This window comes from Chinchilla lanigera, unplaced genomic scaffold (genome assembly GCF_000276665.1).
Source record: "Chinchilla lanigera isolate Chin_1 unplaced genomic scaffold, ChiLan1.0 scaffold00075, whole genome shotgun sequence".
In the NCBI taxonomy this organism is placed as follows: Eukaryota; Metazoa; Chordata; class Mammalia; order Rodentia; family Chinchillidae; genus Chinchilla; species Chinchilla lanigera.
This window is the reverse complement of record NW_004955476.1, coordinates 11,725,093-11,792,881: the sequence shown is the minus strand read 5'-3', so window position 1 is coordinate 11,792,881 and position 67,789 is coordinate 11,725,093. Positions and strand designations below refer to the sequence as shown.

The following is a 67,789-nucleotide window of genomic DNA, read 5'->3' as shown; positions in this document are numbered from 1 at the left end:
ACAACAACAATAACAAAAAAAAATCTGACCTTAAAAAAGCATGCCTGGATATCTTTTTGTTCACAAACTTATTTTGTTTTTGTTTTCTGTTCTTTTGAAAACTTTCACATAAATTTAAAGTTCGTTCAATCATGGAGTGAAGTATGGTATAGAGCATTGATGCTGAGCCTTTTAGAGCTTTCAATGATACAAACATCCCTCTGCGGCACATCTACCATAAGTTCATCACCACTGGTATCAGAGGATTGTTCTGGGGACCTTTAGGTAATTCCCCTCCCTTATCCATACTGATTTTGGTTGCCCAGACAGCTCTGTCCTGAGTAGTATAGAAGACAGAGTACCGCTTGTATTTTGCTTTAAAGTGGTGGAATGCAGGAGATTTGATAATATGTGCCTTTGTAATAGATCACTTCTAGAATTTTGTTAACAGAGAAAAATTTACACACTCATTCCCAGCCTTAACCAGATCCCCTGACATATTCAGAGGAAGCCTTCTCTTTTTTTTTTTTTTTTTTTTTTTTTTCTGGTACCGGGAATTGAACTCACGACCTTGCGCTTGCCAGGCAGGTGCTGTGCCGCTAAGCTAAATCCCCAGTCCCTAGAAGCCTTCTCTTTGAAGTCTTTCCTGACATCTTACTCTTTGATGTCTTTCTCTGATTTTGAAGGAATCAGAGATTAGTATATGCATTATGACTGATAACTAGCCTGTAGTTACAGTTTAAGATATTTCTCTGAATATAGTACAATAAAGTTTACTACCTTACTACCCTACCTCCTGGACTTGTAAGATTTTCTTCTGGTTTGTAGCCACCAATTCAACATTTTCTTATTTATTTATTTATTTATTTATTCATTGGTCTTTTTGAGGTAGGGTTTTACTATGCAGTCAGGCTGGCCTTGAACTCACTTTGTAGCTCAGACTGGCCTCAGACTCAGAGTGATCCTCCTGCCTCAGCCTCCCAAGTGCTGGAATTACAGGCGTGCACCATCACGCCCGACCAATTTGACATTTACTACCCAAAGGAACTTGTAATCATCTGTAAGCCTGAAGATTTTACTGAATGTTTTGTCTTCTGGATTATGTGGAAAAATGACAAATGAGACAGTTCTTAATGTTTGTTCTCCAGGGTTCTACATCATAGCGGTATGTATTTATAATTGTTTGTCTCTGTGCTTTGTTTTTTAATCTTTAAGTGACTTTTCCATATATGCCAGTGTTTCTTTAGCCTCATGGTAATAGGATGCTCAGGTCAGCAGATTTGAGTTTACTTTCTCGTGGACAAAATAAGCCCTTAAAAATACTCCCTTATCATGAAAAGGCCTTTGTGCCAGATATGAATATCTAAATGGTCACAAGAACATTTCCATCTTTCTACCTCTTCAAAGCCAAGACAAGACTGGTCTCCCTCCAGCTCCTTTGTGGTCCTCTCTGCCTTAGGGATATCTGCCAAGGTTCAGCCCTATCTTTAGGGCAGAGGCTAATCTCAATGTCTCCCACTGTCTGTGTCCTTTAAAAGGACTCCTGAAACTCAGTGCAGGTTGTTTCTGTCTGAAGTCTTCTCTCACCTTCCCCATCTCCCACAGTAGATGCCCCCTCTAGCTGCTCTTCATTTCTTGAAACCCAGTTATCAACACTTTGGGAATAACCTTTAAAACCCCTCCGTTTGGCTCACCTGCTGATATGTCTTCTTTCTGTAGTTCTTAAAGACACAGTATTGTTAATTCATTTGTTCACAGACTGTCTTCCCTGCCCCAGAAGCTCCTTGAAGGCTCAATGTGCACCTCACACATCCTGTGTCTTGTGTACCTGGCCATGGGATCTGAGAAAGTGCTCAAGTGTGTAGTGAATAAAAAATTTGGTGAAAGGATATAACTAGCCCATAGCCTTCTGAAATTGAAGAAGTGAACATTTCAGACTGACTGTTGTATTTGGGGTACCTTGGAGAAATAATACAGGAATTGCTTTTCCGAATGTTCTCGCAGGTCAGTGTTCTAATTTCCCAGAGCTAGAAAAAAGCCTTGGCTTTCTTTATTAATCTGTCACTTATCATGTGTGTGTACATAAATAAGCCCTACTGTGAGCCTCCTCTGATTGAGCCAACATTTATGCAGTACTTACTATGTGGGAGCAAACTGCTAGTTTGATAATATTCACAGAGCTTCTTCAACTGAAACAGTGTTTGGAGTCTTATTTTGCAAAATCCTGTACTTACTCTCCATGTTTTGGTTCTACAGCTTTATGAAAACTTTATCAGTGAATTTGAACACAGGTAAAACCCTTTTGTCAGTTTTTCGCTTTCAAAATGCGTGCATTGGTATTCTTTGACATTCATAAACTTGTGGTTTCTATTTCAGGGTGAACCCTTTGTCACTGGTAGAAATAATTCTTCATGTGGTTAGACAGATGACTGGTAAGCTCACTTTGTTTTATAGTGGAGCAGTTTTAAATGGTAGAATGATCTTGAAATATAACTTAATTAAAATATAATTTGATAGAAAAAATCAGGTTCTGAATTATGTTTTTATTATACCTTATGGGTTAACCCTAAAGATTATCCTCCCTAAAGATGTATTGGCTGGTGGAAACCAGCTATTGGGATTCTTCTGACTTTGTTCTTTCTCTTCTAGATCCCAATGTGGCTCTTACTTTTCTGGAAAAGACTCGTGAGAAGGTGAGTATAAAGTCTGAATAACACCTTTTGGAATGTGTAGCTTACAGGTTTTGTCTACTCTTTTTGTTTGGTTTGGTTTGGTTTGGGTTTTTTTGAGACAGGGTTTCTCTGTGTAGTTTAGGGTGGCCTTGAACTCACTGTGTAATTCAGGCTGGCCTTGAGCTCATGGCAGTCCTCCTGCCTGAACCTCCCAAGTGCTGGGATTATGGGTGTACACCACCACATCTGGTTTTTTTTTTTTTTGGGTTTTTTTTTGTTTTTTTTTTTTTTGGTTTTTCTCCGGTACCAGGAACCGAACTCACGACCTTGCGCTTGCCAGGCAGGCGCTTTTGCCGCTGAGCTAAATCCCCAGCCCCTATTTTTTTGTTTTGTCTACACTTTTAGAAACCTTGTGTCTGCTATCATTATAGTCAAATCAGCACACAGATAGTGGCTTACTTTGCAAGTAGGCTGTCCACATTTCTCCCTTCCAAGTACTAACCAGGCCCAACCCTGCTTAGCTTCCAAGATCAGACGAGATTGGGCGTGTTCAGGGTGGTATGGCCGTAGACAGGCTGCCCACATTTCTGAAGTTCCATGTTTTTTGATGTCTTCAGGTGAAAAGCAGTGATGAGGCAGTAATCCTATGTAAAACAGCAATCGGAGCTCTAAAATTAAACATCGGGGATCTACAGGTTACAAAGGTGAGATCACCATAACACAGATTTATTTTTAGCTTAAAAAGCTGTCTGAAACTAGGAAAAAAGTAATATATTCTTTAACTGTTTGAGAATATTTTTAAGTTGCAGAAAAATTACAAAAGCAGCACAAAGAACTTTCATACCTCTAACCCACATTTCCCACTGTGTACATTGAACCACTTTGGCCTTACAATTCTCTGTGTGTGTTTTTTAAAACCATTTAATAGTAAATGGTTTTGTTGGCATGATACCTGTATGTAGCTAGTTTGGCTATCCAGTCAGGACTCCACAAAACTTCAACTGGTCCAAAGCATGTGGCTTCTCTGATCAAGGGAGCCCCTCTACTGGCAGATCATGTGCTGCTCCTCCAGTGACTCTTAGCCTCCTAAATTGTTGTTGAAGCTGCCTGTCTTATTTGGTAGATACAAGTGGCAGTGATATCAACACATGTGGCTTAGCAGACTAGTTTAGCAGACTGCTTTGTTTAGAAGACTGGTTTGGTTTTGGTGACCATAATATTAAAGAAAATAATTGAGTGTGAGTGTTAAAGATGTTCATGTTGTTGTCCTTAAAAAATACTTTTTGTTAATGTTTCCCAGTCTTAGCCCATATATGCTTAACTGCATTTTTTTTCTGAAATATTTGAGACACACTGAAAACTGTAATATACTATGGGAAATGCTAAATCAGGGACCCTTGTACCGAAGCTGCTCAGGAGCATAGTGTGCCTGCATGTGCACGCACACGCGCACACACGTGCACACACACACGCACAAACACTACCCTCCACTCAGACCCCTCCCCAGCACGACCTTTACAACCACACTCCCTTATGCGCTGTCATGTAACTCCAGTCAGTGTTGATATGTCTGAGCAATTTATTTTCACTCCAAATGTCGTGTTTCTTTGTATACTACATAATACATGGATGTGGTCAAAATATATGGTGAATGTTTAGATTTTTAAAAATTTACATTAAAAGACGGATTGTCACTGAGCCCCCTCATTCTAACATACTTATCTCATCATTCTTGCCACTCCCTGAAGTAGTTCAGGAAGTCCTCTTTCATAAGTGTCTTCATGAGGTGTGATCAAAACTGTGGTGAATGCTACCAGGTGAGATCATGCACATCTGTAATCCCAGCACTTGAGAGGCGGAGGCAGATCACCATGGATTTGAGGCCACCCTGTACTACATAGCAAGCTCAGGGCCAACTTGAGCTACATAATGAGACCCTGTCTCAAAAACAGAAGTGGTGAATGCTGCTGCCAGGTGCCATCCAACAGAAAGGCATGCTCATAAAAATGTGATGATGTGCTCATCTACCTTACTCACTGGACATGACACCGTGCAACTTCTGGCTCTTCGCCAAGGTCAAAATGACCGTGAAAGGTAAGTGGTTTGAGTCAGTTCAGGACATCAAGGCAGCCACAGTAGCACAGCTGAAAAGTTCACAAGGATTTCCAGAGCTGCTTCAGAAAGTGGCAAGAGCAGTAAGATTAAGTGTGTTGAAGCAACAAGGAGTATTTTAAGGGGGATTAATGGCAATGTGTCTTCTGTAATACATTTTAAAAATTTAAGCATTCACCATATTTTTTAGTTATACCTTGTAAGTATCTGGTCTCTTATGTAAGGATTTGAATTTTTTTCTGTTACAAAGTGCTTGTATTAGCATTGAATTTAGTTTATTTTTTCTATTATGAACAATGTTCAAGTTAGCGTTTTTGTGCCTATTCACTGCATGTGTGAACAGAATCTCACCAGAGTGCACATCTAAAGCCAGGCACGCACTCCTGAATGTTGTACCCTCAGTTCTTGGCACTTTCATATTCTGTCATGCTAATCTAGTGGCGGGGAGTGGCATCTTGTTGATGCCTTACATTTCTCAGTCCATTCACACTGTTACCTCTGTAACTGCGTGTTACTGTCTTTCACTGGTTTTTCTATTGTGTTCTGACTGATTTATGTTTTTGTTTCCTGGGTCACAATCCTGTGTGGGGTCACATGTGCTATAAATATCTTTTTGGGTCTGTATCTTATCTTTGTACTGTTTTCTGTGCTTTGGATGAACTGAAATTTTCCATTTTAATATATACATATCAGTCTTTCTATTTACCGGTTAAGCTTTTTACTTTTACATTATTTTAAAGTCTTTTAAGATGGTTTTACTCCTGTGCATAGGAAACAATCGAAGATGTTGAAGAGATGCTCCGCAACCTCCCTGGCGTGACATCAGTTCATAGTCGTTTCTATGATCTCTCCAGTAAATACTATCAAACAATTGGGAACCATGCTTCGTACTACAAAGATGCCCTGCGGTTTCTGGGGTGTGTTGACATCAAGGATCTACCAGGTACCCAAGGGTGTTAGGTTCATATTGTACAAAAGCATATTCCCTAGATGTGGCAGCTGTGCTGTGCTTGAGGGTGTAGGTCTCAGCACTATGCAGTTGGATTTATCCTTTTTTGAAGAAAAGGTGAAAAAACTTGTTTATGCTTTAGTTTCTACATCATTTTGTCTCCATTTTTTAATTCAGATGACAACAAGGTAATTCTTCCCACTGTCACTCTTCCTTCTCCAAGTCCTTACTGTTACCCTCATCAGAGGTCTTGTAGGAAGTACAGTGATGTCAATACTTCCTGACCCTTGCAGAGTGGAGAGCACTAAAATCCTATAGCTGAGATCCTTGTTCTCACAGTAAAGCTCCAACAGGTTCCATGGTAAACGGTGAGCACTCTAGACCCTGAATCCACCAATCCAAGTTCAAAGTAAAGCTCCAAACCTAGGATGCAAGTTTTTCAAGGATCTGAGGGAAAGAAAAGTGCCAAGTGTGTATTTAGAAAAATATTTCACCATATTTTATGTCTTCCTTAATACACTCTTGAAGGTAAGGAGACCAGCAACTCTTAAAAATGCTGATAAAGTTTTGATTGATGTATCTCGAGAAAAGCATATTGTTAAAGCAACTAATGCAATCAAGAAAGCAAAGAACTTAGCTGCCAGGGAACAAAAAACAAGTTAATTCTAATGTGTAGAGAGGCAGACTGAACTGACTCTGAGACCTGAGCAGCAAAGCTCCTTCTTGCAGCAGGTGAGGGGTTGAGTACTCCTCACCCTCAGAAGTAGTATATGTTGAGCAGTATTTAGAGTTGTGTATATTTAGGAAGAAAATCGCAAATGAATGCTCTTCCCACAAAACCCGTGTGTGCGGTTCCTCATATAATACAAGGCAAGTCAGTACATTAAAACAGCTGATGTTAATGCTCTATAATATAATCATTACTGAGAAGGCTTCTTTTGTTATGTAAGCTTTCTTTAAAACCAAACAGGGCTGGTTGTGGTGACAGATGTGACTGGATATGTCATTGCCTTAGTTTCAGAGCAGCAGGAGAGAGCCTTCACACTGGGCCTTGCGGGACTTCTCGGCGAGGGAGTTTTTAACTTTGGAGAACTAGTAAGTTGGCCATGAAGCAGATTTCTTGATGATGAGGGTAGCTAACTTTCTGCCCACTGACTGTCTCCATCCCCACAGCTCATGCACCCTGTGCTGGAGTCACTGCGGGGCACTGACCGGCAATGGCTGATTGACACCCTCTATGCCTTCAATAGTGGTGATGTGGACAGGTTCCAGACTCTGAAGACTTCCTGGGGCCACCAGGTAGGTCTCACCTCCCGAAGGCCCTTGTTCATCTCTATGTTTGTCCATTTATCTAATAAATGTTCACTGAGAACAGCGGGCACCTGGGAGACCCTGGCATATAGGGTATCATGGCAGGCCAGGCTTTGCTGTCACAGAGCAGGGAATCAGATGATCAGGGAGCAGCAGTGCTGCTCATTGCTAAAGGTAGGGTACAAGGTACATGTGAAGAACAGAACAGAATGTGCCCTTCATCTGCGCAAGCTTGAGGGTGGCACAGAACCCTTGCAAGGAATGAGTGAAGAAACTGGAAAGAGTAGAAGCAAAGGAGACTCTTAAACGTATTTGGTGAACCAGAGGCCTGTGATCAACAGGAGCAGATAGGTGAAAATGTGAGAGAAGGGGAAGGTAAGAGAGACAAACACAGTAGTGGAAGGAGAGAGAGAGAGAGAGAGTAGTCAATCCCTGGGAATGGCAGGGACAGTGCACATGGACCAGCCCAGGGAAGGAGTTTCAGGGTGCGAACGCGCCAGAAGTGCTGAACAATAAGACTGTTCTTTTTAGGGGCTGGGGATTTAGCTCAGCGGCAAAGCACCTGCCTGGCAAGCGCAAGGTCATGAGTTCGGTTCCTGGTACTGGAGAAAAACCAAAAAAAAAAAAAAAGACTGTTCTTTTTAAAATGAAGTTATTAAAAACAAATATTACTAAAACTTTAACTGTGGTAGCAATTATGATTATCTTCTGTTTTCATACTCTTCTGGTATTTTCAGTTTTCCCAAAGTTTAAAATACATTTGTAGAATTCAGACATGGTGAAGTACAGGTGAAGGGACTATGAAGAGCCCAAAAACACCAGATCCATCCAGACCTCCCATATTGGGCACTTGTCCCAGCTGCTGTGGAGGCTGAAGCAGAAGGATCACCTGAAACCAACCTGGGCAACAAACCAAGAACTTGTTTCAAAAAAACAAGAAGCCGTCTGGCCATAGCAATATAAAGGAATAGAGGAAATTCAAAGGTGAATGCTACCAGTGCTTGTCCAATACCCACAGCAGGAGTGTCCCTGTCTCCCTGTTAGGGCTGCCTATCAGGGTTATGAGTTTCTCCACATTTGAATTAAGTGATCAACTCTCCTGATTTAATTTGTGCTCATGGAAGAGCCCACCAATCTACCTGCAAGAAGAAATCATGTAGGTCTTCCAGTGTGTGTTCTACTTCTCACAAATAGGTGATTTGTTGTTGTTGTTGTTCTGAATTAATCACTTGCTCTTTGGATTCAGTATAAGCCCCTGATGTGTAAGGATCCTTAGAGCAGCTACACTTAATGGCCAGGGCCACTCAGGACCTCTTGGGACCCCATCCTGTCTTGATGGTGCCTTGGGTTAAGGGGCTGTAAATGCCTTTTGGTGTTCTTGGTGTTTGTGACATCAGTGCACATGCCTTGTTGGATTTAAATCCCAGGTTAGGCAGCTGACCAGCATAAACATAGGTGACATCTACTGTCTTTCTACACTTCACAGCCTGACTTAGCTGCCAATGAAACCCAGCTTCTGCGGAAGATTCAGTTATTGTGTCTGATGGAGGTAAGAAGTACCCAGGAGCTCTGCCTTTTCCAAGTGAACATTTCTTTCCATGCCCCACCCCCTACCCTCCTCCCTGCCACCACTGACTTTTCCAGATTTGCATTTTAGACAGCCTCTCAGGCAGCCCCCACACCCCCACTACCCCTTGAGCTGGAATGGCTGCCCGTTCCTGACCCCAACACAGCTGATCTGCTACTTGTCCCTCCTGGCCGTTGTGTCCTAATCTCCAGGGTATGAGCTTCCAAAGAAAGGGAGTTTGACTTTCTGTCTCCCTATGGTATACTCTCGACCTGAGGGACTTGGCAGCCTCAACTGCCTATTCATGGAATGAGTAATAACTGTTGTTGAAAATTCATGTAAAGTTATTTTCACCTTTGCTCAAAGCTTTGAAAGCTTGCTCTGAATAAAATAAGAGATACCAAGGAAATTCTAGTATGTAGAGTATTAAAGATGATCTCTATTTTCAGAGCAAGTATTTACAAAAATGTCTTTACCAATCAATTCTCTGACCATTTTTATTTGGAAAAATAGTTAATGAACATCTTCTTTTCAGATGACTTTCACACGACCTGCAAACCACAGACAGCTCACTTTTGAAGAAATTGCCAAAAGTGCCAAAATCACAGTGAACGAGGTATACTACTAGGATTTGAGGTGTTGGAGCTGAGGCCTATAAGTGCTCAGCCGCACACTGTCTAGGCAATAGGAGAAGCGTCTGGTCTGTGGAAGCCACTGGGTCAGCTATCTCACCTGAGCCTCTCTGCGCAGGTAGAGCTGCTGGTGATGAAGGCACTCTCAGTGGGGCTGGTGAGAGGTAGCATAGATGAGGTCGACAAGCGAGTCCACATGACCTGGGTGCAGCCTCGTGTGCTAGATCTACAGCAGGTGAGGTGGCCGGGCCCCTGGCTCACCTGTATGGGGTTGGGATTGTGTGTGGGTTATGGTTTCACATGAACTGAGGCCATTCAGGGAAAGCATCACCTGACCTGGGTTTGGAGAGCAGATTACTGCTGTAAGACCAAGGGCTTTTCTTTGAATGTAGCTTGATGTAGGCCTGTGGTCTGAGACCTTTGCTGAGAAGCTTACTGGGACAATAGTACTAGTTGTGCTGATGATGGCTTTTAATCTTAAAATTGGTGCTCTGATCAAATATGTTCCTGGTTTTGTGAATTGAGCTCAAATCCATTTGATGTTTGCTGGTAATTTTATCTTGTGGATTTCCTCTATTTATGTCTGTTCTTTAACTCAAGTTTTCCAACTCCCTGTGATAAGAACTGACCAGGTGATTCCATCACCCACAGCCCAGCTCTTAGGTTCATAGTGCTTGCCCCTTGGCCTGTGACCCACGTGTCTTAATGTCTCTCTGGTCCTTATTTGCCTGCAGATCAAGGGGATGAAGGACCGCCTGGAGTTCTGGTGCACAGACGTGAAGAGCATGGAGATGCTGGTGGAGCACCAGGCCCATGACATCCTCACCTAGTGCCTGGTGCCTTGTAGCCCTGCCCCACCCAAGAGGCCTTTCTGTGGCCCATGAAACTCTCATCAGCAGAGATCTGCATTGGCTTGGGGAGTTGGACCCTTGTGGCAGTAGGGGCTGTTTTTGCTTTGAAAGCAGAACTGTTGTTGATGGGGGCTGGATACGGGCAAAAGGTTCCTTTATGGAGTGTCTCATAGCCTGTGGTGGCCTTGGGTAATGAGGGAGGGTTAGAACATGACCAGGAAGGAATGTCCTCCACTCTGTAGAGGACACACCCTAAGGAGGGTCCTCATCCACATCTATGTGTGTGGACATCTTTTCTAATGTGGTATAAGGACGTTCCTATAATAAATGCCTTTGCTTTGTCCTGTCTACGGGCCTGTCCTTGGGCTTAGCTTCCAGGCCAAGCGTGTGTCTGAGCTGGAATCTAGGGATGCCCCCTTCCCTCCCCTCCCACCACACTCGGGGAAGTAGGACAGAACCCAGCACTTGGCCACCCCTTTTGCCCACTCAGGTGCCTTCTCAGATACAGGCATCTATACCCTTGCCACCTCACAGAATTCAGATAGGCACTTGGTGTGCCCCAGTGTCGGCGTGAGCCAACCAAGGGACAGTCTGGTGCTGAGTATATATGAGGTCCCTCAGGCCCTCAGCTGGGAGTGGGGACCTGGAAGAATCAACAAGAGCAGCATGTGGAAGGAAGTTTAATGTTATCTTTCAGAGCTGTGCCCTGTGAGTCTGTGGGGTCTTCATGCTACAGAGCTCTTCTTGTAGCTCTCCAGGTGGGACAAGACCCAGCCCGCAGGAACCAGGAAGGTGATGAACATGACAGAGATCCCCACTGCCTGTTCCTGATGGAGAGAAGCAAGCATTCATGAATCCACTGGTTCAGTCCTAACCAGATGCACATATCAAGCTGGAGAGAAATTGTGCCGCTAAGCTGAGCCTTCAGCCAAATAAACACATGCCTCCTGGTTTCCTGCAGCCATATGTTTAAGGGTGCCATGAGACATAACCCACATCCTCAGCAGGCCATAGTCCAAGGTACCAGTCTGTTCCACTCAGTTCCACTCAGTTTTTTGTTTTTTGTTTTTCTTAATTTTTGAGACAGGTTCTCTTTATGCAGTTTGAGCTAACCTTGAGCTCACTTTTTAGCGCAGGCTGGTGTCAAACTCGCAACGATCCTCCCATCTCAGCCTCAAGACTCCCAAGTCTTGAGATTACAGTCCTGGGATTACAGGCATGTACCACCACTCCTGTTGCAAACTCACAGCTCTTGAAAACTCCTAGTTAGAGCCCAGTCGCTCCAGCCTCAGAGGTTTAAGAGCAAATGTCTTAGAACAGCGATCTTAGTCTGGATTTTGATCTAAGCTGAATGGCCTTTGGCAAATAACCTTGTAGATAATAGTTTACACTTAAAAGAGAGGCATACTTCTGCTGACCTGGACTTAAGTTTACATCTCTCCTGCCCCTCAGCAGTCCTACTGCCATGTCAGGGAAGCTGAGTGACAGGCCCACTGTGCTCAGGGTCACCACCGCCTTTTATCGGAGGTGACAGGCCTGGGGAGCAGAGTACTCAGAGCCCCACTGTGGCTGCCTCAGGAGCCTGGCACGTGGGTGATGCCATTAGGACCCCTTTCCCAGCCATCAGACTCAGCTGACCCAGGCCCACAGCCACCTCCCTCTCCCAGCCTGGACTTGTCCCAAACCCTGAACAGTTGCTGCCTTCTCCAGATCACTTACCATAGGGGAAGTGGGGGTTCTGGCTGGCTTGGCAGAGATGTGGGCCTTGGAAACCACCCAGTACTTGAAGGGTGCTTGGAGCAGCTGCGTGACAGGGCCCAACCTCAGCATGGCTCAACCTGAGCCCCTTCCTGAGTGTCCTGAGTATGTTCTGCTTGACTGGGCGCTGGGGTTTTTTATAGCTAGAAGGGGAGCTGCAGCTGTCCTCTCGTCACGGGGCTTGGCAGAAAGTACATAGGCTTGGAACTGAGAGATGGCAAGCCCAGCAAATTGGCCCTCTCATAACCCTGCGGGGCTCCAAACCCCTTGCAGTAGGTTTTGTGGATAGGGTCCTACTCTCAAAAAAGAACCTTAATGGAGCTGGCCCAGGACAGTTCATTAAGGTTCTTTTTTGAGGAGGAAGTGGCAGACTTCAAAAGTGAGCCTTAAATCTTGGGATGTCAGCAGCAACATTGTCATGCAGAGCTACTTTAAGATTCTCTAGCTAGGCATGGCAGCACACACCTGTAATCCCAGCACTCTGGGAGATTGAAGCAGGAGGATCCAAAGCTGTACACCAGCTTGGGAAACTTAATGACTTAGAAAGATTGTTTCAAAATAAAGAGTAAGAAAGGGCTGGGGATGTAATTCAGTGCATAGCCCCTGGATTCAATCCCCAGTACAAAACAAAATTCTCTGACAGATTCCCAACTGAGCCCTGAGGCTTCCCATTCTCAAACAATACCCCACCCCCACAGCGCTGAGTCCCTGGAGCCTGCTGGCAACCTGAGCAGGCAGTCACATTCCTATAAATGGTAATCAACCTCAGCTTCGGCTGCAGAGGAACAAAACTGGGACAAAGTTCAGCAGATTTTCTGAGTGCCAGTAGGGGGAAGGGGGCACTGTCTGACCTCAGACCAGTCAAGACACTCAGGGCTGGACAAGCTGGACCATCCAACTCAAGTGCTCAGGCCACTTAGCAGACTGCAGAGCTCCCAGTTGCTCTTGCTTCTGCAGATACTGGGTTTTCATCCTTCCACCCACAAAAGGTACTAATACATCTGCCTTCCAGGCTATCTCATGCCTTCTCATGGTGTAAATCCCACTCCCAACCTACTGTGGGCCTGGTTACACTGCCCCAGGACAGCAGCCTGTGCTTCTGCCTATCCACCACCACCAAATCCAAAGGTCAGTTCTTGTGCACCATCCCTTGCCTAGCTCTCCTTAGCTGCTGATTCTCCTCCCACCTTGTGCAGCCCCTGCCTGACCTTCAATGGCCCCAGGCTCCTCTCCAGACCTCATCTGGCCCTGGTCCAGGTAACCTTGACGCCTTTAGCTATCAGTCACAATCTCTGGATCCATTAACCACTAACCTCTCTTCCCACCTCACAGTCAAGTTGCTGAGACCCTGCAGTGCTTCCTTCCTTCCCCAGTGTCCCTCCACAGAGCAGCAGCCTCTGCTCCCTCTGGAACTCACACTCCCTATCTAGCCACAACCCAGAGGATCAGCTCACCATCCAATAGAACCACACCCCAAGGATCTGGCTCACCAGTCTTCCCGAATCCAGCCTCAGATGTCTTCTCCATACATAAGGATTATGTAGAGCATCAACTCCCTCTGCTCCACATCCTCCAACAGGCTCTACTCCCCTCCTCACAGGGAGGCCAGAATGACCTGGCTTCCTTTTCACATGGCACACTCCACCCAGGCTGGTGCCTTTGCACAGACAGCCTTCTCATCTTCTAAGGGCATTTCTGAAGATCATTGGGCTTTGTTGAAATGAAATCTCCTTACATATACTTTGCTCTATTGTCTGCTTCCCTAGCTGGAATAGAAGCCCATGAGAGTAGGGATCTTCTGTGTCCACCACTGAATCTGAGGGGCCTAGAACAGTCTAGCTTAGCAAATTTTTCAGTCAGTGCTGCACAGTTGAGCAATGGATGGATGGATGGATGGATAGTTGGTTGAACTGGTGGGTAAATGGATGATGGAGTAGATACATAAGTGGATAGAGGGGCCACTAGGCAATGGGTGAGTAGGTAGATGGATGGGTGAGTGGATACGTAGGTGGATGGACGGTGGCTAAGTAAATGGATGGATGGTGTAGGTAGGTGGAAAATTGGAAAGGCAGATGGGTAGATGTAAGAGTAGATGAAATTTCCATCATACACTGGACACTGGTAAATTTGCAAAGTACAGAGCTGAGTCAGACTTATGGCACTGAAGGAAGGCACTCCACCATCAGAATGGCCCAGGACATTGTCATGACAGTAATGAAAGCCACACCCCAGAGGGGACTCTTTGTTTTCAGGCAGATTGGTATAGATCCAAGAACAGGATGGCATCTGTTTGTTTGTTTTTTTGTTTTGTTTTTTTTCCGGTGATGGGAATCGAACTCACGACATCACGCTTGCCAGGCAGGCGCTGTGCCGCTGAGCTAAATCCCCAGCCTCCAGGATGGCATCTGACCACACCAGGCATGTGGCCCTCAGCCTCATCCATGTCTGCACCCAAGAGTTGGTCCTAGTCACCATCTTCAATGAGAGACAATTTTGCCCTTATCAGTTTGTTTAGAAATGACGAATTGAAAATGTCAATCCATTTCACTTGGAAAATGACTTTTGTTCTTTCCTGGCAGCAAAATTTTCTCCAAGTATGGGACTCCTTTCTGGGCTCTCCACTGCCTGCTAGACCAGGCCAAGTAGCTTTCCTGGAAGCCAAGTCCTGGGAGGCAAGAGGAAGAAGGCTCCTGAATGTTATCTTCAGTAGCACTGGGTTCCTGATTCCAGCATCAGGCCCTGGGGGGCTCTGCCCGCCTCCGTTATAATCCCTTCCGCCTGAACCTTTAATTATAGCCTTGGGGTCCAGCTAGGGATAAGGTGTGGACCTGAGGTTTGTTCATCAGATCATTCCACCTGCCATTGCTCTTTTCACAGATAAGACCTGCTGCTCCTGCAGGCCTTCCTCTGGAAGAAACCTCCATCTCTGCCACCTGGGATTGGCTGGGTGGGACACAGCTGGCATAGAGGCCCACAGTACTCCAGGGCATCTACCTTCTGAACAAGGAGATAACACTGAGAAGAGACCTCCCAGGTCCCCTATGCCCAGATGACCACCCTAGCTGTGGCCTTCAAGCTCCTTCTCCTCCCTCAGGCTTGCCAACCTCTCTGGCCATCCAGAATTTTCCAGGCACCAACCATCCCTCTCTACCCGCCATTCACACAGCTCCTGGGCCTCTGACGACAGCAGTGAGCTCTGCCCACTCCCCCCAACTTGCCCATTGGTCCCCAGATTGAGCCATTTGCTCAGATCACTCCTCTGCTGACCCTGCTTTTTCTTGGAAGAAAAACAGTATTCCCCAGAAGGGGAAGATGGCCATGTGGGAAACAGCATGGGATGAAGACAATATGTGGTAGTCAGGGACAGTGAGACCTAGAGAAGGCCCATCTTGCTGGTTTGGGATGTGAAGGCCTCCCCAGGTGTCTGGCAGACAAAGTGGCTCCCTCCTCTAACACATCCAGCCCCCACCTGGGTATACTGGCAGGGCCACTTCATACATTCCTTGCACAGCTGAAGGCCCCACAGCCCATCCCCACACCTGAGTGGACACTGTGGGGACAGGGCACCACCTTGTGTCCAGACTGGGAACCACAGGACCTCTGGAGAAAGCAGAGAGGCAGAGGCCAGCACAGAATCAGGGACCCAGGAATTGTGTGCCATGTGAACACTGGCAAGATCCTCTCACTGCCCTCTCACCATAGGAAATGGGTTTTTAGAGTGTGATCCCTGCGCCAGATCTGGCCAGAACTAAATCAGATGCTCAGGGGTGGGCTGGGGTTCCTTATGTAGGCACCAGAGATTTTAATACATACAAGTCTGGGAGCCATTTTTAAGTGTCTGAGTGAGATGCCCAGAGAGGACAGAGGCCTAGAGAAGCCAGCCAAGGCCAGGGCAAGTCCACAGGGTCCTGGAAGCCACAGGGTCACTGATAGTTGGTGCTGGTAACGTGGTCATGGGTGACAAGTGACTAGAGGGTGTGGTGAGACCAATGGCAGAGGGAGAGACGGGGGAGCAAGAGGCAGGGCAGAAAACACAGAAACTTCTCCAAGTAGAGCATGAGACCTGCAGGTAGAGCCATCTTGGGCTGCACAAGGGCCTTGACCATGGGAGTGATCCAGAAAAAGAAAAGGACCTCAGTGCCAACGACCACAGCTGGGCACAGTGACAGAACAGGGGTCACAGTGGGGAAGTCCTAGGGGACAGAGCAGCACAGGGAACTAAGGGCTGGGTTGGCCTTGGAGCTGCTATGATGTGGAGCTTTACTGGCTGGGTTGGCGCAGTGGGTCACTTCCTACCTCGTGGGAAGCACAACAAAGTGTCAAATCAGCGGCATCCCACTGCAGGAGCCTCTCAGGCCTCTCCTGGTTAGAGCTGGCCCTCAGGAGGGGTAACAGCCCTATCCTCTGCTCTGCTGAGCAGTGCTCAGATGCCCAGAGGCTGGCCATGATCCTCCCACAGACATGCCCTCTGCTGACCCTTCCCACTCCACTTTGTATACCAATGTCCTCAGCAGGTGCTGGCTGCCCCATCAGGGATGATCCCCAGCCTGTTCTTATTCCCCAGTGGAAATAATAACACTATTCCCACTGCTCCCCTCTCTGCTCAGCTCTGTTCCCAGCACTGTTCACTCCTGTGTGACCCACAGGTGTGTCTCTCTCCTACTTCTGCCACCAACTAGGATGCTCGGGGGCCTCCATGCTCTGTTAGCTAGAGACAGGGCAATGCCAGCAGGAGGGCACCACTCCAGCCACTAGAGCAAGCACTCACTATGAGGTGAGCAGTTATCTATATAGTGAAACATAAAATTTTTTCACTTTAACTATTTTGACTATTTTAAGTACACAACTCAGTGGCACTAATTACATTAAAAATATCCCACAAAGATCACCACTACTGGGCCGGGGTACAGCTCAGTGGCACAGTGCCTGCCTGGCAAGTGCGAGGTTGTGAGTTCAATTCCTGGTACAAAGAAAAAAAAAAAGATCACCATTACTTACAAAACCCTAAAGGACCACCCAAGAGACCTCCTGTCCATTAAGCAGTAACACTCCCCATTCCAGCCCTGATAGCCACCAGTCTGCTTTCCATTGCTGGGAATTTGCCTGTTTTGTATATTTTTTACAAGCAGATTTATACAATATTTGTTCTTTTGTGTGCGGATTATTCCACTTGGCATGATGTCCTCCAGTTCACCTAGGTTGTAGCATGTGTCAGAATTCCTTCCTCTTTGCACCTGAACAATACTCCATGCAGGTTTAGACCTGATCCAGCCACCTGTTGATGGCGATGTGGCTGTCTGCATGCTCTGGTTGCTGCGAGTGTTGCTGCTATCCATGTGGATACATCTGCTTGAGCTCCTGTTTTCAATTCTTTTGGGTCTTTTGAGGAACCACCCAACTGTTTTTTGCAGTGCATTATTTTATGTTCCCACCAACAGGCACAAGTGCTCACCATTGCTTGTTTATTTTTCTGGTTTGCTTTGTTTTGTTTTTTGGTTTGGGATACTACTGAATGTGAAACAGTATCTTGTGGTTATCACTGCTTCTTCCTGGTGACCAACGTGAAAAATAGTGAAATGATGTATCCAAAGCAGATACATCATTTGTGTATCTGCTTTGGAAAAGCATCTGTTGAAGTCCTTCACCCATTTTTAAAAGGGTTGTTGATTGGGGGGGTGTTGATTTATATGAGTTGCTTTTTATAGTCTAGTTATCAATCCCTTATAAAATCTGTGACTTGCAGATATTTTCTCCCATTTGGTGGTTGCCTATCTACTCTCTCGACAGTGTCCCTGAGGCACAAAATGTCTGAATTCTGGTGAACTACCATTTATCTTTTTTCTTTGCTCCCCATGCTTTTGATGTCATATTTAAGAATTCATCACCAAATCCAATGTCATGCAGACATTCCCCTTTGTCTTTACTAAGTTATTGCAGCTGTAACTACTGAATGTAGGCATTTAGTCCACTGTGAACTCACATGGTATGAGGTAGGGGTTGCTGCTACACTTGCCCCAACTCTACTTCCATGGGCTACAGCATCTGAGGAAATGGGAACTGTCCATTTGCAGGTAAAAATCTCAGGTCAGTGAGGTCAGGCGTGTGTTCCAGGCCACAGAGTGGCCAGGGAGTGGCAGACCCAGGGGCACAGAGTGGTGGCCAGGTGGTCAGAGGCCCCTGAACAGGTGAGGTGTGGGCGGAGGAGGAAGGGAGCATCACAACTGGAGAACTGGTACTGGTGTATGTACAGAGTTGCATGAGGGGCACAGGATGTGCATCTAGATGCAGAATGCCCACCCACAGGGAGATCTGCCCTCACTGCAGGTGACAGTGCCTTCCTGGGGTCGTGAGTGGGGCTTCTGGGTCATCAGGAAGAGGTGTGGGGCCTTGGACTTACAGTGCTGTAAGGACGAGGCAGCTTGAATCAGGCCCTATGAGGGGCCCTCGGGAAGCAAGAAGTCTCCCAAAGGCCTCAGGAGCCTGGAGGCCCAGGCCCTCCAAGACAGGAAGATTTCTCGGTGCCCTCTCTCCAAGGCAAGGTTCTGTGTGCTCTGAAGTCACTCTGCCTCGATGCCAATTGGGTCTTGTCTCCTACCCTTTGCCCTGGGATATGGAGGGAACAGCTGCTGGGATTCTTCGAGGTGGCACTCCTGCTCCACCTGATGAATGGAGCAAGGGCGTCTGCCTTAGAGGATTTGGGCTTGGGCTCCCCTGGAGAAAGAACCCCACTCTTTATCCTCAGCCGAGCCCTGCCCACAGCAGGCCCATGGCAAGGGCTATAAGACCCAGGGGTGGATGCAGGGTACCCCACTTGGGGTAATGATTAATTCAGCCTTAAGAAGGTTTGGGGGTGCTGGCCAGCTCAGGCTCAAAGGGAGGTGGGAATGGGCCCAGCCCTTCCTCTCTGAGGGTGACAAGGGTCAGTGTTGGTCAAAATCCTGATAAGATTTTATGGGCCCTGCTGTCCCAGGCAGCAGATAAATGGCAGCTCTCAAGGTCCTGCCAGGGGCCCTTGGTAGAGAAGCAAGTGGAAGCCTTGAGGAGAACACTTAGGCTAATAATTAACCAGATTTTAGAGACTGACTTCATCTTTTTATTTAATTATTAGGGTGCAGAAAATTTAATCTAGTGCCTCACAACACTACACATTCACACTACCATTGAGCTACACCTCAGATTCTTTACTTTTTTATTTGTTTTTTGGTTTTTGTTTTTTTCCGATACCGGGAATTGAACTCACAACCTTGCGCTTGCCAGGCAGGCGCTGTGCCGCTGAGCCAAATCCCCAGCCCCTCTTTACTTTTTTAAATGTAGTAAAACAGAGATGACATAAAATTTCCCACATTGGCTGTGTTTAAGTGCACAGTCAGGGGCACTAAACCCATCCACACTGTCCTGGCCCAGGGGCCACAGCAACATCCTTAAAGCTTTAAGGGCCACCTGCTCTGGCAGGGGACGGTACATAGCCCTGCACTGTGCCCTGCAATGTCTAGAGCTGGGCCAAGAGTTCTGGATGTTGCTGTGGCTCCTGGGCCAGGACACTGTTTAAGGTTATGAGCTCCAGGGGGATCTTCAGGGGTTTGGACCTAAATCTGCCATAACTTGAACTGAAATCATCACCCTGCACCTGAGCCATGTATGTCCCGTGTCACGCAGGGCAGGTCATGACACAGAGACACCAGAGAGGAGCATGGGAGTCCCAGTACCCTCAAGGGCAAGGGGCTTGGTAGAGCAGAGTCCTGAGGTGTGGGGGCAGGTGCATGATGGCGCATCCGGGGCCATGGAACATGGGCTGGGCACATGGGCTGGGCTCTTCACCTGGCTGAGTACAGGCAGGGAGAGCACCAGCGACTTACAAATCTCAGTCCTGCCTGGAGGGAGGGGCACACTGCCTCTCTCACATGCACTATTCCCACCACTAAGGACTCAGTCACCTGGGAGGTCACAGGGAGAGGGAGAATAGCAAGCAGTCCCAGAGAGAGGGAGCTGGTCCCTGGCCCTGCAGAGCTACCTGCCAGCCCTGAGACATCTCAGGCCAGGTCATTTCTTCCTCTGCAGGTCCCCATCCCTTCTGGTCCCCCCAGCAGAGCTGATGTTCACCTGCCCAAGGCTGTGGAATCAGGTGCACAGCACAGAGCCAAGGTTTTTCCCACTATTGGGGAAGTCACCAGATTGAAGTGGCTTAACAGGCTCCTTCCTGAAGTTGCCTGCTAGAATTAGTATTTTTAGAACATACTCACAGAGACTGAATGTAGTTACCACAAATCCACCACCACTTAATGGCTGGCACCATGACCATAGTTCCTCACACCTTCTCCACAAAGGAACCAGAAGCATCAGAGCCATTTCTGCCTCTGGCCCGGCCCATGGCATCTCACAGGAGTGGCCACCCATACCTACCCTCTCACCACACATACCGTCTCCAAGAGCCCTCGAGATTGTTCATGTGCAGTGCCTCATCCTTGTTTATGTCTAGATTCTTTCCCACCATCTGGACGTCCACACTTTGCTGCCCACTAGCCACTGAGAGGCATTTGTGTTTCTGTGTCTCATCTGCTGTGAGTGGTGCAGCTGTGCTCATCCGTGTAGCGGAGTCTGTCTGGCATGTGTTTTCATTTCTCTGGGCAGAAGCTAACATAATTAACATTTTAACATTTTGGGAAATATGTAAGATTATTTTCTAAGATAGCTGCACCATTTTCATTATAGCCAGTAATGAATGAGAGCTCTAATTTCACCACATCCTCACCAACACTTTATTGTCCATATTTTTAAATTATGCACACTTTAAAGGGTGTGAAGTGGCACCACACTGTCTTTTTTTTTTTTTTTTTTCTGATCAAGCCTCTTTTATTGGCGGGGAGTGTTGCGAATATATAAGGCGTGGGGAAATACGGAAGTTCTTAAGGCGGGAGTAACCAAGTAACCCGACAAGGGCGGGAGTAGCTAGGCAATGGTGGGCAGTCTTGACTTAAAGGGAAAGGTGCGTCTCTTTGGAGAAGTAGGCAGGATAACAGAAACTTAATGCTTAAGACAGCTACTAATATACAATGGACGTCAGCTACAGTCTCCTACAGGTCCCCCTTTTATACTTTAATAAATTAAAGGCTGAGCATCCTTGACTGACTTGGGTCAGGAAGCTTTCACATGAGGCCAGCCTAACCTTACCCGTCATTGGAATGCAGAGCAGCTTGAGGCTCAGTTCCTGTCTTAGGCGGTGGTTGGCACTACATGTGAGCTCCAGTTGCCCGTCTCTGGCTATCCAGTCTAGCGCACCAAGGTGAGAAAGTTATTTGCCCTTATTAAGCATTATCATAACGCAATCTTGAGGGCTCTATGTAACCTTCTCTATCAGCCATCTCGAGCCTGTGATAATAGACCTGTATGGGTGGCATAATTATAACATCCACCTGTTGTATAATAAAAGCCATCAATTTGTTAAAGAGAAAAGGGGCTAACGAAAGCAAAATCAATAGTCCAAGCAAAGGCCCAAACAGGGGGAGGAGGTAAGGCAAGATCTCATTCCAGGCACTCCACAGAGGGCTGTCAAGTAGTTCTTTTCTCCTCTTGATCAGGTCTTCTTGTAGTTTCTTTATCTTATCTCGGACGATGCCGGACTTATTTGCATAGAAGCAGCAGCGTTCCTGTAAAACCAAACAGATTCCTCCCTGTTCTGCCATGAGAAGGTCTAGTCCTCTCCTGTTTTGGAGGACCACTTCTGCTAGCTATTCTAATTTATCTTGGATATCTTGGATAGTGCTGGAGCACAAAAGAAAAGGCAGATGTAAAGAGTTCCAGTTTTACATTTTAGAATACTGTACATTTTGAAGGCACAAATACATTTAATACACCATGAAATTAGTAATAACAAGTTGTCACTATTTTCTTAAATTTAGTTTGGTACCAATAGCATCTTTTAACCAGAAAACCTTATTGCCCCCCCCCTTTTTTTTGATACCGGGAATCGAACTCACAATCTTGCACTTGCCAGGCAGGTGCTGTGCTGCTGAGCTATATCCCTAGGCCCTTTTTTTGTTTTAATGCAGTCCTTTGAAGCATCAGCAAGAAGGCTGCCAACTGTCTTCTGTTTCTCAGCGTTTCCCAGATGAACCTCTCTACACCCAAGGAGATGAGGCAAAGTACAATGATAATATCACAAGAAATGACAACGGATGTTTGCAAAAATGAAAACACAATTCAGAGTCCATAACAATGATTAGCCTTCAATTTATATCTCGAGGTCAGACTTTTCTGCTGGATGTCTAAGACTGAGTTAGAGTGAGACTTGTATAAATAAAAGTTTTAACCTTTTACTATCTGTCAGGGTCAGTAAGGTCTCCTTAGGAATCTTCTTGGAACATTGAGTCTCCAGCTCTCAGTGGTTAAACATCCAGTAGAGATTAATGATATAACATCCTAATGAAGGCAACAAGCTTAATATAATATAATCTAAATAGCAAACACCTTGGAATGTACAAATGGGACCATTATTTTTTAACAACTGTAGATATTCCAATATTCAAATCTTAATAGCATATTAACAACAATTACATATATCCACTCAGAAATTTAACAATCAAAATCTTATGTGACATTAACCTTACTGTTGATCTAAAATAACAGAGGAAGTAAAGCTTAACACTACTATCTATCTGAATATCAGACACCTTAGAACATAAAATGAAACTTGTTTTCTTAACAGCCATTAACATCCTATTATTTAAATCCCTCTAGAATGTTAACAAATAATTACATATTTGCACATTGAAATAGGAAACCAAATTTGTAAATAACATTGCTGTATAACAGTCATGACATTTTGTAACATATTTAAAATTTCATTTTGACATAACCTAACCCTCTCAACCAATCTTCTCTATCTAATACATAAGCTTTTCTCCAATCTGTTATCATCTAATAATATACACCTAAGTTTTTTAAAGACAAAGGTCTGAATTTGAACAAAAGTCTCATCATACCTTTTGAAGAACTATATATCTGGAATCATGAATACATTTCAATACAATATGAAATTAATAATACTAAATTATCATACACATATGAAAACCCACTTCTTTAGTTTTGTACTAAGAACATCTTTCATGAGAATACCTTAGTTTTATTTTTTCTGGAACACTTTTAACCATGACCAAATTATTGGAGGTGTCTCCCAAGAAACTCTGGAGATCACTGGAGGCTCCTTATTAATGAATAAAGGTTGGCCACCCCTTTATTCACCAATTGGAGTTTAAGTCTGTAATCCAAATTGTATTATAGACAAATGATAGAAAAATGGTTGAGCTCAAAGTAAAGGGGAACAGCTGTTCACAAACTGACAAACACATAACAAGTACACAAAACAGACAAACATCTTACACAAAACACACAAACATTACAAAAATCAGAGTGCACTCAAATCTATTCTAGTTCAAATTATAATACTAGTCAGATTTTGTTCATCAATTAAAACTTTTTTCATGGTCACCTCATCGCTTCTACAGTCTAGTTTTATGTCATCTCCATACGCATTCAGTTCCATATACTTGTGACTAAACACGGTAGCAAGTCCCTGCTGATAAGCAGCCCCAATGTCCGAACAAAGACGTATATATCCTGTTAAGTCCGTTTTTTGTTTTTTGTTTTTTGTTTTTTTTTTTTTGTAGGGCCTAACTGCTGCCTGAGGGGGGCTCCAGATTTGGTCTCATTATCAAACTTAGATTTTCCTATTTTTAGGCTTTCTAGCTGGGCTATCAAGTCTTGATGTTCCTTTTGTAATTTTATTTGTTCCTTTAACAGCTCTATTTTGTCCCTAAATTCCTTTCCGGGATCAAAAGCCAGACAATCCATGGGAGGAGCAGTAGGATTGTTGCAGTATGGCGGAGGGCGCGGGGTATTAGTACTCTCCTCAGAATCACTCTCAGAGGACATGAAGTCCTCATCCCCATCAATTATTTTAGTTTGTTTCTTATCTTTGTTTTCTAAATCAGTTTTTTTTTTTTTCTTTAAATTCTCATAGTAATATATACTCTGCTCTTTTAACTACATTAGCAGCTACTGGGTCAATGAGTCTCTGTGATATGCATTTTATCTACCAGATTCCAGTAAACAAAGGCAGTTACCGGGACTTTCTCAGGCCCAAAAACATCATAAAAATCTTTAAGAGCATCACCAACTCTTTTCCATCATTTTGAATCAATAGTTCCTTCCGTAGGGAACCAAGGACAGATTTGCTTAATGAAATCGAATTACTGACACAATTGCTTAATTTTAACCTTTACTCCTCGTGCCTTTAAGGCTTTTCCTAAGCCTTCAGCAAACACTTTATGCTGACTCATTTCTTGTCCCATAAGTTCTGTTCACTTACCGAGGTCTAGAAAGCGTAGCAGGTTCCCACGCAATCTCATCCTCTTTCTTTCACTTTTATTTTTGCCGGCCTCCTGAACAGCGTCCGTCACTAAATTCCCCCGTGCTAGAGCCCCACGCTGTGGCGCCACTGACCCGACCCGCGGGTATAGTCAACGAGGACCCTAGAAGGGGAGTGGGGATTATAAAGGGACAAGAGACACGAAGAATGGAGGCAAGACAGGATTCTGATCAAGTCTCTCACACTGTCTTAAATATACTTTTTTTCAAGAAGAATTTTTTACAGAATTCCTCAGAAAATACAAAGTGTTGTCACACACCCCCAATCTCCCATATTATTATCGTCTTCCATGCGTGTTGCATATTTGCTAAAACTAATGGCCAATATCAATGCCTTATCATTAAAGTCCACAGTTTACATTAAGACTCACTTTGCGTTCTATGATTTTGGACAGATGAACAGCACCATCTGTCTCACACTATACAGATTAGTCCCACTGTCCTAAAACTCCTCTGTGTACTACCTGGTTATCCCTGCCCTATCCCTTGGAAAACACTGACATTTCTGCTGTCCCTGTGTTTTTCTCTTTCCAGAATGTCCTAGAATTGGAATCACACAGTGTATATCCTTTTCAGACTGCCTTTTTTTTTTTTTTTTCAGCTATATGGAATTTTCCTCCATGTCTTTTGTAGCTGGAGAGCTTCTTCCCTTTTATCGCTTACTAATATCCCACTGTCTAGGTATACCACGGTTTATTTATCCATTCCTTTACTGAAGGTCATCTTAGCTTCCAAATTTTGGCAACTGTGAAAAGAGCTGTTACAAATAATCTTGTACAGGTTTTGTGTGGATGTAAGTTTTCAACTCACTTGGGTAAGGCATGTGGCTGGCTGCTGGGTCATTTGTAAGCTTGTGTTCTGCTTCATAGGGAGTTGTCTTCCACGTGGCCACGCCATCCTGTATGCCCACGAGCAATGACCCACCCTGGTCTCCACACCCTGGTCAGCTCTTAATGTTGTTACTGTTGGGAATTTTAGCTATTCTGATAGGTATGTGGTAATGTTTCACCATTTTAATGTTCAGTTTTCTACTGAGAGTCTTTTCATGTGTTATTTGCCATCTGTTTATCTTCTTTGGTAAGGAGTTTGTTCAGGTTTTTGGCTCAAATTTTAATTGGGTCATTTGTTACCTTGTTGTTGTATCCTAAAAGATTTTATTTTCGGGGGTAACAGTCTTTTTAATCAGATACATTTTGCAAATATTTTCCACAGCATGTGGCTTGTTTTCAATCTCTCTCTCTCTCTTTTTTTGTTGTTGTTGTTATATTTTATGCAGTTCAGGCTGCTCTTGAGCTCACTTTGTAGCCCAGGCTGGTCTTGAACTCGCAATGATCCTCCTGCCTCAGTATCCCTGAGTGCTGGGACTACAGGCGTGAGCCACCAAGCCCGGCTCTTTTCAAACTCTTGATGATGCCTTTTCCAGAACAAATCTTTCATTTTAATAAAGTTCAACTCACCAATTTTTTTATTTCATGGATCAGACTTTTGGTGTTACATCTAAAAAATAATCACCGTACCCAATGTCTCCTAAATTTTCTCTTATGTTATCTTCTAAAAGTTTTATTGTTTCGTGCTTGATACTTGGGTCTTTGATCAATCAGAGTTAATTTTGTGACTGGTGTGACGCACATATGTAGATTCTTTTTCAGCAGATGGATGTCCACTTGTGCCAGCACCATCTGTTGAAGGGACATCCTTTCTCTGTTGAGCTACCTCTGCTCTTTTGTCAAGGGTGTCTGGTTCTGGGCTCTGTCCATTGATCTATTGCTAATCCTTTGCCAGCACCACACTACCTTGGTTACCTAGGAAGTGTCCATCTCTGATTTTATTCTCTCTTCAATGTCATGTTGGCTGCTCTGAGTCTTTTGTCTTTTCATACAAACTGTAGAATCTGTTTTTTAGAATCTATTTTTTTATATCCATGAAATGATTTTTGGGATTTTGATTCTGATTACACTGAATTTACCGATCAATCTGGGAAGAGCTGATTCTTAATAATGTAGAATCTTCTTATCCATTAACATGGAACACCTCTAATTTATTTAGATCTTTAATTTCTTTAATCAGAGTTATAGTTTATCCATGTAGATCTTGCACCTATTTTGTTAGATTTATACCTAAGTATCTCACTTTTTTGGAGCTAATATAAATGATGTTTTGCTTCAAACTTTAGATTCCATTTGTTTCTTTCTGGTACATAGGAAAGCAAAGGACTTCCATATTAAGCCTATGTCCTATAAGCTTGTTATGGTCATAATTTAGTTCCAAGAGCTTTATTCTTTGGAATCTTCTACAAAGACTATCACGCTGTGTGTAAAGAAACAGTTTTTTTCCTTCCTTCACAATCTGTGTACCCTTTGATCCCTTTTGTAAGCTGACTTCTAATACAATGTCGATTAGGCATGGTGCAAGTGCACATCTTTGTCTTGTTCCCAGTCTTAAAAAGAAAACATCTAGCTTCTCACCATCAAGCTTGGCATTAGCTGAAGGTGTTTTGTAGATGTTCCTTATCAAGCTGTGTGAGCTCCACTCTATCTCTTGAGTTTTTTTAAATCATAAATGGATGTTGAATTTTGTCAAATGCTTTTCTGCATCTATTTGATGATGATTTTCTATATTAATAGATATTTAAATTTAAACTAGCTGTGGATGCTTGGAATAAATCTCACTTGGTCCCTTCTCTCTCTCTCTGTCTCTTTGTCTCTCTCTCTCCCTCTCCCTCTCTCTTCTTAGTCTGAGGAGAGGGTTATCAACATCATTTAAAAAAAAAACAAAACTCTAGGTTCTTTGATTATCTCTATTGATTTTATTTAAGTTTTACTGATTTGGGATCTATTTTTATTTCTTTTTCCCTTGCTTAATATGGACTTAATTTGGTTTATTTCCTGCTTTCTCAAGGTAGAAATTAAGACTTCATTTTACAGCTTTCTTTTTCTCTAGTATGAACATTGGAATGTTATAAATTTCCCCACAAGAACTGCTTTTGATGAATCCCACAAATTTTGCTAAATTGTATTTTCATTTTCATTTAATTTTTTCATTTTTATTTAATTAAAGTATATATTTAAAGCTAGGTACAGTAATATATTCTTATAACCACAGCTCCTCAGGAGGCTGACACAGGAAGATTGCAAGTTTGAACCCAGCACAGGCAATTTTCCAACTTAGCAAAATCCTGTCAAAATATTAAAAAAAAAAAAAAAGGGATGGAGATGTATCTCAGTGAAAAGGCCCTAGATTCAGTGCCAAACCTCCCACCCCCAAAAAAAATTCTCCTTGAGATGTTCTTTTTGACCCATGTACTATTTTGGAAGTATGTTGTTTAATTTCCAAATATTTTGAGATTTTCTAACTAGAGAAGTTCCCCTGTGTTTCTCCTGGTTTGTTCAAAGCTTTTAATTGTGCAAAAATGTTGAATATTGTAAAATATTTTCTGCATCTCTGGAGCTGATCAAGTGGCTTTTGTCCTTTCCAATATTAATGATAGACTAATTGATTTTGGGTGTTGAGCCAGCCTTGAACTTCTGGGAAAAGTCCCACTCAGTCCTGGTATAGTGTTTTCCTGTGTGCTAACATGTTCTGTTGGTTCTAAATGGTTTGTGAGATTCTCCATGCCCATGTTCATAAAAGATGTTCTTAGGTTTCCTGGGTATGCTATCAGCTGGTGTGGCTCCTGGAACAGGCCCAGCAAGAATGAGATGCCTGAGGCTATAGTCTTTATCCAGTTGAGATCTGATCCAGGTGTCCTTGGCTGTGATCTTGTCTTATCCTTTGAGGCGTTCGGGCTTCATCCACCAGTACAGGATTTAGTAGGGATTAGTGACTCACACAGGTTCACTTACTATGAGTCTGCCATTTCCAGACAAGGAGCCTAGGCCTTGGACAGGTTCACAAGTGGACATGAAAAGCCAATTGATTAATTTAAGTCCTGCCCATGTCTGCTTCATAGTGGTCTCCATCACAAGGGCAACAGGTAGAGCTCTAGGAAATTCTGCTGTGGACACCTGAAATGGTCCAAAGCCAGGCTTTCTGAGTAAGAAGGACCACAGAGGTGGAATGGATGACACCAAGGGACCAAGAGAACCCAAGGACATCTTTCCAGCAGCCATGAGGGCACAGCATGGGGACAGGGAAGAAATGACAGAGCTATGAAGTTTTGCCGAGTAGTGAAACCCCTGCAGAAGAAGCCTGTGTAAATGTCATGATGGAATGCAGCTCTGTGTTCCAGACTTAAGTTGTACCTGGGAAAGACTCTGCTCAGCAGCTGGCCCCATGACATAAATCCAGGAGCAGGTGCCACTGCTGAGGGGCTGGCTCCACACCCCTCCCATCCAAATTCCTTTATCTTCCTTTCTTCCCCTCCCTCACCCCCCTCACAGGGTCCCACATCCTCCCATCACCAAAGCTCCAAGTCTCACCTGTGACTCTGAAACTGGCTCCTGTTATCAGCCTTTCCTGGCCCACTGTCAAAGGTATCAAGAGCTCTTGAGCAGAGTCCACCATAGGGTGACGCCTCCAGTGCAGTGATAAGGCTGATCCTCCTCTGCATTCCCAAACCACAGGCCTCGCAGCTCAGAATCCAGCCCCTGGCACCACGATCCTCCATTCCTTCCACAACAGGAAAAGGGCCTTTCAAGGAAGAGGCAATTTTGGTCATATTGAGAGCTACTGAGACGTGATTTAGAATGAGAACCAAAGTGGGCTGAGACACTGGACCGTCCTTCATAGCTTGGAAAGCACAGCCCAGAAAGCAGGACAGTGATGGCAGCAGCCACTCAGGGACACAGGGCTGAGAACAGCAAATGCTTGAAGCATGGCCCACATACCTCTCTCCCATGATGGAAGAGTTGTGCCCACCCCATCATACAGACAGAGAAATAGAGGCACAGAGAGGTGAAGCCTTCTGCCCCAAATCACAAAGCTACTGGGCAGCACCTTCAGGATTGGATCCAGGCAGCCTGGTTTTGTGCTTTCTGTTTTAAGTGAGAGTGAAAGACATGGCCATGGTGGAAAACTTCTTTTCTCCACCATAAAGTAAACATTTGTTTAAGAACAACACATCCATGTTTATGTGTGTCATGTCTGCATCCACAGGAGTGTGTTGAAATCTCAGGTTAGAGCTTGGCTCAGCCAGGAGTCAGCAAAGGCTGGGGTCTTTACAGGTGGAGTAGTAGCCTCAGGGCCCAGTGACACCCACCATACTGCACAGGGCCCAGACTCCTCACCTCAAGCCATCTGTTCTCAAGCTCGCTATTTTAGCTTGCAAGGTTCCCCCTACAAAATCCCAGCCTGTCAGAGAATGTGAGTCCCAGACCACTTGTTGAGAGGGCTGGGGTCCCAATGAGCTAGGGGCCTCAAGCCTGCCACATTCAGCCCATAGCCTTCCAGGACTTTAGGATGAGAAATTTATTCCTGGTCATAAAGGCCACTCAAAAGGTGCACCACAGGGGCCAGGAAGATAGCTCAGCAGCACAGTGCCTGCCTGGCAAGCATTAGGTCCTGAGTTCAAATCCCAGTGCCAAAAAAAAAAAAAAAAAAATCCATCAAAAGGTGCACCACAACCCTCAGAAGTATAATGTTTGTGCCTACCTGTTCCTCCAGGGCAAGGCTCCCTGAGTCTGTGAGCACCTTATGCATGGAAATTCCCCAGGTGCTAGTGGCCCCGGAGTTGGAAAGATGGGTTGATTAAGCAGGAGAGAGATTGCTGAACATGAGCCATATCTTTGGTTACCTGAGCCTTCCTCAAGGACAAGGGCCTGTAATCTTAAATAGTCACGGGGAGAAATGGGTGAATCAAGGCTACACTTGAGACTCTCAGGGAGGCCCACAAAAGAAGGAAATGGGACATGGATGAGCTGTACCAGGTGGGTGCCAGGGCAATTAGCTTTGCTCACAGGTCCACTTCAACAGTCTGCAGTTGCTGTAACAAACCACAGAAAACAGTGATCAAAACAGCAGGTATGTTCTCTTACTGTTCTGGAGGTTAAGAGTCCAAAATCAGTTTCACTGGCTGAGCTCCAGGTGAGGGCTTGGCCACACTCTCTCCCAGGCTCTGCCATCTCAGAGCCTTCTTCTTTAAGTGCCTTGTCTCTTGGCCTCTTCCTCCAGCTTCAGAGCCCCCAGCATAGCATCTTGTTCTATGTCAAATGACCCTCCACCTCCATCTGATGGCACTCATGATGGCATGTTGGGCCCACTTGGGTAACCCAGGATACCACCCCATCTCCAGATCCTAAATTTTGTCACATCTGCAAAGTCCCTTTTGGTATATGAGGGAACACTCACAGATCCCAAGGTTAGGACCTGTTGTCTTTGGAGACTACTATAAATAAATTCAGGCACACTAGCACAGCATTAGCATGGCCACTCAGATATGAGTATATGCACACTTCACACCTCCATGCAAGCACTGGAGCCCCACGTTCAGGTGGTGATTTGTAGAGTCACAGCACCCCTTTCCTCCAAACCTCTGCCCATCAGCCTCCTCAGGACCATGTGGAATGCTGCAGAGCTTGAGTCGCTGCCCTCACATTCCAGCTCCTGTCCTTCTGTGCCCAGGCAACAGCCCTGCACATTCCTCCTCTACTCCCACAGTTCCTCTGTTTGGAAGCCCCTTCTCACCCCTGCTTGCAGAATTTAAACGCATGGAGGCCTTAGCTTAAGGCCAGTTCTGAGCCAGCACTTCCTCCATGCTGCCCACTCCCTCTGCAGCTACCTGCTCTTGGCCACACCCCGATACCACCACCCCAGGGCTGTTAACAGAACAGTAAAAAACCAAAGGTCACCAAGCAGAGCATTTAAAGGGTGACAGTGCACTCATGCCACATTGCATAGGCTTGGGAACCTGGGGATTGTCTTACCAGAAGGCTGTCTGGATGAGGCTGACCCACCTCAACCCCAGGACTTGGCCCAGTCATCCTGGGGAAGGGCTAGCTGCCTCTCCTACTCTGCTTGTCCCTGAGTGAGTGCCAGACCCACATAGAGCCTCCATGGCCCAGGCCAGTGTTTTCTGCTTCAGGTAGGTGTGGATCAGGGTGGGCTGGTTTCAGCAGAGGTGTGGGGGTCCTCACCTTGTGCTGGTCTCCTGGAGCTTCACACAGTCCCCAGAGCACTTATGGGGTTTGTTCCTCACTAACGGACTCATCCCTCAGTGCAGGAGTCCCAGGCAGGCCCAGCAAAGCTACAGGGACACTGGGGAGGGAATTCAGGGCCTGGCCTGGTCTGCTGGCCCCTGCCCTCAGAAGAGAAGGGAAGGTGAGAGCCCAGGCCCTGTAGACACAGCTCCCTGGACATCTGACCAAGTGTATGGGAGGAAGAAGGCAACAAGGGAAGTGCAACAGAGAGACTCGCCCACAGGTCAGTGTGGTCATCGAGGGACCCACTACACCACAAGCAGCATCGGTGGGAGGCAGACCCAGAGTCTCAGCAGGGGAGGACAGAGTCTGAGATTCCCTCCATTGCCTAGATCTCTAGCATGCATTGGTGTAGGGCCTCTGGAGAAGTCTGTGCCTGTGCAAGCCTCCGCCAGTGTGGGGGACTTGACGCCCTGCAGTAGGGTTCGGGACCAAGAAGGCGGTGCCCTGAAGAACCCCTGCCCGCCCGCAGCTTGGAGCCCCGCGCCGCCGCAGCCCGAGAGCTGCTCCTGGCTGCACTGGAGGACCTGAGCCAGGACCAGCTGAAGCGCTTCCGCCACAAGCTGCGGGATGCTGCGGTGGGCGGCCGCAGCATCCCGTGGGGGCGGCTGGAGTGCGCGGACACCGTGGACCTCGTGGAGCACCTGACCCTCTTCTATGGGCCAGAGACAGCTCTGGACGTGGCCCACAGGACCCTGAAGAGGGCGGACGTGCGCGACGTGGCGGTGCGGCTCAAGGAGCAACGGCTGCAAGGTGAGCAGGGGCAGGGTTTCGCGGGGGGGGGGGGCTCACTCTGCTGCCCTCGGGGAGAAGCCCCCCATCCACGAGGCCTTCCTCCTTCCCATTTCCCAGAAAAAAATCCGGTGCTTTATCTGTAAATTTGCGATCCTGGATGCTTCGGAGGGAGCCTCCAGCCCGTGGCACACACACCCCCCGCCCCCCCGCGCACACACGCCTCAACGCGGTTTCCCTTGCAGGGCTCGGCCCCAGCTCCCAGGCGCTGCTCTCTGTGTCGGGTAGGTGGCTCGGGTGCGGCCCCCGCGGCCCAGACGCTTGGGGATCTCCACAGGGGAGGAGACAGGCCTGGGAGAGGGCGAGTCCCCCGAGCCGCTACCCTACCTCCGCGTCTCCTCCCCGCAGAGTTCCAGAAGAAATACCGCAAACACGTGCTACAGCAGCACGCCAAGGTGAAGGAGAGGAACGCGCTCTCCGTGAAGATCAGCCAGCGCTTCACCAAGCTGCTCATCGCGCCCGAGAGCGCGGCACCCAGGGAGAAGGCGGCGGCGCTGGGACCAGCGGAAGAGCCGGAGCCCGGGCGCGCCTGGCGCTCGGACGCGCACACCTTCAACGGGCTGTTCGGCAGTGACAACCAGGGCTGGCGGCCGCTGACCGTGGTGCTGCAGGGACCGGCAGGCATCGGCAAGACCATGGCGGCCAAGAAGATCCTGTAGGACTGGGTGGCGGGCAAGCTGTACCGCGGCCAGGTGGACTTCGCCTTCTTCCTGCAGTGCCACGAGCTGCTGGAGCAGCCCGGCGCGCGCAGCCTGTCCGACCTCATCTTGGACCAGTGCCCAGACAGCGATGCGCCGCCGTCGCTAATGCTGGCTCAGCGGCAGCGGTTGCTCTTCATCTTGGACGGCGCCGACGAGCTGCCCGCGCCCCGGGCCTTTGAGGCCGCCCCCTGCACGGATCTCTTCGAGGCAGCGAGCGGCGTGCGGGTGCAGGGCGGGTTGCTGAGCAAGGCGCTGCTGCCCTCGGCTCGCCTGCTGGTGACCACGCGCACCACCGCCTCCGCGAAGCAGCACTGCAGCCTGTGCGCGCCACAGTGCGCCGAGGTGCGAGGTTTCTCGGACAAGGACAAGAAGTACTTCTACAAGTTCTTCCAGGAGGAGCGCAGGGCCAAGCGTGCCTATCGCTTTGTGAAGGAGATCCAGACCCTGTTCGCCCTGTGTTTCGTGCCAGTCGTGTGCTGGATCGTGCGCACTGTACTGTGCCGGCAGCTGGAGCTGGGCCGGGACCTGTCATGTACCTCCAAGACCACCGCTTCGGTGTACCTGCTCTTTCTGCGCAGCGCGCTGAACTCCATGGGCTCCAATGGGCCCCACGTGAGGGGGGAGCTGCGCAAGCTGTGCTATCTGACTCGCTAAGAGGTTCTAGGAGACAAGGTACAGTTCTCTGAAAGGGATTTGGGGCGCCTGGATCTTTGAGATTCTGACATCCAGCACTTTCTCATCAAGAAGGAGCTGCCGGGTGTGCTGGAGACTGAGGTGATCCACCAGTTCATCGACCAGAGCTTCCAGGAGTTCTTTGCTGCACTGTCCTATCTGCTGGAGGATGAGGGGGCACCGGGGTCCCAGTAGGTGGCCTGGAGACGCTACTGCACAAGGGCATGGAGCAGCGCAGTCACCTTACACTCACCACATGCTTCTTCTTTGGACTGCTGAGTGTGGAGCATGTACAGGATGTCCAGCGCCACTTCGGCTGCGTGGTCCCAGCACATGTGAAGCAGGACGCCCTACGATGGGTTGCAGGGGCAGAGCCACCCCAGGGTAGCACCAGAGGGAACAGACAGGACTGAAGGGCTCAAGGACACTGAAGAGCCAGAGGAGAAGGAAGAAGAGGAAGAAGAGGAGGAAGAGCCCAACTTCCCTCTGGAGCTGCTGTACTGTTTGTATGAGACCCTGGATGATGCCTTTGTGTGCCAGGCCCTGAACAGCCTCCCCCAGCTGACACTGGAGCATGTGTGCTTTAGCCGCATGGATCTCAACATTCTGAGCTATTGCATTCGGTGCTGCCCAGCTGGACAGGTGCTGCAGCTGATAAGTGGCTGGGCAGGAAACAAAAAAGAAAGGGAGCCTGGTGAAGCGGATGAAGGGGTGAGTCTCGTGGGGCACGGGTGACAGTGTGTGCCTATACACTGGTGCCCCTCTTGGTTTGGGGCACATGTCCAGACCTGGTGTCTATTCCCCCAAGGTCAGACAGGCTGGAGAACCTTAGGACTACTTCTTTCTACCCCTTGCAAGGCAGCTGCCCAGTGTCCATCTTCCCCAAGGTGTCCTTACTATGCCCACCTTCAGCCATCCACAACCAATGCAAATCTAGCATGGCAACTGCCTCCTGCAGCTCTGGTCCAGCCCCCTCCCTGTGTGCTTACTCCAGTAAGTTCTGGAATGCACCATGTCCTCTGCCCTGAGCCTTGCACCTGCTGTTCCCTCCACATGTAGCACTCCCTTTGCTGTCCATCTTCAGAGCCTGCCCTGGCTGCTTCAGATAGCCTGGAATCCTGTGTGTTACTCTGCATCCCTCAGGCCTGCCTCTTTTACCAGAACCTCAGCCCCTTCAGGGCAAGAACCGTGCTGGTTTCTTGAATTTAGCTTCACTCAGCACCCATCCCAGGTGCTCACCGGGACATTGGCAAGGCCTAGGCCCAAGGCCCTGCAGAAGGGATGGAAGAATCCTGGTTTGGTTGCGGGGGGGGGGGTGGTGACTGACTGGCAGAGGTGGTTCCAAGAGCCCAGGACCACAGATAGGAAGGAGCTTGGAAGGGGCATAGTGGGCCTCAACACCTCTCTCTCCCAGCAGTTCTCAAGCCGCCATGAAACAACTCCATGTCTCTCCACTGCATCCACTCTGCGAGGCCATGACTGACCTGCAGTGTGGCCTGAGCACCCTGACGTGAGTGACTACAGCCTCTTCTTTCTGTGGAAGGGACTCAGAGCAGGTTACCTTGTGCAGATACAGAATGCTGACCTAGGGGAGCCTGGGGACCCACTAGGATTCCACCCTGAGTTAGGTGCTAGTGAGGAAAAGGTTGGTGTGAAATGCACCCAGGTTCTCTCTCAGAGGGTTGAGCTGAGCCATCAGGAGCTACAATGTATAGCGACTGGAACGCAATAGCTTTCCAGTCACTGTTAGCCATCACCAGTGAGCAGAAAGTAAGAGAAGTTATAGGAATTAATACTGACAGGCACAGTGAAAGTGGTAGTCACTCATCAATAGTGACCTGATACACTAGCCTGATAGGTGTGGGAAGGAGGTAGAAATAAAGTAAGGAGCCCAAGGATGATCACATATGGCCCAGCAATTCTACCAGTAAACTAAATGCACAACAGATTCTCAGAATACCATTGCTTACAGTAGCAAAACGAACAAACAAACACACACACACTACCCTACCATGGGGATTAGCTGACCAAAGAAATGATGACCCAATTAAGTGGACTCCACACCCTCTCCAGGGTGAATATCAGGCCACCAGAGAGCAAAAAGTTTGTGCATTTGGGAGCAAGAAGTGGCCAGAGGGCTCACAAACAGATATAACTGCTTCTTTTTGGATTTTGTTTTTGGTTGGTGCTAGGGCTCAAACCCAGGATCTCACGCATCAGATCTGTGTCTTCTTGACCACAGGATGTCCCACTGGAAACTCTCTGACAGGGTCTGCCAAGAACTCTCAATGGCTCTGAGGGGAGCCCCCGCCCTGACAGAGCTGGGCCTCCTCCACTGTAGGCTCAGTGAGACTGGTGTGCATGTGCTCAGTGAGGGCCTGGCCTGGCCCCAATGCCAGTGCAGACACTCAGGTGAGCCCCTCCGCTCAAGGCTGGAGGGGCATGACTCCAACTCTAGCAGCTTCTGAGATCAGCTCTTTCCCAGGGTCCTATTGCCAAGGCCCCTGGAAGGCTTCCACTACCTAATAGGCCTGCTCCGACAGAGCCGCACTCTTATCACCCTGGACCTCAGCGGCTGTCACCTGCCTGGCCCCATGGTGACCTACCTGTGTGCAGTCCTTGGGCACCCAGAATGCAGCCTTCAGACCCTCAGGTGAAAGCAGGGGCAAGCAGGCAGGGTGCTAGGACCCAGCCTGTCAACCCCAGGGGGTCCCTGGGGCTCCCACAAGCCCTCATGAGAAGCCCCTTCCAGAGACCTTTCAAGTGACCAGGCTCCAATAAGATCTGGGGGCCTGGCATGGAGAAGCCCCCCTCTGAAGCCCTAGACCACTTTGTTGACCAAATAATACCCATATTCCATGCCACAGTCCGGGCATCGATCCTACCATCATTTTACTTCTCGAATAACCACTCATCTTTGGCACATTCCAGACTGGTCACCTGTCCCTGTCCCTTTGGCATAGACAAGGGCATCAGCCTTATCACTGTCCCCACCCCAGGACCCCTAGCACTGTACCTGAAGCCCAGGCCTCTTCCCTCTCTGTGACCCAACTCTCTGTCCTATGCACATGTAGTCTGGCCTCTGTGGAGCTGAATGAACCATCAGTGCAGGAGCTGAGGGCCGTGAAGACAGCAAAACCCAGCCTGGTCATCATCCATCCAGCACTTGACAACCACCCTGGTTCTCCCGAGGGAGTCATCAGTGCCCTCTGAGGACTGGAGCGTGGCAAAAGTGGAGGACACAGAGATCAAAGCCCAGAAGTCCTCCCTGCTCCAAAGGCAGGAGGTGGGAGTACAGCAGTGACCCCCCTGGGTGGGAACCTTGATGGCCCTGATACACTGATAATGAATTCTCCAGTGGAATCTTTTTCTTTGGTTTCTGTGACATTGGCCAAACATCCCAGCAGGTCTTGATCATCTTTCACCAATCCACCTGCATAGGACAGAGCTCAGTTCACAGGCACTACTGGAGAATCAGGCTCAGCAGCTGGCCTGGCTGCAGAAAGCAGGAAACACCCTGGAAGCCCCAGTCTCCTCTGCCAGGCTCTGCAGGCTCTTTCCATGTTTGGGCCCCAGACTGGGTGAGAGTATCCTGGAGTCACTTCCCAGGGGAAACCCTCTCCATTAACCACTTTGTAAATCCACTTTCATTCCCAAAACAGAAAAATCCCTGCCCTCTTAAGGCAGTATTCTAAGTAGAAGACAGATAATAAATATGTAGGCATATGCAAACACAGCACCATAAATACACACATGACAGAAGATACAGTAGATACTGTACATGTGATATATAAAAACACAATACAGTAAATATAGGATACTTTTTTAAAAAATAGTACTGGGGATTGAACTCAGAGCCTTCACACTGAACTGAGTCCCCAGATCTTTTTTATTTTATCTTATTTTATTTTTAAATTTTGAGACAGGGTCTTGATAAGTCCCTGAGGTGGCTCAAATTAGCAAACTTCCTAAAGTGCTGGATTATAGGCAGGCATCACCACAGTGGGGGTTTTTTTGTTGCTCTTTTTTAAATCAAGACAAGATTTGCCCCTGTCGCACAAAAACACTGGCCTCAAACTTAGGACCCCTTTGCCTTAGCCTTCCAGATATAGAAATAGTAATATAGTAAACACATATATGATGAACAAGACATCGTAAGTACATATGTAATACATAAGTACATTCTGCACTAAATAATAAAGGGGCAGACATGTGCAGGGAAGCACAGTGCAGTGAGGGGCTGCAGAGCGCATGGAGCGGGGCGGATGAGGCCTGAGTGAATGTCCAGAAAGCGCTCCACATACTCGAGAGCAAAGGGAGGGGTAAGCGCGCTTGGAACGCAGGAAAAGACGGGGAACCGAGGCAGGCCCTGGTGAGGGTGGTGAGGCAGCCCTGCTACAGTCCTCTGAGAGACCAGAGGAATGCCCTGACTTGGTGTCCACGCTGGACGCCTAAGTGGGGAGCCTGACGAGCCAACCCAGACACAGCCCAACCGCGCAGCTCTAGGCCGCGCCCACTACAGAGCTGCCCGGAAGCTTCGCGTGGGTAGGGGCGGAGACCTGCTGGGACCGGAGGCAGAGGCGGAGCGAGCCGGAGGGGATCTCAGAGCAAAGGAAAGGGCATATGTCTAGCAGAACTGGACAGGGTCCCCTCTGGCGAAAAGGACATAGTAGAGAAGGAGGATTGGAGAAGTCAAATACATCGTCACAAGCCAAGCACCCCAGATCCAGCTTTGCAGACATGCTTGGTCAAAGCTGGACTTCTCGTCGCTTGGGTCTGCCGTGTCTTACCAGGTTCACAGCTCTCTACAAAACCTCAGGATGCGAGAGTGGAGGCGCCCCCACGCCTGCCTCTGAACCACGCCGCGCGCCACGCCCCGCGTCCCGAAGCCACGCCCGAGTTGGCGCCCACCCGGCTGCACGAGGGACACCAGGGGGCGTCCGGAGACCGAGCAAGGATGCGGTGAATCCCGGAGGTCCCGCAGAAGATCGCGATAGCCTCCGGACTTCCTGGTTTGACCTCGGCGCTCCGAACCGCGGAACGCGGGCCCACGTGCACTCGCGGCTGCAGAGTTGGGGTCGGGGAGACGGCTGGCTTGGGTGAGTCCTCTCTCGGGGTCACAGGCCACAGGCGTTGAGACTAGCTTGAGACCGGGTAAACCGCGTCTGGCTGGAGACCAGCGCTCATGGCGTTTTCCCGGGAGGCCCACAGGTGGCGTGCTGGAAAACTAGGGTCCTTCGCCCCTGTCTGCGGGGTTGGCCAGGCTTTGCAGAGACTGGAAGGCTGCAGTTTGAAGAGGGGAACCCACAGTCCCGGCCCAGCTTGCCCGCCAGAGACCGCCTATGGAGGACGCACAACCGGACCCCACGCAGTTCGCCGCGCACTCTCTGCCCAGGGACCCCAGGCTCTTGGCCACAGTGACCAACGCATACCTGGGCACACGTGTGTACCATGACACTCTGCACGTGAGCGGCGTGTACAACGGGACCAGGGGCAACACACACCGGGCAATCCTGCCCAGCCCCCTCAACGTGCGGCTGGAAGCCCCTGCAGGGACAGGAGACCAGCTGACTGAGACCTTTGTGCTGGACACCAACACAGGTAGCTGGGCCTGGCCTGGCCTCTCCCCAAGCAGAGGGGACCACACAGCAATCCTGGCCTGCACCTCCTCACTTTGCAAAGGGGTCTCACAAAGAAAAGGAGGCCAAGAGAGGCGACCTCCTGCGACGGGACCTCTATGGCTGCCCTTTCCTCTCTCCTGGGCCTCCCAGGTCCTGTGTAGCCATTACAGAGATTCTGGGAGGGTGTGCCCACCTCACTATGGGGAGAGGTGTCCAGAGGTCCAAGGGACCTACTCCCTACTCCGGGGTGACACAACCGCTCTGTACCCTTCTTGGAGTTCCCTCTGTTGCTCCCTCCTGCCCCTGCCCAGGTTGACCAGGTTCCCAAATCTCCCCAGGCTCCTTCCTGCACACCATGGAGGGCCCCAGCTTCCGGGCCTCCCAACGCATCTATGCCCACCGCACGCTGCCCCATGTCCTGGCCTTCAGGGTGTGCGTTGCACGTGTGGCGGCGGATAGTAGGCCCATCAGGGTACTGCTGTGGTCAGCCTTCTCCCCAGAAAGCCCAGACCTGGACCTGCACCTGGGCCCTGACTTCCTAGGTTTCAGGTGAGTGGGGGCCTGGGTTCCCACTGGGTGGCCCCAGGAGGAAGCCATCACTGAGGCACAGCCGTACCTTCACAGGTACCTATATGGCCACACACTCACCCCAGAGCAGCCAGGGGTCCCCCAGAAGGAGGTACACATGCTGTGGACACCAGTGCCCCCAGCCCTGAGCCTTGGCGAAGGTGAAGAGATCAGGACTTGGGACTTCCTGACTGTGGTGGGTGGCAGCCAGGAGGAAGCCCAGGCCTGCCTCACTGAGGCCCTAGAGCTGCAGGCTAGGGGCTCTCTGTATGACACCCATGCGCATGCTTGGGCCCACTTCTGGACAGGCTGCAGCCTGGACGTGGCAGGGCCCCTGGCTCTGCGCGAGGCTCTCCGTAGCTCCCTTTACTACCTGTTCAGTGCCTTGCCCCAGCCTGGGACCTCAGGACCCGTCTGCCATGGCCTCAGCCCTGGAGGTCTCTCCAACGGAAGCCATGGAGAGTGCTACTGGGGCCACATCTTCTGGGACCAGGTATGCATGGCCTGCCCAGCACCAGCTGCACTACAGGGAGTGAAAGATCAGCATCTGTCTTCCCTGGGACCCAGGCAGTGGTTGGGGGAACACAGGGACTGTGCAGGTGGGGAGGCTGCCTGGAGGAGGTGATGTCTGCCAGAAGGATGTGCAGGAGTCTGGTGGACAAGAGTGATCAAGAGGTGCCCAGGGGTACTTAGTGGGTGACCGAGGGGTCCTCATGCAGGCTGGGGAACAGTGTGGGCCTGAGGCTTTCTTAGGACCAAGGAAGCCATGGGGACTTCAATCCAAGAGCAACACAAACCATTGCTGCCACATGGAACTGGGTGGAGGATGAGATGTGAGGGCCAGAAAAGCTGAGGGCACAAAGAAGAGGACTTGGGGGCCACTGGGCATTAAGGGTGACTGCTGCAGGGGGAAGCTGGATGGGGAAGCCACCTGGCTCCAGAATGGGGACATTTTCTCAGGACCTCTGGATGTTCCCAAATATCCTGATGTTTCACCCAGAGGCTGCCAGGGCCCTCCTGGAGTACCGTATCCAAACATTGGCTGGGGCCCTGGAGAATGCCCGGGCCCTGAGCTACCAGGTAAGGGGCCTGGGCACTACCTGGGGGATCACCCAGGGTTAGCACACCCTGAGAACAAGGCAGAGGCCATCTGGCCCACAGAGTCACACGGCAGGCACCAGAGCCCCCACTCCTCACTTCACCCTGCGCAAGGGATCAGACCCCCTGGGTCAGGGTTACGGACATTGACCCATCCTTCTCCCATCCCTCACCTCCATCCCACAGGGAGCCAAGTTTGCCTGGGAGAGTGCAAACTCTGGCCTGGAGGTCTGCCCTGAGGACATCTATGGGGCCCAGGAGGTCCACATCAATGGGGCGGTGGTACTGGCTTTCCAGCTGTACTACTATGCCACCCAGGTAAGGGCTCACCAGGTATGCCATCCTACTCATGATCCCCTGTTTGGGGCCAGTCCTGGAATGCCATTTTAAGGGACATTCGAGGACCAGGCTGGGCACTGGGCCTGCATTGTGACCCTTCATGCTCTGGCCTCAGTCCCAGCCCCTACTCCCCAGGACCTGCAGCTCTTCCAAGAAGCCGGTGGCTGGGATGTGGTCAGTGCTGTGGCGGAGTTTTGGTGCAGCCGTGTGGAGTGGAATGCCGAGGAGAAGAAATTCCACCTGAGAGGTGTGGGCCTGGGCAAGTAGGTGGGCAAGCAGAATGGTGGATGGGAACTGCTGCAGTATGTGCCATGGTGGATTCATGTGCCCAGGAGTTATGCCCCCTGACGAGTACCATACAGGAGTCAACAATTCCGTGTACACCAACGTCCTTGTCCAGAACAGGTCAGTCTCCAACCCCTGGGTCTGCCCTTGCCTGCCCAGCAGCCCTAGCCCAACCTACAGTGCTGGGACTGTAGCCTTTATCCTCCCCCAGCCTGCACTTTGCTGCTGCCCTGGCACAGGACCTGGGTCAGCCTATCCCGGACCAGTGGTTGGTGGTGGCTGATAAAATCAAGGTGCCTTTTGACCCCAAACGGAATTTCCACCCTGAGTTTGATGGGTATGAGCCTGGTGAGTGCTGCCTGCATCCTCTCCCCACCCACAACCCTGTGTCCAACCCAGCACGCCATCAGCAGCCCACTCCCTAGGAGAGGAGGTGAAGCAGGCTGATGTTGTGCTCCTGGGATACCCTGTCCCCTTCCCTCTGAGTCCCGATGTCCGAAGGAGAAACCTGGAGATTTATGAGGCTGTGACATCCTCTCAGGGCCCTGCCATGACATGGGTGAGAGCCTGGGGGTGGGGGTAGTCCTGCCCCACACCCCTTCTTCCTTCCCCAAGCCATGGATCTTAGCCCTGTACCCTCTGAACTCTGAACCCAGAGCATGTTTGCTGTGGGCTGGATGGAGCTGAAGGACCCGTCGCGGGCACAGGGTCTTTTGGACAGGAGCATCATCAATGTCACTGAGCCCTTCAAGGTCAGCCTGGCTTGAGCCCTTAACCCACAGGCTGACCTCACCTGCCCCCACTGCAGCCCATGTGGTCACAGCCTGGAGTTCCTCTTGACCTTGGGAAGGCAGCCAGAGGAAGCCAGTGTGCCAGGCCTGCCACAACCACCCTCCTGCAGGTATGGACGGAGAATGCAGACGGTTCCGGGGCTGTGAACTTCCTGACAGGGATGGGAGGCTTCCTGCAGGCAGTGCTGTTTGGGTGTACAGGCTTCAGGTGAGCACAGGAATGTGTGTGGGTGATGGAGAGGGCTCTCTTTGCCTCCTCACACAGCTCTCTTCACAGGATTACCTGCACAGGTGTGACCTTTGATCCTCTTTGCCTGACGGGCATTTCCAGAGTGTGTGTTTCTGGCATCTTCTACCAGGGGAACAGGCTCAACTTTAGTTTCTGCAAAGACTCAGTGACAGTCGAGGTCACAGCCCAGACATGGCCCAGGGCTCCCCAGTTGGAGGCTGAGCTGTGGCCCTCACGAGCTCAGCTGCCCCTGCTCCTGGGTAGGTAAAGAGTATGGGGTGATGTGTCCCCGGAGTGCCCCACGTGCGCCCTTACTCCATGGGGCCCTTGTCTCTGCAGGGCACAAGGTCTCATTTCCTTGCTCAGCTGGCCGGATACAAAGATCACCCCCATCGCTGCCCTGAAGCTCTAGCCCTGAGTTCCCTAGAAGAGCATTTTAAAGACATTGGATCCTGCTCCAGCCCCAGAGTCTAACCCTGAAGCTCAGTCCCCAAAAAAACCAGGGTACCAGCCTCAGAGGCATCCTAGGCCTCTTCTGAAACCACTCCTCTATGCCCCATGCCAATGCCTCCCCAAGGCTAAGCTCCTCCAGGTCTGGACCCACATACCTTGCCTGTTTGCCCTTGCACTGACTGCAATAACCCCATCCTTTGGTTCCCTGTCTTGCTCCTTTAGCTAAAGCCTGAGCCCCTAGACCTACCTGTGGTCGCTGGTCTCTAGACTCTTCTGTCACATGAATGGCAGGGTGTGAGCCTGGGGAAGGGGGCACAGCCACCTGCAGAACCACCAAAGACTGGGTGTCAGGTGCTCTGGTGTGGAAGACCTGGCTGAAGAATGAATGGTTAAACTGCAGGGCAAAACCACACAGACTCTGAGAAGTGAATCATTAAACAAGTTTAGATTAGTGAAGTATGTTATATCTGCCTGTTGTCCTTCTCTTTTCCCCAAGAAAAACTACTTAGTCTTGAGACAGCTCCTTGCCCAAACTGTTTTTCTTCTGCTTTTTTTTTTTTCCCACTTATACTCTAATTAAAAGTCCAAGAGTTCTTGGCTTTGAGGCTTCTCCTGGGACTCTCCTTAGCAGAGGGGGCTTTCAGTAATTGAACTAAGTCAAGTAATATTCATCCTCTGTGCCACTGTGGTCACATACTGTGACACCCTGGTCTCCCTACTCTTTGATTCTTCTTGATTCTGGGGTTGGCCAGTCTCCGGCACAGTGGGGTTGGCTGGGCACTCATCCCTACTTACTCAGTGAGAAGGGAAGGGGCACTGGCACCAGAGGGTAGGGCGAGTAGAGAGCAGAACGAGATCCAGATGCTCCCTGCTGGCCACCAGGGGACCAGAGCCAAATGTGCGTGAGTTGAAGGCTGCAGCCAGGCTCTGCCCAGCTGCTGCTCGTAGGCCGTGAGGCCCTGGAATGGCCCATCCTAGATGTCTTCCGAAAGCAACAAGGTGATATGGCATTTAGGGCCAATACCTGGTGAGGCCTGGATTTCTGCAGCAAGCCAGCTCAAGGAATTAAAGGTTGATGTTGGCACAGTGTACCCTGAAAGGGGCAGGTCTCTGCCCTCCTCCAGAAGTAACATCGTGTGAGGGGTGGAGTTTCTCTTCACCGGGGATCAGGGACCCTGTTCTGTATTGTCATACCCACATTCTTCTCACTCAGTGGAAACCAGGCAGAGAGCTCCACACATACAGGGCGAGTCACACTGGGCAACTTGACCTGGGAGCTCCACAACTGCATCTCCCGGACTGCTCAGCTGTCCAGGCTGGGACACTGTGGCCTCAGCCAGCTGCCTCTGCACTGTGAGTTCTTATGACCACTCCAGTGGCAATGTGTGGCATAAGAGGACAGGGACTCATGGACACTGCTCATTTCATGGCCACAATGAGCATGGGGGAGCATGCTTGCTGGAGCCCCCAGCCACAAGGACAGGACTATGGCTTGAACCCCCCACATGCTGACTGTTCCTCAGCTGCAGGGCCCTGTGGATCACTGTCACTGAGTGGCTAGAGATAAGCAGTCTGTAGAGAGGGTGCCACTTGCTGCAGGCCTAGGTGGGGACTGTCCTGGCAGGAGTGGGCATTTATCTTGGAGGCCCAGCAGTAGACTTACCTGAAGGCATTGGAGTGGGGTGGTGGGTGGCCCTGCACCTATGGGACAGTGTAGCCTGGTACTTGCTGCCTGTGTGGGTCACCTCTGTGTACCTTCCCAGGGCATGTGTGCTGGTATGCTAATCAAGGTCCCTCAGCCTGCCCAGGAGACAGCCTGAGCAGGGAAGGCTGCACCATCAGCTGGATCATTGGCTTTGCCCTCAGCACCTATCCCTGCCCTACTGCACATGGGGGCCAGCAGAAGACCCCTTCTCTGAGGACTGACCCCTGCATCCATCCTCTGTGTCCAGCACAGTCTGGCCTCTCCTTAAAACAGACCCAGGCAACACACTGTCCCCATTCTGGCTCAAGCACACATCACACATTGCCTGTGTCTTTGTTTAGTGGTGGCAGCTCTCTGTCTCCAGCCCAGCCCCCAACATACCCTGCCCTTGCGGGCTGAGGGTTCAGCTAGGCCCCAGCTCCAGGTTTGTCACCAGGTAAGAGCTGTGTAAGGTTAACCCTTTCTCCAGCCCAGGAAGAACTGCAAGCCAAGGGACCCCCAAGAGAGAAGGGGCTTGGGTGGGACTCAGTGTCTCAAAACACCTTTTAGTAAGACCCCTGGGATGAGCTCACCCTGCCACTGAGCCACAGGGAGGTCGGGGCCCCATCCCAACCACACAAGGCTGTGTTTGGCAGACTTTACACGACGGATTCCGCAGTTGGAGGCCAGAGGTGTGTGGTGAATCAGGCAGGCGATTGAGCCGCAGCATTCAGGCTCGGCAGAGATCTTCCTCTATCCTCCCTTTTGCCTCTATCATGGGTGGGGAGTCTTTGCATGTGGGCATGAGGTCTGTGTGACCACATGTGGGAATCCTGTGCCTGCCCCACCTGGGAAATAGGCTGCCCACCTCCCTTGCTGACCCTAGGGAAGGAAGACCCCTGAAGCATAGAGATCTCATCATCAAAGTGTGCCTGGGACATGGGGACAGAGGGACAGAGAGGCAGCAGCACACACAGAGAGGGCAAGCCACATGGACTCAGGACACACCCAAACATATTCTGGAACACACAACACCAAACCACAGGACAGCAGGAATCAAAGGCCTGAATTCCCAAACTTTGTCCTAAAATACTCTGGCACTTCCACCCCCAAAGCCACAGGCCACCCTAAGCTCTAGGGACAGTTGGGGGACAACTGGGTGGACAAAACCAAGCAAGTAGAAGTTGGTCCAGGAGGTGGAGCTGTGTGGTCCCTGCAGCCGCTCCTCCCCACATGGTCAGCAAGGAGGCCCCAGCTGTCTGGCATCTGGCACTTTTAATTGAGAACAGAGACTGAGCCCAGTGAGTGAGGGGGCTGGAGACTCTTACAGCTAGGCTGAGGTCCCTGGGGTCTGAAGGGTCAGCCTTGGGTGCCCAAGTTGGGCCTGGGGTGCCTCCAGGGTCAGATCCAGGCAAGGTTTGAGGCCTTGTCACAGGGTCCAGCTCCCCGGGGCCAGGGTTCTGGGGTGGGGGTGCTCTGGTCAGGACAGGGACTCAGCTTTTCAGTCATAGTCTGCATCATCAAACTTGGTGCTGAAGAATTCGGCAGAGTCCTTAGCCAGCCGGGACAGGTGCAGGGCTCCAGTCACCACCAGTCCCAGGAGCAGTAGCGGGGGAACCAGCGTCCACATGGCAGCCAGGATGTTGTAGCATTTGGCTCTGGAGCCATAGCGCCGCGCTGCCTCCAGGTCCCCAGCCACCTTCTGGTCTCGGGCCTGTGAGGCAGCCACAGAGCCAATTACTGTTAAGTCCAGGGGTCTTGGGGCCAGGGCCTGTCTAGCTGGATGAGAGGGGTGTGGCCCAGGGGACACTACCTGATCAGGCCCTCTTCCCTCCTTGCCCCCAAACTGACACAGAGCTGGACCTCAATGAGGTCATACGCCCAGTCCGTTAGGGACTGCAAAGGTATGTGGCTTGGAAGCCTCAGCCACAGGCCCATGGCCATTGAACCAGCTCTGCTACCACACCCACCTGTGCAAAGAGGACTCAGGCTGGGGCCAATGGGGGTTGGTTACAGGGGCTGAAGCATGTGGAGCCCCACTGTGGACCCCACCCTCTCGGGAGAAAGAAATCCCCAAGAGGAGGGAACAGACCCTCTTTTTGTGACTGGCACCCCTTTTACATGGGGAGGCCTCCATGTTGGCCCCCATGCTAATGAACCCCTTCCAGAAGCCCCACTCCCAAGCTACTGCCCATGGAGCACTTCCTCCACCCTCCTTGAGCCCCGTCCCCACTCCTGGAGCCCCCTCCACCATCCCACTTGGAGCTTCACTCCCATCTTCCACCGAGGCTCACTTGTACCCATAGCCCACCTTGACAGAGTGCACCAGTGCCAGGAAGCCGAGGCAGCACAGGTTCAGGTAGATTGTGCTGAAGATGGACCAGATCAGGTGGTCGTGAGGCGGAGGGCTTGGTTCTCCCAGCATGAGGGCTGTGGGGGCAGCACCATCAGCCTTGCCCGGTGTCGGGGCCTGGGGTTCCTCACGGGGGAACGACGTGTCCATGGGTTCCAGCGCCGTCTCGCTCACTCAGACTGCTTCCAGGGTGGGTGCCCAGCTTGCTTATAGACCCACGCCCGCCCTACTGACCAGCTCCACCCACTAAACAAAGCCCAAATTACAGCCTGGGTCTGTGGAACAGGGCGGCCACCCTGGTGCCTGCATCCCCTCCCCACCAGGGAGACCCCACCCAAGGTCGCCAGGAGACAGCATTGGCCCCAGGCAAACCCACAAGAAGCTGTGCAGGGCTGTGGCCATAGAAGACCTCCTTCACCCTGGGTGTAGCCAGAGCCCCCAAAGCCTGGGCTCAGCCCTTTCCTCAAAACCAGAGCCACCGAAACCACAGTCCTGTGTGCCCAGAAGTCAGAACTCAGACTCTGGCAGTGCTAACTGCAGCTGGTGGCACAGCAAGGTAAGAAAGTGGAGACCCCATTAGAGGTGACTGCTAAGCAGAAGCCAGGTAGTCCCAGGGACTGACACACTCAGCAGGGCTGGCAGGACTATAGTGGGCTCCCCAGCCATGGGGTCCTCTTCCCAACCTCCGCCTCCTGGGTGGGTGGGTCCTGCTCAGTCTCCTTGGGATCCGCTCTGCCCTCCTTCACCCTGAACTGTTTGTAGGTGGTAGCCCTGCCTAGGGCTGGGGGGTTCATCTTGCTGTCCTCCCAAGATGCCTCTGTGTGCCAGTGACACACAGGTCCCAGTGTGAACATCTGAACCAGGCTCGCCAACCCAATGGCCTGCTCAGAGAGGTAACCCCAGCCTAGCTCTTCTGAGAGCCCTCAGGCCTCTGCTCCTATCCTACCCTGCCCAGCCTTTGGCAGAACCCATGTTTTGGCTTTTCCTGTTCCTTGGATGCCCAGCCAAATCCTGGAGTCCCACCATCCAGGAGTCCAGGGCATGGGGAACTTTTCCATCCACATTTGGAACTGCTCAGACCAAGCATCCTCCTTCCTCCTGGGGCTCCATCCTTCACTGCAACAGAGTCTATGCTCTGCACTGCAGCCAGTGCACTCCTGTTCAAGTGACTTCTGTGCCCTACAGTGACCCCCGAACCTGCCTTCTCCCAGGGAAAGCCAGTCTCAGCAGGGTACTGTGAGCTCACTCCATCAGCCTTCCACCAAAAATGTATGCAGGAATTCTATTTAAGGCCTTCTGTTATTAGGGAAAACTTTTGGGAAAATCCCTGAGGATGGAAGGGGAAGGGGTCAGGAAGAAGGGGAACCCTTTGCTGCAGCCCCAGCAAAGACAGAGCTGACGTCCAAGGACCTCTGGAACCTGCACCACCGAGAGACATCCAAGAGCAGGATTCAGGGTCCAGGCGATAACATGCAGCACAGATGTGAGAAGCAGGGTGCGACCAGGGGTGGCCCAGTGATGTCCAGCACCTGTGGGTGGAGGCCTTCCCCACTGATGAGTGAAATGTACAGGCTCCCAGCAGACTCATGGAAAAAGCTGTCCTCTCCAGCTCTGTGCCCACACAGCAGAACCATCCTGAGACTGTGCACTTAGGCTCACCTAGGACCAGTGGGTGTTGGCCGTGGTTTGAGTCCTCTGCCAGGGACCATGGGCCTGTGGTTAGACTGTGAAGGATATAGTGGTGGGCCCTGAGGCAAAGGGACCAGAGTGATGCTCTGTGGGGAACACCCAATCCTCAGTTCTGCAGCACAGCAATGGCCACCAGCTCTGCAGGGATGATTGTGGGAGAGAGCATGTCCATCATTATGAGGGGCAAGTATCTGTTGTCCTGAGGACTTAACAGGCTCCAGTCCTGGACCTGGGTCTGAAGCATAGCTCACAGGTGGACCAGAGAGGCGAGCTGTGAGAAGCATATCCCCCTGGGTCCTGCTCCACAGTGCCTGGTCCTTGGCTACATGGAAGTAGAACAGCGTCCTCCTTCACAACCTCTAAGCCTCTTCAAGGCACAGTCTGAAGTTTTGCTCCTGTCTAAAAAGAAGAGGTTCTATACTTCTGAGGATGGACATGGGCCCACAAGGGACCATGTGGAGAGCTGCCCACTGTAAGTAGAGTAGATCACAGGCAACTCAGAGCATCCAGGGGCCTAGCAACTGCACTCAGGGACAGAAGCAGGCCAAAAGGATGGAGCCCAAGGCAGCCATGACCACAGCATCCAGGCCTGCTTCCCAGAGCCTGTTTCTCTGCTGTTCCCTGGGGGACAGAGGATGAGCTCAGGGACAGAGCGGGGAGAAGAAAGAACTCAGGGCTCACCACAAGTGACCTTAAGACAGGGAGCAGGGCAGAGGGAAGGAGCCTCTCTTTAGCCACTCTGGGACAGCTGAGGAATGGGCAGCACCTCCGGGAGAACTGTGCCCAGAGACCAACCTGCCTCTGGGTGCTGGGGACAGGCCAGGGACAGAATGAATATGGAAGCCTGTTTGCAGCAAACTCCCTGGGGCTCACCAGGACAACAACGGACAGAGGGAACGGGGTCCTAGGGTGTGGATGCCGTGGAAGGTGCTCATCAACATGGCCATTTCAGGGTAAGGTCCCTGTGCCAGAGGCCAAGAAACATCCTAGAGCAAACGCATGACATGAGGAGTGTTGTGAGCCTGCACTTAACACAGCCACTGCTACCTTCAGATCTTGTAAGCACCATTAGACCAGTGATACCATTAAGTCCATATTGCTGAAAACACCTTCAATCCTGTCTACTCCTCTGTCGTTGGTGCTCACCAGGTCACCGCCCCCCATAGAGGCCACTATGAAAGGCCACTGAGGTGGAGCCGCTGGACATGGCTTCACAGACCATCTGAGGGAAATTTGGGCACTGAGTGACAGAGCCACGGCAGCTGGGTCACCCACAAAAGAGGCCTTTCTGGTGTCCTGAACAGGGACAGTGAGCTGCTGCCATGGCTGTCTTGGGCTGAGGAGACAGCTAGTCCTGGGAAAGTCCCCCGAGGGCCCCGCCCGCAACAGGGAGGGTCAGTTGACACAAGTCCTGGCTTGGGTCCTGGACCGGAAGCCCCTGACCCTCCACCCTTCCTGCCTCCCTACGCTAGAGAAATCTGATCCTCAGGAATTAGTTCCACCCACTCAGTACCCTGCCAATCCCTAACTTGCCTATGGGCAGGAAAAAGAAACTTGTGAGAAATCAAAACTGCACAGCAGAGCTGGTCACAAAGAAGAGCCCACTGTCCAGACTCTCAGCGTGTCCCACATCAGCACGATGAGCCACACAACCCAGACTGTCTTCTCTCAGGCCAACGTCGGCCTGCCCCCAAACTACGAGAGACTCCAGGAAGAACATGAGGTTACTGTGCTAGGGGGCACCCACAGCCCAGTTCCCGCAACCTCCACTGTGATCAACATCCGCAGTGACATTGCTGTGCCTGATCACGTGGTCTGGTCCCTCTTCAACACGATCTTCATGAACACATGCTGCCTGGGTTTCATAGCCTTTGCCTACTCCATAAAGGTGAGTGCCTGGGTGTGATGCTCTGGGAAGGTGCTGTGAGGTTCAGATTCACCTGCCTGAACAGAATCTGTGTGTCAGTGTGTGTGTGTGTGTGTGTGTGTGTGTGTGTGTGTGTGTGTGTGTTTGCAAGACATGTATGGGCACTTGGCTGTGTGTGGTGTGCAGGGCGCCCTGGGTACATGTGCGTGTGTTGAGGAATCTCCCAGGGCAGGCATGAGGTGAGCTCCCTGGGCATTCTGGGGTCACACTTGGTCTCTGCCCACCCAGAGGAATTCTCCCCACTGCCCACACCAGAAACACCCCGTCCACACTGCAGGCGGTGGCCCCCAGGCTGTCTGGCAGCTGCAAAGGGACTCACAGGGGACTTTTTCCCTGGGGTGAGTGGCCAGCCCTGGGGCCACCTATACAGTCTGAGTGTGAGGGGGATGTCCTCCACCTGAGTGAGGGCAGGGGCACCCTGGCTGGGCAGGGCGGGCCTGGAACCCCCAAGTCAGCACCCTGTCTCTGCCCTGACCCAGTCAGACAGGGCCCTCACTCTCTGGTCTCCCCCAGTCTAGGGACAGGAAGATGGTGGGCGATGTGATTGGGGCCCAGAGCTACGCCTCCACCGCCAAGTGCCTGAACGTCAGCGCCCTGGTCTTAAGCATCGCTCTGACCATCAGCCTCATCATTGTGTTTTCCTTCACCTCCGTGCAGTTGTCCAAGGCGATATATGACTCTCAGGGCCACTAGTCCTGCGGTTTCTGTCCCTCCACAACTGCCCTGGCCCTGGGCTGGGTCCTGCCCTTCACTCCACACCCTGACCAGCTGTCCACAATTGGGATCAATAAAGTGTGCATGTTCCTACTGTGTTGTGTCATTTCCTGGGGAGGGGACGTGGCTCACTGCCCCCATCTTGGTCCTGAAATGAACCCACCCTCTGTGCACTATCTGGGTAGAGCAGGGCAGGTCTTCAGTTGGAGGTCTCTGTGGCCATGGGGAGCAGCACACCTGGGATCTGCTGGGTCCTCCTCGGGTGCTGGCTTGTTCAGCAGGGAGGTGCTGAGGTCCACCCCCGCCTGGTCCCAGGCCCCCATCATCCGATCAAGGTCTAGACCTGAGACTCAGGGAGTTCACAGGCTAGGGCCACCACCTCCTCAAGGGAGCAGAGACCTCCAACCCAGCAGTGCTGTGGCCCCAGCCTCTGTACTGGCTCCATGTGGGCCTCTCGGGGCCTTGGACTGCGGGACTCCTGTCTGCCAGGACCTGGGTGGGGCTGAGGTGTTCGTGCTTCTACTCCTGTGGCCATCCCAGATGGCAGCAGTGGCTCCCCCTCCTCTCCCACAGCAGACCTCTGATTCTAGGAGCCCTGTGGATGCACAGGACACCTGCCGCTGCCTGGGGTCACCCGTGGGCGGGACTTGGACTCCAACTGCCTGGCCTCCCTGAGAGTGTCCTGACAGGAAGGATGCCCTTCCTGCCCTCTCCCCAGGTGGGGCTGGCACAGCAGCGGGGTGTGGGGAGGAACACAGCCATGGTGCTGGCGGGGAGGAGAGGACTTGGCCAACCTCTGACACTCCCATCCACATCCCTGAGACTCAGCCCTGTCTCTGCTTGTGGTCACAGCTCCCACATGTCCACCTCCCCACAGGGAACCCTGCAGTGTGTAGGTCTCCAGAAGCCCTGTTCCCCTGTCCCACAGGGTGTCCTTCCTGAGTCTCAGCCTCTGGAGCCACCCCAAGCCTCATCCCTCGGAGTGGGCCTCGGCCTCCTGCCTGCATCTCTGGGACTCTTGGCCATGTCCTGCTGCTCTTTGCTTCCTAAACCAGTTGCAAAGTTCAGTGTATCTGAGGTTCCCTAGGCAGAGTGGCCCCTTCATGCTGTGGATGTGCAGGTGGGACTGTAGGGCCTTCCAGCGGGGTGAGGGCCAGCTTCCAGGAAGGCTGGGGTCTCCTCTGTGGGTGCAGAGTTGGGGCCCCTGGTTCAGGATGACAAGCTCCCCTCCTCGTGTCGGGACCCCGGACTTGGCCTCTACCTCTGACTTGACAGAGCAGATGTTTGGGTCAGCTTTGTGTTGCTGGCACAAAATACCTGACATGCATAACTTGAAGGAGAAAGGGTTTGTTTTGCTGGCAGTTTCTGAGTTTTGAGCCCAGGCTGCCAGACATGGAGTGGAGGACAGATGCTCAGCTTTGGCACCTGGGGAGCGGAGTGCAAGATTAAAGCTCCAGAGAACCAGGGTCAGGGGCCACATGGGACCCCCCAGGTCATGCCCCATGGCCACCTGAGATATGCAGAAGTGTGCTGTACTAACTCCAAGGTGACTCTCAAGCCAACCAAGCTGCCAGTCACCAGGAGCTGTCACAGTAGGCACAGCCTGAGCACTGACACCCTTCTGGGTAAGGCCCTGTCCTCCTTTACCCGGCAGCAGGAGCAGCCCTGCCCGGTCACCTATGCCTCCCAGGCTGGGGAACTCTCCATGGTCTCTTCAGGTGGGAAGATGGGAATCCTAGCTGCTCAGTTAGGAGAGTGCCCTCCTTGGCAGCCCACACCCAAGTGACCTGAAGTTCCACCTCCCAGTGTGTCCCACGGCCATTTCCCAGTCATGTTCCCACTGTGTACCTGTAAGACACAGTGCAAGATGGATACCAGCTGAGACCACTGGGTTGTGTAAAAGCAACATAGCATGGAATTTAGTGTGCCTGGGTACAGGCAGACAGATGGCAAAAAGGCTGTCTGTAGGGAACAAAGAAGTGTGCTTTTTTTATAGGACTTGAAAGAAGCCAAGGGATATTAGGTGGGAAGATTTTAATAAACATCAGTGATCAAAAGTCTCTGGAAGTCTCATACTTCAGCAGGAAAAGTCCTGGAGGCATCTGGTGTAAATGTTTGGGTGTATTCAGATGTCCCAGTGCTTGGAAGATTCCATGTTCCACCTTATCTCCTTTACAATATCCTATGTTTGCCAAGGGCACCAGTGCAGAGCTGAGAACAATGCCTTTTCTGGCAGACAGGTTGGGTATTGAGAGAGTCATGTCATAATCAAGTCTTACATTTCCATCTTTTTGTTTTTATTTTTTAAAAAGGAAAAAGAAGAAGAAAGGAGATGAGTACCCTTTCTTATGACTGCTTCCTGCATGGCACATGGGCTGAGTGGGCAACCTAGTATGAAGGAAAACCTTGGGGAACTGCCTTATATTGAGGGCAGAGAATAACAATTGCCAATTAGTGGTTGCTTGTATGTAGTCTTGTAAGAACTGTGACTGGAGTCTGAAAAGACAGAGCCTGAACAAGGGATGGAAGATTGTACAGCAAGCAGCCCTGCTAAGGGAAAGAGCCATGAGGCCCATCTGGAGGATTTGTAAGAGGAGCTGCAGAGAAAGAGCTCATCTGTATATTATATGATGTGGGAGATGGATGGGCAGAAGAGCAAATCAAGGGTGAGTGCCTGACTGAAGTAAAGGTGAAGAGAGATTGTGTGGAGGAGAGTAAGGGAATCATAAAGAAGGCACCTTTCAAATCTAGGACTGAGTAGATGGGGAGGGAGAAGATAAAAGAGTATACGCAGTTGGCACCACAGGATGGGTAGGAAGGACTATCTGATAGCACAAAGATCCTGTACTAATCTGTGAGTGCTATTCACTTTTTGGACAGAGAGAATTGGAGTGTTGGAGAGTTGATAGGGACCAGAAGACTCTGTTGGAGCATGTGAGAGATAACTGATTTTAGTTCCTTAGAGTCTGATCTGGGACAGACTATTGGCACTGGGAGGGATGGGGCAATGTGGCTTTAAGGAGATGGCAAGAGGTGTTTGATTGAGAGCCAGGGAAGGGGAGGAGGTATCCAGACCCTAGGGTCCAGATCTGGGGAGGCGATGGGGTTTTGGGCAAAGCCAGAGAAGGAAAGAGAAAGGTTGAACTGACAGAAGGGTTCTGTGAGTTGTTTAGGTATATTGATCTAATGGAAAGTAAGTCATGTAGTAGGCAAGCAAGATTAAAGATCTTCTCAAGTACACAATAATCTGGGGTGTTGGGCTGTCTACTGAGGTAACTAATGTTGACCTAGACCTTATTAGACCAGGTGTTATCTCTTGGGGACTATGTAGGCCTGATTTTTTGTTGCTTATCTTGAGGCCTTTTAATTGATATGTCTCTGGTCACAGTTGTAGTGTAGACAAGGCCAAAAAAATAGTTAAGTATGGGCCAAACAATAAAATCAACAAGACTATTATGATTATAATCAATAAATATCTTACTAGGAAGACTCAGGGAATTTTACAACCTGATATGGCCTTAACCTGTCATCTAATATCTTGAATAGCCATAGATATATCAGAAGGATCAGGAATGTATACACAGCATTTAGCTTTTATATTGGCACAAGTACCTCTTCTACTGTTGTTAGAATGTTTAATGTCATCTGATTTTGGAAGCCGCTTGCCTTGTTAATTTTTTTTTTTTTTAACTTAGGAGAGGGAGAGACCAGTCAAGGTGTCTTTTACATAAATAACTGCTCTTTTGGAGGGCACATAGATAGATAACAAAAGTTTATCTATCTCTTTCAATTATATTTTTCTGCTGGGTGTTTAAGATCAATTTAAAATGAGACCTGTGTTAATTAAAATTGACGGTGCTGATCACTGGCACCAACAGCATCCTGGGCTGGCCACAGCTGCCGAGCTGCTGTGCCTGGGCACACTGGTGATCTTGGGCTGCTGTGACCATGCAGGAGGAGGCACAAAAGAAGGCAGCCAGCTGCACTGGGAACTTGACAGCTGAGGATGTGGCCAGTCAGGCAGGGCCAGCTGGTCATCAAGGAGCTTGACCTGGCCTCTCTGTGCTCAGTGTGTGCCTTCTGCCTGGAACTGCTGCAGGAGGAGGAAAGACTGGATGTCTTGATCAATAAAGCAGGGGTCTTCCAGTGTTCCTATATGAAGAACGAAGATGGGTCTGAGATGCAGTTCAGAGTGAACCATCTGGGACACTTCCTTCCCACCAATCTTCTGCTTGGACTCCTCAAAAGTTCAGCTCCCAGCAGGATTGTGATCATTTCTTCCAAGTTTTATACATATAGAGACATCAACTTTGAAGACTTAAACAATGAACAAAGCTACAGTAAAAGTTTTTGTTATAGTTGGAGCAAACTGGCAAGCATTCTTTTTACCAGAGCAATAGCCCACCACTTAGAAGACACCAATGTTACTGTCAGCATGTACATCCCAGTATTGTATGGACTAATCTCGGCAGCTACATACACATTCCACTACTGGCCAAACTATTTTTCAATTTGGTGTCATGGGCTTTCTTCAAAACTCCTCTAGAAGGTGCCCAGAATTCCATCTATTTAGCTTCTTCCCCTGAGGTACAAAGTGTGTCAGGAAAGTACTTTGGAGATTGTAAGGAGGAAGAGTTATTACCAAAAGCTATGGATGAGTCTGTAGCAAGAAAACTCTGGGATATTAGTGAAGCGATGGTTGATATACTAAAATAACCAAGTAGTAAAAATATACATATGGTCAAGAATGGTGTGAATTGAAGCTACTTGAAAAATTTTGGTTCTATAGTAACACTGCTAGGAGTTATATGTGGATATGTTGAAGTTACCATAAAGTTATTTTTGGACAATTTCAGCAAATATGTTTGAAATATATATTTATATAAGTTTAATAAGCAATACAATTACATTTTAAATATTAATTGGGCAAGTATAGATTACAAATTTCATAACAAAGTAAGTATCTTGAGAGGGTTATCAAGTATCTGAGTTTCATGGCTAAAGTGTTAAGTATTTTTACTACAATGCTGATTTTTTTTGTGGAGGTAACATGCCTGGTGTGTGCACCCAACTCTTAACTTGGAATAAATTTACTGATGCAAATAAATAAATAAATAAAATTGACCTCTCACTGTCCATCAAGGCCATGTAAACCTCTCAAAGCTTTACTCTTGGAACCATGAACAAAACCTCTCAGCTCCTCTCTCAGTGTCAGCTGGCAGGATGGGTCACAGTCTTGCTTGACAGACCTTTTTTGGGGGACCCTCCTTATGCACATTGCTCATCTTTGTTAATCTCTGTCCTCTGGGCCTATCAGTCTCCCTGTTCAGGAGACTGGGTGACTCACCAGAGTTGCAGGATCCTGTAGAAAAAGTGTTTTCATGTCCTGGGTCTCTGCTGACCTTGGAGGGCCAGGGTCAAAATATTGGCTGTTGTCTTAGACCAGTTATCTCTCTGGTTCTGGTCTCTAAACTTTAGTTGTTGAACACCCAGGAGAAGGTTAGTTATATCAGTCTCAGTGGATGCAAAGCATAAGTGTAAATTGTTTTTCGATAGTTGTTGTCTCCTGTTAAAGCAAACAGTTGTTGTAAGCTTTGTTAATCTAATCTCTTGGAGGGAATATCGGTCTTTAATCAAGGCGTGAAAAGTTAACTTTTGGCAAGTTGAAAGAAAACTGGTGTTTTAAGAGTCTAAAGAGAAAGAGCTAACCTGAGAGAGGTCTGATAGAGAAGGAGGAGCAGGAGGACTAGGGAGTAATTAGTCTGGACTGGGTATGTGGCAGGGCAGAGGTTGGGAAAGCATATGACAGAAAGTTAGAGGAGCAATGGGCAGGGTGGCCTGTGCCCCATAGCCTGGGCCTATAGTGCCATGAGTAGCAGTAGGTCTTCAGAAGATGGCCCTAGGTGGGCATGGTGAGCATGGACCAGCTCACTTGTATAGCCAGGCAGCCATAGTGTCATGGTAGAGGGCGGGTGGGCAGGGGTGGTGCAGTGCAGTGCAGCCCAGACCTGCAAGGGGCCAGGGGTTGTCATGGCCAGGATGCTGTGGTGGGCACAGCCAGGGGTGTGGCCTGCTGTGTATGGGGTCAGTGGAGAAGAATGAAGCAAGGGGATGTGCTGTGTAGGCTCACATTCTTTTTAATCCAAAGTGGGCTCAGACAGGTGCACTGGTGGTGGGATGTGTGCACAGGCACTGTGGTCTTACCATATGTATGAGTGCCGGTCGGACCTTGACCTCCACTGTGGTGCATGTGCCTGCTGTGCTGTGTGGTCAGGGCTGTATGAGTGCAGAGCAGGCTCTGGGTGGGGCAGGCTGGACAAGCCGGGTGCAGTTCCAGCCTAGGACAGGCACACAAGAGGGTTGGCTAATGGCTGGCAGCTCACAGCAGGGCCCCTGGGGGGCTGTCTCAAAGTGAACAGTGGTAGAACAAGGGAGTAAAGTGAGGGAAATGTCAGGGAGGAATCAGCATGAGGGAAGTGGGTAGACAGAAGAGAAAGGAGGAGGAAAATTAGGTCTTTGAACTTATTAATAGAAAGAGAAAAGCCCAGGCTTGTAGCTCAACTCTTGATGAAGGCTTAAGAAAGGGTTGTAACAGGGGCTGGGGATTTAGCTCAGCGGCAAAAAGCGCCTGCCTGGCAAGCGCAAGGTCGTGAGTTCGGTTCCCGGTACCGGAGAAAAACAAAAAAAAAAAAAAAAAAAAAGAAAGGGTTGTAACAGCATCATTTCAGGACAATCTGAGATAGCGGAAACCTGATGATCACTGAAAGAGTTGCCTTTCACCTTCCATGGGGAGTGCAGGTGGAAATGATAGATAAGCATAGATTCTCTGGATGACCCATTCAGGGATGTGAAGAGCTGATTTCCTCTGAGGGACCTTTGGGTAGCTGCTGAAGAGCTGCCCTAGCCATGACCCCTCAGCTTTCAGTTTTCACTACTTCCATGCAATCAGAGAGCTGTCTCTGGAAAGAAGTCCACTGGCCCATTTGGTCAACATTCCATTGGCCGTTGGTGTCAATAGGGATTCACCATGGCAACCGGAGAAACCTGTCTTCTGCTTTGAGAGTGGCAGCTATTCCAGAGGCAATGACTAGCTGGCAGAATAACCACTGTTTGGTTTTAGCATTTTATAAAGGACAGATAAAAGCCTGAACTGAATATAGACAAGATTTTATTTTAAAAAGACCCATCTTACAGAATTTTATCAAAGTCCAGTAGATGGCGCTTTAACATTATTTCTCCTTAGCGCTGTCTAAAATAAAATTAAAACCCATAGCATCACAAGCCTATTTAAGGGAGTCTAAATGTAGCATATATACAACAGGAATGTAAGGCCCTGTCTGCAAAAGTAAAACATCCCTTTAAAGAAACATCACAACCAAAAAAAGGAAACATCATAATTGTTTTAACAAAAGGATATATAAAAGATGTACAGTGATTTACAAAAGCTACTGGCAACAAAATGACAATTATGATTACCTAATATAATTCAGCAATCAAGAAATAAAAGCAAACTCTTATCTCCTGTTAATTATTTTCTTATTTTGCAAAAGGGAAAAAATTGAAAAGTATAATGCTCTGGTCACCGAGAGCTGTTGTCCAGCAGGAAGCTTGGCCATGCCATGTTACAGAAAAAGATCAGCCATTTGGGCTTCCGATCAGGACAGAAGTGGAGAGGGCTGATATTCTGCAGTGGGCAGGCTAGGATGGGTGGGGGTGGAAAATAGTTCCCCACTGGAGTACAGAGAGAGGTGTGGGAGAGTGGCCAGATCTCTGGTGGGCGTTTCCAGTTGGGATACAAAGCCATAAACACAAGCAACTGAGCAAGGCAAATGTCTCTCTGTGGCTGGTCAGAAGCTAAAGGGAAGCAGCCTTCCTCGGAGTGCTTTTTGAGACCAGTGCTGGAGTTTAAAAAGCACAAAAGGCAGAGCAAGCCTCTCTCTGACTTTATTGGGGAGAGTAAAAGGCAAGCAGAGAGAAAGAAGAGAGAAGGATATTGGGGGATTTGCCTGACCTGAAATGCCCAGAGAAATCTGGGATGGGAGAAGTGGAAGGAACTGTAGGGACCAAGGTCTGAGGATGTTGCTGAGTGGTCTCAGCTGGGGTAGAGGTTCAAGAGACCTTAAAGCTCTCCAGAGAACTTGGCTCTCTCGCAGGTTTTGGCAACAGATGTAAGAAATGGCACAAGGCAGAAACCAGTTGAGATCACCAGGCTTGTGTAAAGGCAACATGATGTGGAATTTATTGTCCTTGCTGCAAGGCACAGAAGACAAAAAGGCTGTCTGTAGGGAACAAAGAGAAGTGGGCTTTCTTATAGGCAAGAGACATTAGGTGGGAAGATCTGAGTAAACATCAATGGTCAAAGTCCTCTGGAAGTCTCATGCGTCAGTGGGAAAAGTCCTTGAGGCATCGGGTGTAAATATTTGGGGGTCTTCAGATGTCCCAGTGCTTGGAAGATTCTATGCTCCACCTTATCTCCTTTACAACACCCAGTATTTGCTGAGGGCACCGGTGCTGAGCTGAGAACAATGCCTCTACTGGCACACAGGTTGGGTATTGGAAGAGTCAAGTAATGTCTGAGTCAAATCCTACAGTACCCAGAAAAGGGGTCCGGTAGTCAGCACCCAAGATACCTGGATACCTACCAGAATCTCCTCCTTCTGATCCCCTAGGCTTCAGAATTTCAGCTGTGTGAGGCCACAGGTTGTTTCCTGGCTCCAGGAGATGATCCCCTCCCAGCGGGATCATGGTGCCACAATCCTGCAGTACATTTGGGGCCCCAGGCTGATGGTGACCCATCTGGCGGGTCTGGTTGTACTGGGTTCTTGCCTGCAGTGTGTGGCCTCTCTTTAGGTTCTTCCCCTCGGTTCCTCCAAGCCACCTCCCTCCTCATATCCCAGGGATACCAGGGACAGCTTGCCCTCCTGCACATTCATTGTCAGCTCGGGGACCCCCCAGTGTCCACAGACCACAAAAATTAGGACTCATGGGGCCCAAAGTAGTAGAAGTAGTAGTGAGTTTTACAGTGGGTCCAGGGCAGAGCAGAGAAATCCTGGTGGAGCTCCTGACTTGAGGTGCCAGGCAAGAGGGACTTGTCAGAGGCTGCACGTTGCCAGGTTTGTAGAGCCTCAACCTGAACCAGCCCAGCCCGGAGCAATAACATTCTTCAACCTTCACAGAATACCTTCTTCCCTAGGAAGGCCAGCATTGCTGGGGTCCAAGGATTCAGACTTCACTTCTGTGCTAAGGCCAAGATCTCACCAACCAACTCTGACTTCTGGCTTCTGACCCTCCTCAGAAAATGATGGCTACACCTAAGGAGAGTTGAACGTTGAAGGCACAGAAGGAAGCAGCAGCTAGGACAGAGCCAGAGCTGGATGGACTGGGAAGGCGCAGCCCAGCTCCAGGACTTGCCCCAGTGATACAAAAGCCACAGTGGACCCTCAAGGCCAGAGCTGCACATATTCCTGCTAGAGTGGACAGGACCGGCCTGGGGTCAAGCAGTGCTGCTCACAGTGTGCCCTGGAGTCAGGAAAAGTTGAGAGGCGACCCACCATGACCTGGGTGTGCATCCGCCACAGCAGGCACCCACAGACCTCCAACCTGAAGACCTGCCCTGCTGCCTGCAAAGACACTGCATGGAGGGTGGGCTCATCTCAAGACCAAGACAGGGAGAGTGAGCAATGTCCCTTCCCCCAGGAGACGTCATAGCACAGTAGGAACATGCACACTTTATTGATCCCAATTGTGGACAGCTGGTCAGGGTGTGGGGTGAAGGGCAGGACCCATTCCAGGGTTAGGGCAGCTGTGGAGCTGAGAACACAGCAAGACTAGTAGCCCTGAGAATCCTTTTTCATATGATAGACTATTTGGTTGAGTTCTGTGAAGACTCTGGCAAATAAAATGATGAAGACAATGCTCAGGATGATGCTTAAGACCAGGGCGATGATGTTCAGGCACTTGGCGGTGGAGGCGTAGGTCTGGGCCCCGATCACGTCGCCCACCATCTTCCTGTCCCTAGACTGGGGGAGACCAGAGAGTGAGGGCCCTGTCTGACTGGGTCAGGGCAGAGATAGGGTGCTGACTTGGGGGTTCCAGGCCCGCCCTGCCCAACCAAATTCCCCCTGCCCTCACTCAGGTGGAGGACATCCCCCTCACACTCAGACTGTATAGGTGGCCCCAGGGCTGGCCACTCACCCCAGGGGAAAAGTCCCCTGTGAGTCCTTTTGCAGCTGCCAGACTGCCTGGGGGCCACCATCTGCAGTGTGGATGGGGTGTTTCTGGTGTGGGCAGTGGGAAGAATTCCTCTGGGTGGGTGGGGACCAAGTGTGACCCCAGAATGCCCAGGGAGCTCACCTCATGCCTGCCCTGGGAGATTCCTCAACACACAGATGCACACAAGACGCCCTGCGCACCACACACTCACTCACACATACACACACACACACACACACACAGGTTCTGTTCAGGCAGGTGAATCTGAGCCTCACAGCTCCTTCCAAGGACATCACACCCAGGCACTCACCTTTATGGAGTAGGCAAAAGCTATGAAGCCCAGGCAGCATGTGTTCATGAAGATCGTGTTGAAGAGGGACCAGACCACGTGGTCAGGCACAGGGTTGTCACTGGGGATGTTGATCACAGTGGTGGTCTCAGGAGCTGGGTGGTGGGGTCCCCCCAGCATGGTCACCTCATGCTCCTCCTTGGGCATCATCTAGCTTGGCAGGTGTACCTCCAGGGAGCCTAGAAGGCTTGAGCAGTGTGGTTTGTGAGAGGAGAGCAGCTTGGGTCTGGAAGGGCTGCTACCTGGTGGTTAACCTCCACAGCAGTGTGTTTCTCAGCTTCCTGATTTATAATTTGGTGGATTGGTGTGGAGTAAAAAGTGAGCAGCATTCACTGAGTTTCAAATTGAAACTAGGACTTTAAACCAGGCAAAGCCCCTCCTACCAAGCCCACCCCTTCTGCCGTGAGGGTGGAGTCTGGAGACTTGGTGAGTAGTTCAGCCCATATCCTCCCTCAGTAACGCCCACTGCACCAGCAACATGGTGGGACAGACACAGTGCAATGGGGCATGTTTGGGGCCTGATGATTTCTGCTGTAATGTGACATTGTATTCATGGCTTACATGATTCAATTTAGCACCTAATTTTATTTGAAATTACAGTTCAGATGAAGGTCAGGGCTGAATTAGTGTTTCATACCAACTTCTGGGAAGTCACATTTATATAAAAGGTATGAAACAAGGCAGTAGAAGTCCAGAAGGTACTGCTTGCATTCTGCCCCAGGGAAGGTGGGGTGGACCAGAGAAAGGACTTCTAACAGTGTTTATTCCCAATTCCAAATGCTCCAGCTGCCTGGAGGGAATCTAGCCTATGGTATATACTATGAGCTCTACACAAAATTGCTTGCTATGTCCTCAGTATGATTCAGTGACCCAATCATGGCACATTGAAGGCTCAGCTCTGCTTCTAACAGGAGGTCTGCAGCATCAGAACCTATTTAATTTGGGAAGATTTCAAACATTAAAAACAACCCAACCCACTGTAGGGAAAGGAAGCTCCTAGGCAGGGAAAGGATAGAATAAAAGCCTCATTTAAGCTTTATTAAAAATTAATAGGGAACCTTACTAAAGGCAGCTCTATACTCTACAGTCAGAGCAATTAGAAAGACAAAGGTAGGAGAGAGAAACCAGACCCAGAAAGGTGCCAGGTAACACAATTACCATAAGAATTTATCAGAAAGAGTTAATAAAGCACAGAGAAAGCCAGAAATATAAAAGACCAGAGTAACCAGCCCCCCTCACTCATCCCTGATAAAATGCAAAGGGCAGCCATTTAGGACTCTTGTTTAATATATAAAAGACACACACACACACACATACACACAGACCTATACATCTGTACATACATATATATTCTCACTGTAGTGTCACTATATTGTTACACCAGTAATGTTCCCTTTACTTAATGATTAACTCTAAGCTACCTTTCTATAAGGCTGCCCCCCAACTTACCCATCACAAACAGCAGGAAGAAATCAAACAGCGAGAAAGAATGTGAACAGAAGTGCCCAGAGTAGAGTCAAAGACAGCCAGAGAGCCAATCAGATTGTGAAAACTTCCAGGTGCCCACACAGGGTATGGGAAGAATCACTAGCCCTAAACAAAAGGAACTAGGGCTACATAAGGTTCACATGGAACTGACTCTCCCAGCCCCCAACCTGCTTGCCAGCAGAAGCACTACTATCTGTAGGGAACTCAGTTCTTAGCAGGGAACTCTGCTCAGTACCAAAGTTGTCATCAATAAGCACAGGAAAGGAGATAAGATAGGACAAGGTATTTTGCAGCTCCTGGGACGTCTGGGGACATCTGGAGAATTTACACTGGACGTTTAAATCTCTATTTTGGTATAGAATAACCTTGTTAGTTAATTATTTCTATCTGGTACACAGGACACTCTCATCTAATTTACTGTCCTTTAATGGAATGTCATTGAAATTTGTGACATTGCCTGGATTGCTTAATACCTAAGCATTTTTTAAGTGTAATGACATGTATAACATAACCATCACAGAAGCCCCCTTTAATTTGACAGGTGGTCTCATATTGGTTTCACATATACCTCTTATTACAAGTAGTTGGAGCACAAGAGAAAGGCGCATATCTGAATCTCAAAGAAAAAGGTTACCACTATAAACAATCCCAGTTTTACATTTTAGAAAACTTGTACTTCTGGAAAGCAGGAATATATTTAATACACTGTGAGATTAGCAATAACAAATTGTCATAGCCATGCAAAAACTTTTGTTTTTTTAATTTAGTTTTGTATCAAAAGTATCTTTTAATGAGAAAACTGTATTGTTTTATTTGTAGAACACTTAAACTTTGATGATGACCAATGTAAACATATCACAATAGTACTTTTAACATTTATTGGGATATCTCCCATAAGGCTATGGGGATTATTGGTGACTCCACTAGTGAACAAAGGCAGAAATATGATTTTTTCCAGGCAGGCAGCTACTCCTTTATTCACCAAAGGGAGTCCCATCCAATAGTTCCCCCAAACCCGAAGGGTCCCCATTTAATTACCTTAACAAACTTATGATGACCTAAGAGAACCAGACCATAACACTTAACACATAATTTTGATCAGTGAGAAATTTTGGGGGGGTCTTTTTGAGACACAGTCCAAAATACAGTTCAGGCTGGCCTTGAGCTCACTTTGTAACCCAGGCTGGTCTCGAACTCACAGCAATCCTCCTGCCTCAGCCTCCTGAGTGCTGGGATTACAGGCATGTGCCACCATGCCTGGCTAGTGAGAGATTTGAGTTATTGCACACAGACAAAAATATGTACTATATTTATAAGACCAATTTTAACATCATTTTGACCAGCTGGCAACTTAGATAGAAGCATGTTTTTAATTTTGGTGACATTTATCTATAAGCTGACTTAAATTATAGACAAATTTTTTAAAAATGTAAAAAAGAGCACCTTTTTAAAAAATAAAACAACTGTTTACAGATCAGACAGACAAACAAATGTATAAGATAATCTGTTTATAAAATCAGTGCACTCAATTATATTTGGTCAAATTGAATTATAATAACTCTTTTATAGTTTTTAAATCTATAATATAAATAGACTAATCAGAACTTTTGTAGGTCAATTAACAGAGATCTCTTGTACTAAGAATCAGAGGGAATAAAACTTTCTATACCTGTGAAAGCAAAGACAGTCTTTAAAATTTGACAGCCATAGTTCTTGGATGGTCATGGCTGATAGCCAAAACTGTTTTAATAGCCACATATAATTGTTTCCTCTAATGGGACAGACTGCTAAAGGTAATTTTAACTATCTAGGGGAGCAAGCAGGCCAGGTTTGGATGTAGAAAGAGATTATCTATGAGAATAGTGGCTGGCCTGTAAGGTGTTCTGGAGAGAAATCATGATGAGAGGCAGTCCTCTGGGCACTGGGGCTGTGCCTGTTTTTAATATGATTTTTGTTTGGTTGGTTGGGTTTTTTTGTTTTTTTTTTTCCCAGTACCAGGAATCAAACTCACGACCTTGCGCTTGCCAGGCAGGCATGTGTTGCTGAGCTAAATCCTCAGCCCCTTTAATATGTTTTTTATTGTTGTTTTTTGTTTTTTGTTTTTCTCCGGTACCGGGAACCGAACTCACGACCTTGCACTTGCCAGGCAGGCACTTTGCCGCTGAGCTAAATCCCCAGCCCCCTGTTTTTTAATTAAGGGGTTCAAAGTTAACTTTTGGTGAGTGGAGAGAAATTGTGGTTATAACAGTTTAAAGAGAAAGAGCTCACATACTGGCTGATCTGAGTGAGGTCTGGCAGAGGGGAAGGAACAGGAGGACAGGGAGCAGCAGTCTGGACTGCATGTGTGGCAGAGTGCTGAGTGGGAGTTGGGAGAGCATATGACTGAAGGCTAGAGGAGCAGCAGGTGGCCTGAGCCTTGTGGCTGGGGTAGGGGGGCGCTTTGGAAGATGGCTTTTGGTGGGCTCAGCTGGGCATGGATCAGTTTGCTGGTGGAGCAGGTAGCTGCAGTGTGGCAGCAGCAGGGAGGGGAGAAGCATGTGGTACAGGCCAGCTGGGGGTTGTCAGGGTCTGGGAGCCTGTGTCAGGCACAGCTAGGGGCATGGCCTGCTGTTTTGGGGGTCCTGCTGTGGGATGGGGTAAAGGGCATGTCTCAAGGAGGATGGCAGTGGCAGGGGAAAAGTTACAGAGGAATTGGTGGCAAAATCATTACCTAGCACTTTATAAGTTTACAGTAAAGGTTTTAAAGTCCACAACTTACTAGTATTTTTTTTTTATAATCTTACATGCCACCAAAAAAGATCAGAAATGAGATCAGACCAGAAAGGAAACCAAAGCAGAATAGGTTTGACATTTCCTCCAGAGTGTAGGGGAAGATCAAGCCATTTTGTCTCAGTAAAGGGTGTTCTCCAAGTCTTAAGAACGACCACTGACCTAGTGTCATATAGTTGTTGTTGCTGCTGCTGTTGTCTAAGATAAGATTAAAACCCACAGCAGTCACAAGTCAGTTTGAGGCTAGATGTAACATATATAAAACAGAAATACAAGACCTTGTCCACAAGAACAAAACATCCCTTTAAAGAAACATTATGAAGTGATTTATAAATGGCACAAACAGTGGCAAACAAGAATGACAATTATGATTATCTAATATAATTCAGCAATTAAGAAATAAAAGTAGGGCTGGGGATTTAGCTCAGCGGCAAAAGCGCCTGCCTGGCAAGCGCAAGGTTGTTGGTTCGGTTCCCGGTACCGGAGAAAAACCAAAAAAAAAAAAAAAAAAGAAATAAAAGTAAACTCTTATCTCCTGTTAATTATGTGTTATAGAAAAATTAACAGTATTGTGTTCTGGTCACTGAGAACCATTTGGGCTTCAGATCAGGAGGCAAGGGAAGAGCATGAGATTCCACAGAAGGCAAGGTCGCAGAGGCAGTGGGAGGTGGACAGCTCTCTATTTGAGTACAGAGAGTTGTGGGTAAAGAAGGAAGGAGAATTTCCTATAAGGAGCAGAGAAAGGCAACTGTCCTTCTGGTATGGCAAAACAAGTACAGCAGCAGGGCCTGTATTGAACATCTTCAGTTAAAGCCAAGGCCATAGGGAATGTGGGCTAGAGACCAAGGGCAGTCATCACTGCAATCAGTCAACCACTGATGGGTTTCTTGCCTCGCTCTAATTCCTGTTGAGTTGCTATAGCGTCCAGCCAATATGGCGCTGGAGGTCATGTGGTATGGTGCTGAGTCAGTATGGCTCCAAGCCAATATGGCGCTGGCCACTAGAGACCATGTGCTAAGCCCCACCCCTCTTCCTCTGAGTCAAATTATGACTTCCTACTTCCCTTTTTGTAATATCCTGTTTCCTTTTCCTATGCTCCTGCCCAATCCTGGTCTGCCATGTCAGGTGTTCCGCCTCCTAACCCCCGCCCCCAGCCTGGGCTATTTAACCCTGGACCCAACGACAGGCCCTCATAAGTTCTACCCCTCTCTCTCTTTCCTTGTGGTCTTCTCCCGGACAAAATAAAGGCATTTTATTCTGCTTTACTTCTCTCTGCGCTGGAAAAACCTATCACCACCAAGGGGAGACGGTCTCCCCGTAAATGTCCAACCGTGACTAGCACTAGGTTTATGAACACAGAAGAAGTGAGACTTTTTCTGTCCCAGGGGGTCGAGAGAAGACAGCAAAACTGGCAAGCAGTCGACTGCAAAGAGAAAAGAGGTTCAGCAGAGAGGGGTTAAGTTTCAGCGGCTTTGGGAGCTTGCAAGCTTGAAAGCAGCTGCCTGCTCACCAGTGTGGGGGAGGTGTCTTAAAGGCACAGAGAGCGTTAGTAGCTCAAAAGGGGAGCAAGCTTACCTGAACTGAAGCAGTCAACATGGCGGGACCTGGGGGACTGTCTGGCTTCAGATTGTGTTGGAGGCAGGCTTAGGGGGAAGAAGAAAGAGGGATA

At 49.2% G+C, this 67,789-nt stretch overlaps 7 protein-coding genes and 1 pseudogene across 12 annotated transcripts in view; 5 read left to right on the top strand and 3 right to left on the bottom strand.

The window, feature by feature from the left end:
* The window catches only part of Psmd13 (proteasome 26S subunit, non-ATPase 13), a 12,379-nt gene extending 1,958 nt beyond the window's left edge, over positions 1-10,421 (top strand). The window contains exons 3-13 of the mRNA XM_005401886.2: positions 2,236-2,270; positions 2,356-2,411; positions 2,629-2,672; positions 3,269-3,355; positions 5,535-5,706; positions 6,728-6,807; positions 6,886-7,011; positions 8,510-8,572; positions 9,126-9,206; positions 9,341-9,457; positions 9,957-10,421. Of these exons, the coding sequence (XP_005401943.1) occupies positions 2,236-2,270; positions 2,356-2,411; positions 2,629-2,672; positions 3,269-3,355; positions 5,535-5,706; positions 6,728-6,807; positions 6,886-7,011; positions 8,510-8,572; positions 9,126-9,206; positions 9,341-9,457; positions 9,957-10,052 (957 nt within the window). The 3' untranslated portion in view covers positions 10,053-10,421. The remainder of the gene's footprint in view (positions 1-2,235; positions 2,271-2,355; positions 2,412-2,628; positions 2,673-3,268; positions 3,356-5,534; positions 5,707-6,727; positions 6,808-6,885; positions 7,012-8,509; positions 8,573-9,125; positions 9,207-9,340; positions 9,458-9,956) is intronic.
* Positions 10,422-10,737: 316 nt separating this feature from the next.
* On the bottom strand, positions 10,738-11,960 carry LOC102027845 (cytochrome c oxidase subunit 8B, mitochondrial-like). The gene is made up of 2 exons (XM_005401879.1): positions 11,793-11,960; positions 10,738-10,900 (listed from the first exon to the last, which is right to left on the bottom strand). Exons 1-2 carry the CDS (start codon positions 11,901-11,903, stop codon positions 10,799-10,801), a joined length of 213 nt encoding a protein of 70 aa, XP_005401936.1. The 5' UTR covers positions 11,904-11,960; the 3' UTR covers positions 10,738-10,798.
* An 18,140-nt stretch (positions 11,961-30,100) lies between these two features.
* Positions 30,101-37,393, top strand: Nlrp6 (NLR family, pyrin domain containing 6). The gene is given in 9 exon segments (XM_013502907.1): positions 30,101-30,118; positions 31,810-32,140; positions 32,365-32,403; positions 32,528-33,739; positions 33,742-33,914; positions 33,916-34,211; positions 34,213-34,263; positions 34,970-35,062; positions 36,627-37,393. Coding segments are annotated over 9 exon segments (2,352 nt in total). The 3' UTR covers positions 36,766-37,393.
* Positions 37,394-38,873: 1,480 nt separating this feature from the next.
* On the top strand, positions 38,874-43,399 carry Athl1 (ATH1, acid trehalase-like 1 (yeast)). 6 transcript variants are annotated; one of them, XM_013502912.1, is made up of 13 exons: positions 38,874-39,153; positions 39,512-39,722; positions 40,122-40,233; positions 40,701-40,820; positions 41,025-41,156; positions 41,313-41,424; positions 41,510-41,582; positions 41,674-41,810; positions 41,888-42,021; positions 42,119-42,214; positions 42,364-42,461; positions 42,531-42,742; positions 42,822-43,399. In XM_013502912.1, the coding sequence occupies exons 1-13, from the start codon at positions 38,895-38,897 to the stop codon at positions 42,884-42,886; spliced, it is 1,761 nt and encodes a 586-aa protein (XP_013358366.1). In that variant the 5' UTR covers positions 38,874-38,894; the 3' UTR covers positions 42,887-43,399. The 6 variants fall into 6 exon arrangements, with proteins under 6 accessions (XP_013358366.1, XP_013358363.1, XP_013358365.1 ...); XM_013502909.1 differs by having other exon boundaries at positions 39,798-40,233; XM_013502911.1 differs by lacking the exon at positions 40,701-40,820 and having other exon boundaries at positions 39,798-40,233.
* Positions 43,400-45,875: 2,476 nt separating this feature from the next.
* On the bottom strand, positions 45,876-47,297 carry Ifitm5 (interferon induced transmembrane protein 5). The gene is made up of 2 exons (XM_005401877.2): positions 46,931-47,297; positions 45,876-46,333 (listed from the first exon to the last, which is right to left on the bottom strand). Exons 1-2 carry the CDS (start codon positions 47,120-47,122, stop codon positions 46,121-46,123), a joined length of 405 nt encoding a protein of 134 aa, XP_005401934.1. The 5' UTR covers positions 47,123-47,297; the 3' UTR covers positions 45,876-46,120.
* A 2,900-nt stretch (positions 47,298-50,197) lies between these two features.
* On the top strand, positions 50,198-51,396 carry LOC102026859 (interferon-induced transmembrane protein 3-like). The gene is made up of 2 exons (XM_005401876.2): positions 50,198-50,549; positions 51,102-51,396. Exons 1-2 carry the CDS (start codon positions 50,301-50,303, stop codon positions 51,279-51,281), a joined length of 429 nt encoding a protein of 142 aa, XP_005401933.1. The 5' UTR covers positions 50,198-50,300; the 3' UTR covers positions 51,282-51,396.
* A 1,314-nt stretch (positions 51,397-52,710) lies between these two features.
* Positions 52,711-56,018, top strand: LOC102012958 (annotated as a pseudogene).
* A 4,994-nt stretch (positions 56,019-61,012) lies between these two features.
* LOC102026523 (interferon-induced transmembrane protein 3-like) lies at positions 61,013-62,214 on the bottom strand. The gene is made up of 2 exons (XM_013502908.1): positions 61,825-62,214; positions 61,013-61,321 (listed from the first exon to the last, which is right to left on the bottom strand). Exons 1-2 carry the CDS (start codon positions 62,011-62,013, stop codon positions 61,130-61,132), a joined length of 381 nt encoding a protein of 126 aa, XP_013358362.1. The 5' UTR covers positions 62,014-62,214; the 3' UTR covers positions 61,013-61,129.
* Positions 62,215-67,789: the final 5,575 nt, after the last annotated feature.

Excerpts from the sequence above, each read along its gene's own strand:
- LOC102027845 (XM_005401879.1), bottom strand. The coding sequence starts at position 11,903 with ATGCTGAGGTTGGGCCCTGTCACGCAGCTGCTCCAAGCACCCTTCAAG. Across the intron at positions 10,901-11,792 it reads GAACCCCCACTTCCCCTATG|GAACAGGCAGTGGGGATCTC; the intron begins GTAAGTGATCTG and ends TCTCTCCATCAG.
- Athl1 (XM_013502909.1), top strand. The coding sequence starts at position 38,895 with ATGGAGGACGCACAACCGGACCCCACGCAGTTCGCCGCGCACTCTCTG. Across the intron at positions 42,215-42,363 it reads ATGTCACTGAGCCCTTCAAG|GTATGGACGGAGAATGCAGA; the intron begins GTCAGCCTGGCT and ends ACCCTCCTGCAG. Across the intron at positions 42,743-42,821 it reads TCAGCTGCCCCTGCTCCTGG|GGCACAAGGTCTCATTTCCT; the intron begins GTAGGTAAAGAG and ends TTGTCTCTGCAG.
- Ifitm5 (XM_005401877.2), bottom strand. The coding sequence starts at position 47,122 with ATGGACACGTCGTTCCCCCGTGAGGAACCCCAGGCCCCGACACCGGGC. Across the intron at positions 46,334-46,930 it reads CACTGGTGCACTCTGTCAAG|GCCCGAGACCAGAAGGTGGC; the intron begins GTGGGCTATGGG and ends GCTGCCTCACAG.
- LOC102026859 (XM_005401876.2), top strand. The coding sequence starts at position 50,301 with ATGAGCCACACAACCCAGACTGTCTTCTCTCAGGCCAACGTCGGCCTG. Across the intron at positions 50,550-51,101 it reads CCTTTGCCTACTCCATAAAG|TCTAGGGACAGGAAGATGGT; the intron begins GTGAGTGCCTGG and ends GGTCTCCCCCAG.
- LOC102026523 (XM_013502908.1), bottom strand. The coding sequence starts at position 62,013 with ATGATGCCCAAGGAGGAGCATGAGGTGACCATGCTGGGGGGACCCCAC. Across the intron at positions 61,322-61,824 it reads CTTTTGCCTACTCCATAAAG|TCTAGGGACAGGAAGATGGT; the intron begins GTGAGTGCCTGG and ends GGTCTCCCCCAG.